This window comes from Chiloscyllium plagiosum, unplaced genomic scaffold (assembly GCF_037043375.1).
Source record: "Chiloscyllium plagiosum isolate Xiang-an unplaced genomic scaffold, Cpla_swu_hap1 HiC_scaffold_27, whole genome shotgun sequence".
NCBI lineage: Eukaryota > Metazoa > Chordata > Chondrichthyes > Orectolobiformes > Hemiscylliidae > Chiloscyllium > Chiloscyllium plagiosum.
This window is the reverse complement of record NW_028270165.1, coordinates 26,709,233-26,781,321: the sequence shown is the minus strand read 5'-3', so window position 1 is coordinate 26,781,321 and position 72,089 is coordinate 26,709,233. Positions and strand designations below refer to the sequence as shown.

Genomic DNA, 72,089 nt, shown 5'->3' with positions numbered 1-72,089 from the left:
CCATACTATATGCCTTCTTGACCACTCTATCCAGCTGTGCAGCAACCTTCAGAGTCCAATAGTCCTGCATTCCCGGATCTCTCTGCCCATCAACTTTTCCCAAGGCTCCTCTGTTCATTGTATAGTTCACTCTGGAATTAGTCTTGCCTAAATGCCTGAACTGAAATCCATCTGCCACTTTTCCGCCCAACTCTCCAGTCTATCTATATTCTCCTGTATTCTCTGACAGTTCCTTGTGTTTTCTGCTACTCCACCAATCTTCGTGTCACCTGCAAACGTGATGATCATACCAACAGTGTCCTTTTCCAAATCATTTAGGTATATTACGAACGTCAGTGGCCCCAAAACTGAACACCATTGGTCACCTTTCTCCATTTCGAGAAACTCCCTTCTACTACTTTCTGTTTCCTGTTGCTCAGCGAGTTCTTTATCCACCTCGCTAGAACACCCTGGACACCATGTGACTTCACTTTCTCCATTAGTCTACTATGGGGAACTTTATCAAACGCCTTACTAAAGTCCATGTATGTGACATCAACAGCCCTTCCTTCATCTTTCAACTTGGTCACTTCCTCGAAGAACTCTATTAAGTTGGTAAGGCACGATCTCCCCTGCACGAAACCATGTTGCCTATCACTGATAACCTCATTATTTTCTCAATATAAATAGATCCTGTCCCTCAGTACCCTCTCCAGCAACCTTCCCACCACAGACATCAGGCTCACTGGTCTGTAGTTACCCAGAATATCCCTACTACCCTTCTTGTACAGGGGGACAACATGAGCAAACTTCCATTCCTCCAGCACCTCACCTGTATTTAAGGCTGCCACAAAGATCCCAGCTATTTCCTCTCTCACCTCCCTCAGAAACTTGGGATAGATCCCACCCGGTCCTGTGGATTTGTCCACATTCATAACCTCTAGCCTACCCAACACATCTTCACTACGTATCTCAACGCAATCCAGACTAATCAAGCTTCTATCTCTAATCTCAAGATTCCTCATGTTCCTCTTCTCAGTGAACACTGATGAGTAATCACTCAGAACCTCACCCATTCTCTCAGGTTCGACACACAGCCTTCCTTCATTATCCTTTAGTGGACTAATCCTTTCTCTAGTTACCAATTGCTTCTTATATAAGAATAAAATACTTTGGGATTCTCCTTAATTCTGCTCACTAAAGCTATTTCATGACCCCTCTTAGCCCACTTGATTCCTCATTTAAGTCTTGCCCGACTCTTCTGAAATTCATCCAGGGCCCGTTCTGTTCTTAACTACCTGGACCTTATGTATGCTTCCCTTTTCCTCTTGGCTAGTCGTACAATTTTTCCTGCCATCCACGATTCATGAATCTTGCCCTTCCTATCCTTTGCCTTCAACGGGACATGCCTACCCTGCACTTTCTTTTACCTATCTTTGAAAGCCTCCCAAATATCAAATGTGGACTTCCTCCAATCAACTTTTCCAAGCTCCTGCCTAATTTTGATATAATTGACCTTGGCCCAGTTTAATACTCTGCCCTTAGGAGCACTCTCAACTTTATCTACGAGTACTCTAAAACTTACAGAATTGTGATCACTGTTCCCAAAGAAATTCCCACCACACCTTCTACCACTTCTCCTCACTCGTTCCCCAGTACCAGGTCCAATGTGGCCCCTTTCCTCATCGGACTATTGGCATACTGCTCAAGAAAACTCTCCTGGTTGCTTCGTACAAATTCCACCCCATTCATGCCTCTGACTCTATATGTATCCCGGTCAATGTTGGGAAAATTACAATTTCCCATCACCACTACCCTATTTCATCCAAAACTTTCCATAATCTATTTCCTATTTGTTCTTCTACCTCACGCTCACTGTTGGGAGCTGTAATACAGCCCCAACAATGTAACTGCACCCTTCTTATTTCTCAGCTCCACCCATAATGCCTCACTACCCAAGACCTCCATTGTGTCTTCCTTTAGCACAGCCATGATATCGTCCCTGACCAGCAATGCAGCTGCACCCCCTTTTTACTTCTCTCCCTGCCCTGCATGTCTACAGCGCAGAAAAAAGTATCCTGAGGTTCAGCGTGTCTACACTAGTCAAAAACATGTAGAAATAAAGGCAGTTAAATTTTCATGTTCTACAGAATGATCCACGGTAAACCAAAGAGGTATCGAATTTGAGGATCAATCTGAGCTCAGACCTACAACAGAAAAACGATCCTTAACTGTGAAAGATGCAGTAATAAGATGAAACTTTTAAGAGAGCAATAAGTAGATAAGAGATGAGCAGCATTGTGAACCTTATTTAGACACTGTTGGCAGAAATAAGAGTGAAATACTAAACAGGTATAAAAGACGTCTATGACTAGAGACAGAGGAAGTTATTCAATGGCAATGTGATGTTCTGGGAGGGCAGTGGTGAAGCAGAGTTATGGAGGGTCATGGTCTTAGATTCACTGGATAGATTCACAGCCCAGAGCCTCATAACCTCCCACAAATAACAAAGCATAGGCAACTTGGAAAATCAGTACATGAATGAATTTGCCCTAAACACTCATTTGTTAAACAGTCTCACTGTTTACAATGGAGCCTGGATCGAGATCAAAAGTATTGGAATCCGAGGCAATAACTCCAAGTTGAATGAATCCTGGGGCAGCGGATGATGTCACGTGCAATTATCGCTGCGTGGTGACATCAGACGCAGGAATACAGAAAATCTGGATCTATGCAAACCAGAGACCACAACGCAATATGAAGCATGGCAGTCTGTCTGAGATTTACAGGAATGGTTCAAGAGATAGGAACTTCAGTTACATTGTGATGTTTCAAATCGTCAGTTTGGACTGAATTAGATTGAGCAGAGATGTGTTTGCCAAAGATGAGTGTTTGGTATATAAGAATATGTTAGTTGTCCATAAAGAAGGGACAACGATTGAAGATTCTGATGAAGTGACATGGAGAGAATGTGAGTAAAAGCTGTATGCTACAGGGAATAATGCTTTGGAACTCAACGCTTACATTCAAAGTTCTCTGCGATGAAGCAGGTGATTCTGTGCGGTTTTTGGATGATACTTGGTTTCAGTTTCCTATCTGCAAACCCATGTTCTTTCCTGTAAATTAAGATGACAACATTTATCACAGCCAATCCAGGATATAAATTCAACCTGGGGAATATGTTAGGTTGGCAACAGAGGATTGCCGATGGACAACAACAATGACAACAGGGTGCATTTATATAACAGTTCGAACCCAATAACATTAACATTCCTTACATTAAAATAGCCCTTGCTTCTCTCCCCAGTTGGTTCTTGAACATTGTTGTAGGAACAAATATCAAAGAGGAGGCCTATATCCTGTGTTGCTTAGCACAAGCGAGCTTTATTGCCACACATATTGGTGAAGTCAGAGGCCACCAGGAATCTGGCTTTGATGTGGAGCCCAGTTGCCCTCTTGATCGCAATTCAGATCGGAAGGTCAATGAGCTCTGAACTCCCCAGCGAAATACAAAACTCTTTGTACCCTTCACGTTAAAATAATTACATGCAACTTTGGCATCTTTGTAAACCACATCCCCGAATCGATACATCCAATTCAGTTAATGCACATTCAGTGATGAATAACTCACTCTACAGCTCATCGTCCTCCGAAAATCTCATGATGTCTGCCAGTTATTTCCAGACTCTGTCTGTGGGATCTTATAACGATTTACTTATATTTATTTATTATAACGAAGGAATAACAGATTTATTCCTTCCCAGGCATTTCCCAGCTTTATCGCATTATTAAACAATAACATAAATTGTTGCTTTTTCACTAAGAACTCTTCCAAAATCTATCTTAAATGTTGTATAGCAGACTAGGAAGCATATTAATTTCAATTGTCATAATGTTTTTTTTTAAAAAAACTGCTCCAATATAAAGTTAATGTGACACAGCTGACAAATTGAGAAAAGTCACTTTCTCACCTCAGCTTGGGAGATCAAACTTCCTCTGAATTGCAACTGCAGTTTTCGATCCTTGCTATTTGCATGCCGTAAGTCGATTTAACTAAATTTGGCTTTTATACCTACAGGATTATGATATAAAAGTAAGAAGGCATTGTTGCAATTGCAAAACGTATTGGTGAGATCGCCCCTGGAGTATTGTGCACAGTGTTTGTCTCTTTATTTGAGGAAACATATAATGGCATTGGAGGCAGTTTAGAGGAGGTTTACTACATCTATTTAGAGATGAGTGGTTTGCTTTTCGAGGAGTGATTGAACTATTTAGACCTTTACTCTCTGGAATTTAGAAGAATGACGGGAGATGAAATTAAGGTATTCAAGATGATAAGAGATGTGGATGTATTAGATGTGGAACAAATGCTTCATCTCGCGGGGCATTCTCGAACGAGAGGTTATGGTCTTAGGATACGGATAAGAAAACTTAAAACAGATTTAAGGAGGAACTACTTCTCCCAGAGGGGTGTGAATCTGTGGAATTCGCCAACCCAAACTGTAGTGGATACTAGCCCAGTGAGCTGAAAATGTGTTGCTGGAAAAACGCAGCAGGTCAGGCAGCATCCAGGGAACAGGAGAATCGACGTTTCGGGCATAAGACCTTCTTCAGGAACTAGCCCAGTGAGTAAATTTAAGGAAGATTTGAGCAGATTTTTAAAAATTGGTAATGAGTAGAAGGGATATGGAGAGAAGGCTGAAAAATGGGGGATGTGTTGTATATCAGCGATGATCGAATGATACAGCAGACGTGATGGGCTGAATGACTTAATTCTGCTCCTGTATCTTATGAGCTGATGAAATATAAGGCAAAGCCTAAAAGAATAGGGAAATCGTGTTGGAGTTGAACAGAAGTTTGCAGATAGTACAATTCGGAATTTTGTCACCACATTACAGTTGGAGGAGAGGGGGTGCACAGCATACATGGATAGGAAAGGTTCAGAATGTTCTGGGCCAAGTTCAGGGAAATGGGGAAGGAGTGGATAGACATTTTGGGAGGAATGGAAAAGTTTGGACCAATGGGCATGTCTTCATGCTGGAGGGCTCTGCTGTTTGACATAGGCGCAGTGGGATGAAGGGGCGCCTTTCTGCTGCCTGATTTTATGAAATCCTGACTGTAGCTCCCTTGTATACCGGAGGGCACGCTGAATCCTCCTGACATATGCTGTTGAGACAGATGTTATCGACACAGTTTGAAAGTTACTAGCCAGCTCCCAGTTTGTCATGGGCAACACCAATAATGTTGGTTGTCGTAGAATATATCTCCAGCTTCTTATTTTAAAATAATACATGTAACAGTCACTTGTCTCTTACTCAAGGATGCCCTGTTTGCAATATTTCCATCTCCTTGTTTGTTAAGAACCAAAATAAAATGTTTTACCATGGGGGAGATAGACGCAAAAGTCTAGTCACAAACAAAGTCTAACTGTAAGTCTCCATTAAAAAAAAGGTACAGATAGTATTCACATACAAATACACATAATTAGGCGAAATATATGCAATGAGAGAGAGGCATATACTACTACCAGACAGAGGAACATAACACAAGAAAGTGTGTTAAGTCTCAACTAACACTACTTGTATCTCATTCTGTTAGTGGTAGGGGTGAGTGTTCATTCTCCCAGTGTCTGTTTTGGTGCTTCAGCAGCTGTTAGAATTATATGTGGCACTGAGAACCAACATCCGTTTCTGTTTTGACAGTAGATCGAGCGCTTGAATCTCTCCCTACACGCAGAGTAATTTGACCTGTCGCCACAGCTACGAATGTATAGGTGGGGCTGCATGTTACAAGAGCGTTTGAGATCATCACAGTTGAAGATTCGCTCCACTGTGCTGTTGTAGTATGGTTCCCTACTTGGGTGGAGCACATGAACCTGTGTTGCAATTCCATCAGGCAAAATGCTTCCGCACGCAGCGAATGTTCAGCAGAGTTATTACTTTTGAGGAGATCTTGAATCTTTTCTTGAATTTAGAATATGGGAGCACGCAAGATGGCCACGTGACACTGCGATTCCGCAACTGGAAGGTGTGACTGAATTGCTGTCTACACCAGACAGGCCTCTCAGTGGTATCATAATCCTCCCGTCCGTTCTAACACGTTGCAGCTCCAGCAGATTGAAATATTGTGTGAAGTTTATCATGTACATTCTACAGTCGAAAGCCTGTGATTGGTTGTGAATTCATGTTTGGTCAGAAAAGTTCAAATCCCGTATTGAAATCCACTGAGTCCCCATTCATTCTTTGTAACAATGTGGGGATTATCCCTCCAAAGCGCGGATCCCTAAGACCACAGCACTGCTTGACTACCCGCTCCACTACCCCATCCCTACAACATACTCCGTCTCTTCTTTACTGGTCAAAGCTCTTTCCTTGTTTTACAATGCTGAAGCGCCTGGTAGTGTTGACAAGTAGCAGACTTTAGTCTATTAAGCTACTAGTGGATTCTATTGCATCTTGGAAACATTTTCAAAGTATGATGAGCTACCAGCTGTCTCCAATGCACCTGAAGCTGGATGTAGAAGATTTGAACGTATTTCTTCATTTTCTTTTAAATTTGAGATCATTTTCCACCAAGAATCAACAAATGGGAAATATAGTTTCGAACTGCATTTTAAAAGGAATCCAATTTTTTACGTCTCTTGACATTTTATTGATTTCGTTATAATTATTAACTAGCTGCACAGAAGCAAGACATATTGAAATTGGGATAACAATTTTCCGTCTCTCACTATTGGGTGGGTTCTTCTTGATCAAGTAATTTGCTGTGTTATTTCTTCTATTCTGAGTCTCAATGTTCAGATCCAAATGGAAGTCACCTGAACATGCACAAGTCTCAATTCTGGTTAATCAAGTATTGTCCAGATAAGTGAGCAAGCCAGTGAGATCGCCAGTGAAGTAATGGGTTGTGCTAAATTGCAAATATTTTAATTTCAAAGGAATAATGTCCGAACGAGGAGCAGTGTTTTTTTTTCTCCCTCGGGAGCAGTACTGGGAGAATTTGCAATATAACTAAAAAGTTTTGCATGATCTCAGCAGTCATTTAGTTCATCCAAGAATCAGACTGCAGATCTGAGTGACGACAAAGGAATAGAAGTTTTCTCCTTAGTTGCCTACAGTAGAAAAAAAGGACAAGCAACCAGGATAAATGCGAAGGTGTAGCAACAGCCCCAGGTTCAATCATCAGATTAGCTAGCAGAAGGATTTTTGTCTCTGTTCAGGGTATTGTTGAATTCGAGGTCACTGATATACATCCATCATTGACTGATCACATGTATGAACTGTGCCTGTAGCACCTTAATGGCCATGTTTCACCACTCTCACCATGTGTGCAAGGACCAATGAAATGTATGCACAGGCAGGGATCACAGATCACGACGAAAATGAAGAATGAAATAAGAGACAACATGTCATGTGTACGAGATCTCATGCCCACGACGGAAGAGGTATAGGAAATGGGATAGAAGGCAGAGTACACAACTGTTATTAGAGAGCTCGGCGAGGTGTCCTGAGCAGGTGAATGGGCATTCGTTGAGCTGAAGAAATCCTCCACAAATTAAAGAACAATATGCTCACATGTGGAGAGATATTAAGTTCCGGGTCATCATCTATCATTGGAAATCATGCCCTCTCAACACTCTCAATAATTCACGCAAGCAATCTGCAAGTTTTGTCAGAAGTTTAAACAATGCAAACGTGTATTAAATCTGAACTTGGGAAACATCTTAATAATTGTTTATTCACTCTGTTTGCACATAGTTGCATCTAATTCATGATGGCTTGAGACGTGACAAAGCGCACATGCACAAAATATGATAATGGCATTGATTGATATGGCCGTTGACACTAAGAGAATGTCAACAAACGGCCACATTCTACTTCTGATTGAGGCCTTGGCCGTGGTAGAATCATAAGGGTAGTACAAGATTCAACTGTGCATAACTTTTGATTGCTCAGCGATTGTGTGAATATCCGACAAAGCTGGAAGAAGAAATGTGTAAATTCAGGGACATGGGGGACAGACAATGCAATCGTGAAGCCAGGATGATAGTCTTCGAAGAACAATGGACATGCATCACGTTTCCTGTCCTTGCTAGCTTAGTGAACAATCCTTTGGAGCACCCCTGACTTACTGATTCCAAATAAAAGGCAACTGGAGTTTGTTGAGAATTATCAGGCCAGAACCTACAAAGATGGAAATTTACAAGCTGCTGTTTCACTTTTCAATGTGGCGTTGTTAATTAAATTAAAGAAGCTTTACTCACACGTTTGGCAAGTGTCCAAACGCAAATGAACTCTGGAATTGAGGTCACGAGTGCCAGGTCACGAAGATGGCATGCGTGAGCTAAATATAGTATCCATGTTTCATTTCAATTCTCAAAGAGTTGAACATTTTCGCATATTAGCAAATAACCTCAGAGGATATTTCACCCCATTCTTCAACTCGTCTCTGAATTTTCTCTGCGTTCCAGCATAGATAAACGGATTGATGCAGGAACTTAGAAACTGAAGCATATACCCGGTTTCCTCCAGGATAAAAGATGAGTCGCCGTAATCAGAACGTGAATAATAAGCACCTTTTGCGATTCGTGAATACAGTGCTGTTACAAAAAGTAGTGAGTATAACAAGATAAAACTACCTGAAATGGCAAAAAGTAAGATGATCGATTTTTTCCGTTTCTCCATTTCTGGGTCATTCTGAATTTCGCCAGTGCTCTGGGTCCGAAGTCTCCTGCGAGCTCTATTCGCTGCTAGGATGTACCTGACAGTCAAAATGTTGAGCAGTAAAACCAGGATGAATGGGAGACAGGGAGCTAAAATGGTCCGAATCAAATCGTACGCAGTCCATGCTGGTGTTGTATTAAATAGTTGTTTTATAACGCAGAACCAGGGTACATTATCAATTGTGTACAAAGGTTCAAATATAAAGTATAAGAATACATTTTTTAAACAGCTCAGTGTGCACACAGTTCCTAAAGCCCACTTCGCTATCTTCTCTGTACAATATGTAATTTTCAGCTTGTGGCAACAAATGGCCACAAATCGATCAAACGTGAAGGCAACCGTTAGCCAGGCAGAACTGTCAATGACCGCAAAAATTAGGACTACACGGAGACTGCAAATTGGTGTGATCAATAGGAAACTGAATGTGAAATAAATAACAGAAATTCGATTTATGATGACAGTAAAAATGATCACCAAGAGATCTGCCAGCGCCATGGACACAATGTAGTAAGTGATACATCCAGAGAGACCACATCTTCTTCGGTAAAGGATCACTACCACTGCCACATTAGCTGTAACAGAACGAATAAAGTGATGAAATGTCTCAGAGCATGAGAGCAAGAAACTTATTAACTGACATTCACCAAAATATTTTACACAGAATTCTGCAGGAAGCCCATATACTTGTTCCCTGTTTATGAGTTGAAACGTGCCTCACACTTGCTTCAGGGCTTTCTGTCACTCTTAAAACGATTATTATATGTTACACAAATGACAAAGGAGTAATTAATATATTAATGCTGTGTAATAAAGAAGATGGTGTTACAGACACGTCAAAAAAATCACAGAAATAAACTGGACAAACATGATATATGCAGAAGATGTCACATGCTCAATAGATTGGCACCTGTGAGGTCTATTGAGATCATTCATTTTATCATGAAAGTTTGAGGATGAGTTGTGCAAATTATTAAAATAAAACAAGGAACTGCAGATGCTGCCGATCTGAATCACACAAAGTCAGACATCGCTGGAGAAACTCAGCAGGTGTGGCAGCGTCGGTGATGAAGAGATAGTGTAAATATTTTCTCTCCACATGCTCCCACAGCTGCGTAGTTTCTCCAGCAATGTCTGCTTTTGTGAATTGAGAGATGTGCAGCAAGGAAACAGACCCTTCATTCCAACTCATCCATGCCGACCAGATATCCTAAACTAATCTAGTCCCACCTGCCAGCACCCCGCCCATATCCCTCCAAACCATTCCTATTCATATAATCATTGTAACACCCTCCCCCACTTCCTCTGGCAGCTCATTCTATGCACACACCACCCTCTGCATGAAAATAAATGCCCCTTCAGGTCACTTTGTCCCTTTCCTCCCTTGCTCGAAACCTAGATCCTCTAGTTCTGGACTCTCATACGCCAAGGAAAAGATCTTGGCTGTTTACCCTACCGAAGCCCCTCATCATTTTATAAACATCTACAAGATAACCTCTCAGTCTCTGACACTCCTGGGAAAACAGCCCCAGCCTATTAAACTTCTCCCCTTCTCGCTCAAACCTCCAACACTGGCAACATCCTTGTACTCATTTTCTGAACCCTTTCAAGTTTCACAACATCACTCTGATAGGAAGGAGACCAGAATTGCACGCAATATTGCAACCGTGAGCTGACCAACTTGCTGTACAGCAACAACATAACCCCTCAAACCCTGTACTCAATACTCTGAACAGTAAAGGAAAGCATACCAAAGGCCTTCTTCACTATCCTACCTAACTGCGACTCTACTTTCAAGGAGCTGTGAACGCGCACTCATTGTTTGTTTAAATGGTTTGAACAAGTATATACGACAACAGAAATCACTGGAGGGGAAATTAATAAGTTAACTACGTGGCACAAGATTTTCTACATGCTATTCATTTACTCAATCACCTTCTGACAATTACAATAACGACCTGAGACACTGAAACTACGCAGATGATGACCTCTCATTCATCCAGCCCGAGATTCATACAGCACGGAATGGCTGCTTCAGTCCAACTAGTCAAAGCCGAACTTGATCTCAAAGTAAACTAGTCTCACCTGCCTGCTCCTGGTCGATATCTCTCCAAACATTCCCTGTTCATGTATCTGTCCAAATGTCTTCTAAACCTCGTAACTATACCAGCATCTGTCGCTCCCTCCGGAAATTCATTCCTCACGCGAACCAATCTTTGAATAAAGTATTCGGTGCATGTCTACTTTAAATCTCTCTTCCCTCACCTTAAAAATGTGCCCCACTCCCCGAGTCCTGAAATTCCCCATCCTCGGGAAAAGACAAGAAGTTACAACTATATCTGAACCTCTCATTATTTTAGAAACTTTTATCATGCCGCCTCTCACACAGATAACTTTTTTTCTTAAATAACAGCAAGCATCCAAGCTGCAATTTATTGTGAGGTCAAGTAAGCACTTCTGTTCAGTAGATACTCGTTTTCGAAACTTTGTCCCATACGTGATGAAATCTTAGCATCAGCAGTCATTAATATCGATAAATTAGCCGGTATTCATGTGGATGAATCACCAGAATTTACAGCAAAAATTTGCAGTGTGATGTAACTGAAATCATACATTGAAAAATTGTCTGATGAGTCTTTCAAAGACCCACATGCACATATATATTTTGTCGGGTGCTTTTGTACTTTCAGAGTTACATTATACTTAGCTCAAAAACTGCATGAATTCATGTAAAACTCTGAGCTCAAAATCTAATTAAATTGGGTCGGATGTTGAACCAATGCCTCAAACCCTATAAACAGTCAGTTATTTGGACGAATTGTTACGCAACTTTCAACTTTTGGTATTCAGACTTTCACTGTCATTCCAAAGTGATAATTAACCTCCAGAAACAATTGAACGCCATAACTGGTCGAAATGTATATCAAAACAAAACAATGCAATGATCCACATAAAGTGAATACAGCCAAGATCATGCATAGTCTGCATTACACAGACTGGCTCCATGCTAAGTCAGCCACAGTGAAAGCCGCCTAAAATGTGGCAGAAATCAATTTATATTGTGATACCAGGGTGAGAACTAAACCGTGGCGACTGCAGCAGTGTTGTAAAATTTAAACATTTACAGCATCATAACTTTATGATGTTCACTCACAGTAGCGTTCCCATAATGGCAGAGCACAACACCTTGCATTGAAGGTATACTCAGGAATGGTATACTCAGGAAGCAAATAATAATCACTAAAATGCCTGAAGAGAGTAGATTACATGACACTACCGTGTGGAAACAGACTCTTCGGCCCAACAAATCTACACCGACCTTCCAAAGAGCAACTCACCCAGACACATTCCATTACATCTACTCTTTCACCTTACAATACGGACAATTTAGAATGGCCAATTCACCTAGCCTGCACATCTTTGTGATGTGGGAGGAAACCCACGCAGACAATGTGCAAACTTCACACAGAGAGTTGCCCAAGGCGGAAAAGTGAACCCGGACCTCTGGCACTGTGAGGCAGCAGTGCTAGCCACTGTGCCACCCAACTGTGGGACAACTGTCCCCACTAGTGAGGTGACCAAGAAAGAGATGACAGAAAGTTGCAACAGTTGAAAAAGCAAAGAAAATGATACAGAAAAATGAAAATAGGTTTTGCACGCAGCGGCATGTTAAGGTTTGGAATACACTATCTGATGGTAACATGGACGCAATATTCAAACTTTATTTAGACTTGTCTTTACTGGATATTATGCAGGTTTATGTAGAGGTGCAAGAGAATGGGACCAACAGAATTGTCCACTTTTAGAGTGGACGCACACAAGATGACCGAATACCCTCCTTCTGCACCGTGACAAGATTGTGACTCGTTACAGAAAAGGAAGAGTGCAGATATAAAGTAAAATCTTAGAGTCAAAACAGAAAGGTTATATCTTGGAATTGGTATAAATGATATTCTAGAAGGTGAGAATATCAACGATTAATAATGAAAATAAAAGTCAGTAAGTGAACTATATTATTTCATTAACGTCGAGAACAATTATAAGGATAGTTATTTTTCACTTATAATATTGTTGCACAGAAGAAATCAATAGAAAGTCTATCTTAAAAAAAATATTTCGTGATGTCGGAGAAACCATGCCCGATGAAGTGAAAAGATGCACCGCTTAATGATAAACCGCTAAAGGAAAGAATATCCGCGCTGGGAAAATGGGTTATTGGTCGTAAAAGGAAAAGTACTGCAACAAACCAACGAGTCAGCGAATTATCCAATACTTTACCTGGAATCCCAATAGCCGCAAGTAAAGGATAGTAAATGGAGAACAGGAGACCTTTTGGTGATATATGCATTTCTACCTGAAGTTTTAAGATGATTCCACGTTACGGTGTACTTTGCCACATTTATAATCATTGTCAAACTCCAGGGATTTAATTAGATGCTTTGAAACGTTAACAGAAAATACCATGCTTGTTACAAAAACACATATTACAACAGCTGCAGCGCAGCATGTTTTGGTGGAGTGAGGTTGTTAACGAGGTTTTGAATGGAATATGCATAGGGACTACAAAACGCCTAAACAAAAAGAGGGATGCAGATGCTTGAAATCGAAAAAAAAACAGAAATTTCTGGAAAGGCAGGTCAAGCAGCAACCTTGGACAGACATCAAAATTAACGTTTTGAGTCCAGTGGACGATTACTCACAATTGGGCTGGAAATGTTAATTCTGATTTATCTCCACCATAGAATGTCTTAATTGTGCCTTTCGTTATTAAAATGCATAACCGTTTTATGACTTCATAGCTGAAGCAATGGTGTTTTCCCCTGGTCAATCACAGATGTATGAATATGCGTGAAGTTTAATCTCAGTTTAATATCTTGGCAGCAAAAGAATCCTCCAGTGCAGCTCAACAGAGGCCAGATGCAGAGAAAGAATACATTCCATCATAACATTACTGATCGGATAAAATTCCACTTCCATCTGTCTTAAGGTGAAAGCGAGGCACATAGTTTGCAATGACTGTTTTTTTGGTAAACACACCAAAAATCTTTCGTATGGACTTCTAGTTATTTTGCGATCAGACGAGACTATGTGTACTACTGGGAAGGAAACAGAATGCTGTAAATCTGAAATGAAACAGTAAAAATGTTGGAAAAACTCAGTCGCTCTGAGAATAAATTATAGAGGGAGAAATCTAAAGTTTTAACGTCAACATAACCATTTCTTAACCATACAAATACTCTAGGTGCAGGGCAAGTCAGAGGCGAGGATCTCTGAAGCAAATATCTCGACCTCTGACTCCAGTTAAAAGGGACAAGTCGGCAGCTCATTCCATACACATACCACCCCCTGCGTGAAAAAGCTGCCCCTTAGGAGTCTTTTATATGTTTTCCCTCTCACCTAAACCTATGCCCTCTACTTCTGGATTCCCCCATCCCAGGGAAAAAAGACCTTGGCTATTTACGCTATCCATACCCTCATGATTTTATAAACCTCTAAAAGGTCACCCCTGAGCCTCTGACGCTACAGCTCAAACACTCCAACCCTGGGAACATTCTCGTAAATCTTTACTGAACCATTTCAGGTTTCACAACATTCTTCCGATAGGAAGGAGTCCAGAATTGCAAATATTCCAAAAGTGGCCTCACCAATGTGCTGCACATCTGCAACAGATCCTCCCAACCCCTGTACTCAATACACTGACCAATAAAGGAAAGCATACCAAACGCCTTCTTAACTATCATTTCTACCTGTGACTATATTTTGAAGGAACTATGAACCTGCATTCCAAGGTCTCTTCATTCAGCAACACTCTCTAGGACCTTACCATTGAGTGTATCAGCACTGCTGATGTTTACTTTCCCAAACTGCACACCTCATATTTATCTAAATTAAACTCCCTCCGCCACTCCTCAGCCATTGGCCCGTTTGTTTAAGATCCCATTGTAATCCGAGGTAACCTTCTTTGCTGTTCACTATGCTTCCAATTTTGGTGTCACCTGCAAACTTACTAACTATGCCTTTTAAGCTCATATCCAAGTCATTTATATAAATGACGAAAAGTAGAGGGCCCAGCACCAGTCCTTGTGGCACTCCACTGGTCACAGGCGTCCAATATGAAAAAAAAAACAATCCTGCACCACCACCCTCTGAGTTCTATCTTTTGAGCCAGTTCTGTATACAAATGGCTTGTTCTCCCTGCATTCCATGAGATTAGCGAGTAATAGGGACTTTTGGTGCCTCACAATGGGTTGTGTGTAATAGCAGACTATGTGATAACAAGACCTGGTCTATGGATATTGGGATAAGGACATCGAAGAGCTCAAGAACAAAATGTTGCTGAACTCTATATTCAATCCAGAATGCTGCAGGCAGCTGTCCTTTCAGCTTGCTGAGCTTCACTGGAGCTCTGCAACAAACCTGATATACAGATATTGGCAAGGGAACAGAGTGATATGTTGATGTGGCAGGCAATTAGATGCTCAAAGTCTTTATTTTGCGGACAGACTGTAGGTGTTCTGCGAAGTGGTCATCCAATCTATGCTTACTTACCCCATTGTAGATGAGAGTGCGCTGTGAGCAGCGAATGTGGAGGAGAGCGCACGGCTCTTGTCCTGTTTCCCCATGCAGTCGAACCAAAACGCTCAGAGACACAGGTTTCACCTCGTTCATCTTTATTCCACGCCCTGGAGGGAGAGAAAGACCGCCCATGTGCACAGGGACATGAGTTCACGATTATCTCTGATACAGCAGTTCGTCAAAGAACGTATATAGTAATTTCACAGGGAAGAGCATACAGATCAGGCAGTTACATATTAATTGGGTGATCATTACAATCAGCGAGTGTCAATAGTTAAGATTAAGCCACCTGCTGTTACACAATGAATAACTGGCTTCACATACTGATTATTTTTCTGCTTGTTGAATTGACCTCACACACTGAATGCTTGCAATATTGTGAAATGGCTCTACATAATGACTACTTTTCCACCTTTTTAACCCATTACTATGCCTCCAGCACCCCATTGCTAACTGGAAGTTCTTATCTGATCTGAGTCATGCTCAGCTGAACTTCTTGCTTCACAAAACTCAGAACTTAACCCTTTCCCTGCCTGCTAATGCCCTATACACATTCTCACTGCGGGCAGGCAATGCGGAGAAGACTGCAGGTCACTACCTTTTGCCTGCCTCCCTTCCTGAACAAGGCCCTTTTATATTAACATTTCTTTCCAATCCTCTTGAAACTTTTCAACATTCAGGGAATTTTGGAAAATTATAACCCATGGATCCACTCTCTCTTTCCCCTCCTCTTTTAACAAGCCCTGGTTACTTGACTGCCTTGCTCAGCACGTTTTCACTCATGGTAATGATTTTTCTATTCTGTAGCTGTGTTTCCTTTTAGTAGTAGTGGTTGTAGTATCCTCCACTGTGGAAACTGAAGCAACATGATGATTTAGAGTCTCCGTCATTTTGTATCTACAGTGACTCAGTGCTCAGCACAGCTGCCTCACAGCGCTAGGGACCAAGGTTCGACTCCAGACTTGGGCGTCTGTCCGTGTGGAGTTTGCATGTTCTCCTCTTGTCTGCATGGGTTTCCTCCCACGATGCAAAGATGTGAATTGACCATGCTAAATGGCCCACAGAGTTCAAGGATATGTAGGTTAGGTGTATTGGTCATGGTAAATATAAGATAGTAAGGTAAGGGAATGGGCCTGGGTGGGCTACTCTTTGGCAGGTCCGGTGGACTTGTGGGCCAAAGGGCCTGTTTCCACACTGTCGGGATTCACTGTTGTCTGTTTTTTCCACAATTAACTCACAAACCTTATTCTCCAAGGGAACAACATTCACTGTGTGATGTCATTGATTGCATTGGTGACGTCAACATTTCCCCAGGGATTTCCAAAACTGAGATTTCTCTGGACTCCGGTGTTTCTGATATCTGTCTACTGCAGAGGGAGGTGTTAAAATTGAAAACGGTTTCAGTGTTCGAAGTATTTTTGGCCATCTGTTCTCAATTTGTAAATTTTAGTACAGTGGTCTCTGTCCCACTGCATCCCCCAGGCCATCTCGCCATCCTTGAATTTCCTCACCGATGTACCACAATTACCCTCCCATCTGCACCCACCTATCGCCTTCCCAGCTACCTTCCCCCAGACTCTCCCCTCCCCACCCCAACCCCCATTTTTTGTCTATCAGCCTCCTTCCCCCTCCACATTCTTGATGAACGGCTTATGCCCGATACTCCAACTCTCCTGCTCCTCGGATGCTGCCTGACCTGATGTGCTTTTCATGTGTCACACTTTTCGACTCTGACTCTCCAACATATGCAGTCCTCACTTTCTGCTTGACTGTGGGTCTGAATCCATGCCCATTCTTTATTGTGTTTCACCTCTAACCGTTCTGATCACCCCTCTTCCATTATCGAAAAACTTCCTGTCTCCTCTTCTCGTGTATTCTTGCTCCGTTTAGGTTGACATTGCGATCGTGCACTGTTCATGAAATAAAATATTATGCTTACTCTTCAAGATTGTTACAAAGAAACGTTTGACACTGAGGAACAGAAGCATGTATTAAAACAGGTCGAAAAAAATCTGTGCGAACCTTGGCCTTGACAGATGACAGAATAGTCATAGCAATGAATTGGAGATGCTAGAAGGGGCTGGAATTAGTTGAATTGTACCGTATTTTTCAGGTTAGATTAGCGTGGATACAGGCCATTTAGCCCAACAAGTTCACACGGATCTCTGAAGAGTTACCCACCCAGACCCATTCCCTACATTCCCTGGCTAACACACCTAACACTACAAGCAATTTAGCACGGTCAATTCACCTGATCTGCATATCTATGGATTGTGGGAGAAAACTCACGCAGACACAGGGAGAATGTGCATACTCCACACAGACAGTCGCCCCCAAGGCTAGACTAGTCCCTGGCGCTGTGATGCTGCAGTGCTAACCACTGAACCACCGTGTCACCCTTGAATAGGTGTATAAGATTTCAGAGTAAGACCAAGTAATGTGGCTCATTAAACATGCTTTGTCTCTCAGTAACATCATTCTTAATCTTTTTGTGCTCCCTATCCCACTTTCCTGTCTGCTGTCCTTCATCTTAGTTAATGTCTATGTCTACAAAAATACGATTGAATTCTGCCTTGATAGATTCAGTGGTACAGCCCCTATTGCTTTCTGTGGAAAGAATATGTAAGATTTTGTGACTGGAGCTTTTCACAAAAACAGAGATTATCATGATCCAAAGGAAGTCAGAAACATCATTTTTTTTAAAAAAATGTTCTTCTTAAATAGCAGATTTTGTAGGTCAGTAAGAGACAAAAAAAAACCCTGCAGATGCTGTAATCCAGGGTAGACAAGCAGGAGGTTGGAGGAACATAGTTAGCCAGGCGGCATCAGGAGGTGGAGAAGCGGAATAAGGGTTACACCCAAAATGTTGACTTCTCCACTCCTTGATGCTGCCTCACTTGCTGTATTCTTCCAGCCTCTTTCTTGTGTACTCTGTAGGTCAGTAAGCATGGCTGATGGGTGAACTGACTTGGTGTGAGTCTGCGCACTGGAAGCATAAACTTCAATGACCATAACATGACAGGGAGGTTGAATGTGGGAGGCCCGCTAGAAGTGTGTTTGGATTAGGAAGTCGACAGGTAACAAATACATGAGATTTTCAGCAGCAGATCTGCTGAGACTGTTATAGTCATAGTCATAGAGTCATAGGGATGAATTTGAGTGACGTTACTGAAATGAAAGTAGGTGGTCTTGACGATGATGAGGGTATGTTGTTGGAAACTCACCTTAGGATGAAGTATTTCACCATGCTTGTGCCCAGTCTGGCTCAGCCTCACGGTTGCTTGAAAGAGGGATGCAGTCCATGGCAAATTAGAGGACACTGAATTCGATGGCTTCAGTCTACTTTGTAATTAACGGAGGAAATTTCAGCTTTACATGTACTGGATGTCAGATGAGTCATGGTGGTGTGTGACTTGGAATTTGTGATATTATAAACTTCAGAACTTCAATAACTGTTCAGGGATTGAAAGAATCATTAAATGTAAACGTTTACACATGGATGAAGCAATAATAATAATAGAGTAAAAAAAATATAAAGAGCAAGCATACATTTGCACAAGAATTGAAAGCAATTAGCCATGTTTTGGAAAAGGAGTCAAAGCTACATGAATGAAACAGTGTTTTAAGTACTGCTTGATAAATGGCTATGCCGCAAGGATTGACCTGCAGACGAATTCAAGGAGTTAGCTGCAGGAAAGCCATATCTTTAAACAGGCAGTCAATTCAAATATAGTAAGGAACACTGAAGCTACTTCTGATAAGAATGCAAGTTGCAGCCTTGACTGTTTCAGAGGAGTAGTCAATAATTTGGATGAAAGAAGTTAAAGAATCATTAATAGCATCATATCATAGACATGAAGGAAGTAAATACTACAAGAATCCAACACCAGAACTCCTCTTTAGCAGACTTTCAAAGAACATCACCGCACAACGATCAAACCTGGACATCAGAAGCGTGCTGTTGGTTGGAATGGTAGCTAAGTTCCACCAGGATTTGGGTAATAGCCAAGTTGAGTTGCGAAGCTGAACTTGCTTTCTTGGGGGGGCATTATTTTGGTTGCTACATGCAGTAAAGTTTAAATAATTATTTGAGTTATTTGATTGTCTGTAAGATTTCTTAATAAGTTGCTAAATTAAAGATAACTTGTGATTTATCCACGATAAGGTGATGGTGTTCACTTGCACCTATGCCTTGGATTCTCTTCATGGCAGAGGTTGGAAGGTTCTGTCAAAGTTCTGATCAAGTTATAGGTGCATAAAATCCTCCCTCCTTCATCTCCACCCGCTTCCTTCATCCCTGCCTCATTTCTTCATCTCCTCCCGTAAATGCCAGAGTCTTGCTTAGGGCCAGACCTGGCAGCATGTATCTTTCCCTGATGGACATTACTGAACCAGTTAGCTTGTTCAACCTTGTCAAGAGCTGGCCCCACCAGTTACAGTTTCATTCAACTCAACTTCGCAACATGCCTATGTTGTTGTTATCTCTATCTCATACTCACTTTTTCTGTTTAAGTTGGTTTCACAGGATTTTAAAAGGACTGAGTTTGCAGTCTGAAGACTGAAAACAAACATCATCAGATCTGGCAGAGTTGTTCAATTTGTCAAATATGAATATTATTTGATGTTGAACAAGGAAAGAAAAATCTCTGATCACAGATGAGAGGGTATTCTGGGTGCCAGTGAGGTTTTGGCCAATCACCTGGCCTGCTGAAACACGTGCAGTCACACTGGGAGAAACCATGGGAATGTGGAGACTGTAGGAAAAGATTTACATCCACTTCAAAACTGGAAATGCATTGCTGCAATCATATTCGAAAATTGCACGATACCAGGTTATCGTGCACCAGATTTATTTGAACATAGAGGCTTTTGCAGCGCTGCTCCTTCGTCAGGTAGTGAGTGGGACGGGATACATAGGACACGGATTTATAAATAAAATATCAACAATCTCTGAGCTGTAAATTTCGTGTCGTATGTATCCTGCCTCACTTACTACCCGATGTAGGAGCAAAAGTGCATAGTTTAAGTCCAAAAGTCTGTAGTTTAAAATAAAGCTGTTGGACTATATCCTGCTGCTGTGTGATTTCCAACTTTGTCCACCTCAGTCCAGCATCGGCATTTCGCCATCACACTCGGAAGAAGCATTGGTCAGCTGCAAGTGTGGGAAAGGGTTCACTCCATCAACCCACCTGCTGGAACAAGACAGTGTTCACACTGGGAAGAGCGAATTTCCCTGCTCTTCAGTGTGGAACGGGGGTTCACTCACTCTTCCAATCAGCTGAAACATCAGCGAGTTCACTGGAGAGAGGCTGTTTATTTGCTCCTCAGTGTGGGAAGGGGTTCACTCAGTCAACCCGCCTTGTGGGGTGGCACTAGTTTGCCCTGCCGCCTCACAGTGCCAGGGACCAAGCTCCATTCCCGTGAGTGTGTGCGATGAGTTTGCACATTCTCTCCATGACCTGTGTCGGTTTCCTCCAGGTGCTGCAGTTTCCTTCCACATCCAAAGATGCACACATTAAGTTGGTTAATCTTGATCAATGTAGGGTTATGTGGGTAGGATGGGATGCTCTTTGGTGAGTCAGTGCAGACTCAATGGGCTGAATAGCCTCTATCTGCACTCTAACATCACAGTGTCCACACTGGGAAGAAACACTTCACCGGCTGAGTGTGGAACAGGATTTATTTAGTTATGAAGTCGACTGTCACACCAGCAAGTCCATCCAGAGGAGAGACCAGTTACCTGTTGAGTGTAGGAGTTTCACTGACTTGCGGAGTCACCAGCATTTTTGCAGTGAAGAGAGACCTTTTAATTTTCCAGACTGTGGTAAGCACTTTAAAGATTTTGGTGACCTGATGTCCCATCAATGTGTTTGCAATGATGAGAGACCATTTAGATGGTCCGACTCCAAGCGATCATCTCACTTCACTGCATACCAGCAAGTTCACTCTCATGACAAGCCAGTCACCTCTTCCCATTGTGGAAAGGGGTTCAGTCTGTTATTCCACCTTTAGGCACATAAACAATTTAAAGCAACTGCAGAGTTTGTGCATTTTGCCAACTCAAGTGGTTTACCATTGGTAAGGAGGAGCTATCAGGTGTCTGTTTTTAAAGTTAGTGAGACGTTGGGTCTGGAGTAGATTAGATTCCCTACAGTGGGGAAACAGGCCCTTCGGCCCAACAAGTCCACACCGACCCTCCAAAGAGTTACCCGCCCAGACCCATTTCCCTCTGACTAATGCATCTACACTATGGGCAATTTAACATGGCCAATTCACCTGAACTGCGGGAGGAAACTGGAGGTAACCCACGCAGACACGGGGAGAATGCGCAGGCAGTCACCTGAGGCTGGAATTGATCCTGGGACCCTGGTGCTTTGAGGCAATATTGCTAACCACTGAGCCACTGCGCCAATCCGAGGATACTGAAGGAAGTGAGTTTGGAAACTGTAGAGGCAGTTGTCAATATTTGTCAACCATAACACTTGGCAATGGTACCAGAGAATTGGAGATTTATAAACAATAATTTGAGTTAACATCACGTAGATGGTTACTGGCAAATTAAGCAGAGCTGGCATAACATAAAACCTATAACAATACAGCGCAGAACAGACCCTTTTTGCCCTCAATGTTGCACTGGCCTGTGAACTACTCTAAGCCTATCACCCTACACTATCCCATCATCATAGAACGTAGAACAATGCAGCACTAAACAGGCCCTTTGGCCCTTGAGGTTGTGCCAACCTGTGAACTAATCTAAGCCCATCCCCCTACACTAACCCATCAACATCCAAGGTTTGTTTCAGTCTCCCTAATGTGGCTGAGTTAACGACATTGGAAGGCAGGGCATTCCATGCAATTACCAATCTCTGAGTAAAGAACCTGCCTCTGACATCTGTCTTAAATCTATCACCCCTCAATTTGTAGCTATGCCCCTCATACAAGCTAATGTTATTATCTTTGGAAAAATACTTTCACTGTTACCCGATCTAATCCTCTGATCATCTTGTATGTCTCTATCAAATCCCCTCTTAGCCTTCTTCTTTCCAATGAGAACATACTCAAGTCTCTCAGCCTTTCCTGATAAGACCTTCCCTCCAGACCAGGCAACATTCTGGCAAATCTCCTCTGCACTTTTCCCAATGCTTCCACATCCTTCCTGTAATGGGGCGACCTGAACTGTACACAATATTCTGACTGAGGACACACTAGTGTTTTGTACAGTTGCAGCATGACATCATGGCTCTGAAAGTCAATCTCTCTACCAATAAAACCTTACACATGGTATGCCTTCTTAACAGTACTATCAACCTGGGTGGCAACTTTCAGGGATCTATGTACATGGACACCAAGATCCCTCTGCACACCCACATTACCAAGAATCTTTCCATTGACCCAGTATTCTGCTTTCCTGTTGTTCTTCCCAAAGTGAATCACCTCGCATTTATCTGTATTGAACTCAATTTGCCACCTTTTAGTCCAATTCTGTAGTTTCCCCTGCAACCTGTAACATTCTTCCAAACTGTCCACTACTCTACCGACTTTAGTATCATCTGCAAACTTACTAACCCATCCACCTATGCCTGCGTCCAAGTCATTTATAAAAATGACAAACAACAATGTTCCTAAAACAGATCCTTGTGGCACACCACCAGCAACAGGACTCCAGGCTGAACAGTTTCCATCAATCACCAGTCTTTGCATTCTTACAGAAAGCCAGCTTCTAATCCAAACTGCAAAATTACCTTCAATCCCATGCCTCTGCATTTTCTCCAAAGGCCTAGCATGTGGAACCTTATCAAAGGCTTTACTGAAGTCCATGTACACCACATCAACTGCCCTATCATCATCCACATGCTTGGTCACCTTCTCAAAAAACTCAATGCAGTTTGGGAGACATGGCCTGCCCTTGACGAATCCATGTTGACTATTTCCAATCAAATTGTTGCTTGCGAGATGACTATAAATCTTATCTCTTATTATCCTTTCCAAAGTGTTTCCTACCACAAACGTAAGGCTCACCGGTCTATAATTACCTTGGTCATCTCTACTGCCATTCTTGAACAAGGTCACAACATTTGCAATCCTCCAGACCTCTGCTACTAAACCTGTAGACAATGATGATGCAAAGATCAAGGCCAAAGGCTCAGCCATCTCCTCCTTAATTCCCAGAGAATTCTCAGAAAAATCACATCCAGCACAGTGGACTTACCTACTTTCAAACCTTCTAGAACTGATAACACCCCTCCTTACTAATCTCCATCCATTCAAGTCTAATAGCCTTTCAGTCTTCTTCTCTACAATATTCTCCTTTTCCTGATGAAAACAGATGAGAAATATTTGTTTGGCACCCCTCCGATCTCCACAGGTTCTACACACAACTTCCCACTTCTGTCTTTGACAGGCCCTATTCCTACCCTAGTCATCCTTGTATTCCTCACATACCTACAGAAAGCTTTAGGGTTCTCCTTTATTCTATTTGTCAAAGACTGCTCATGTCCTCTCCTTGCTCTTCCTAACTCTCTCTTTAAAACCTTCCCAGCTGACCTGTAACTCTCCATCACCTCATCTGAATCATCTCACCTCATTGTCACAAAAGCCTTCCTCTTCCAATTAACAAGAGATATAATTTCTGTCATAAACCATGGTTCCCTTACCTTATCACTTCCTCCCTGCCTGACAGGGATATACCTATCAAAGACAAGCAATGTCAATTCCTTAAACCAGCTCCTCATTTTGATTGTCCCCATGCCCTACGTTTTGCTGCCCCATTCTATGCCTCCTCAGTCTTGTTTAATCGCATTATAATTGCCCTTCCCTCATCTATAACCCTTGCTCAATGCCATGCGCCTATCCTTTTCCATCACGAATCTAAACAAAATCGAATTATGGTCGCTGTCTCCAATGTGCTCACTACAACTTAATCAAAAACCTGGCCTGGTTCATTACGAAGTATCAGATGCAGTGTGGCCTCCCCTCTTTTCGGCCATTCAACATACTGTGTCAGGAAACCCTCCTGCACACATTGGACAAAAACTGATCCGTCTGATGTACTAGGGTCATAGGGATTTGTTAAAGTCTCCCATAATGCCCACTCTGTTCCTTCCACTCCTGCCCAGAATCGATTTGCCAATCCTCTCGTCCACATACCTGGAACTCTGAAGAGGGTGTATAAAACTTACAGCAATGTGACCTCTCCTCTCCTGTTTCTAACTTCAGCCCATACCACCTCAGTAGACGAGTCTTTGTCAAAAGTTCTTTCAGCCACCATTATACCATCCAAGAGTAACAAAGCCACACCTCCCCTTCTTTTACCACCTTCCTTGATCCTAATGCAAGTCTTAAGCCCTGGAACCTGCAAAACCCATTCCTGACCTTGCTGTAGCCATTTCTTAAAAATGGCCACAACATCGACGTCCCAGGTATCTATCCATGCTGCAAGCTCACCTACCTTATTCCAGATATCCCTGACATTGAAGTTGAGACACTTCAAATCAGCTTGCCATCTGCCAGCACATTCCTGTGACCATGAAATCCTATTCATGTCCTCCCTACTCTCAGCCTCCTGTGTACTGGAACTAAAACAGGTTCCCATCACCCTGCTGATCTAGTTTAAACCCACCCGAATAGCACCAGCAATTTCCCACACAGGATATTAGTACCCCTCTGGTTCAAAAAAAGACTGTCCTTTTTGTAGAGATCCCATTTCCCCAGAACGAGCCCCAATCATCCATACACTTGAAACCCACCCTCTTGCATTACCTGAAACCTGCAACTCCTCCACCTAACACTAAGGAAATTCTGTGTTTAACTAACTTAATGTAGTTTTTGTGGAAGTCACAGATAGGGTTGATCACCTGTGCTGTTGATGTGACGTATGTTGACTTTCAAATGGCATCTGATAGCATAACAGCCTTGTGTGCAAAGTTTGAGTGTACTTAATAAAAGCGATAGTAGCAGCATCAAAGTTGTAGAATTGGCTGATTGACAGGAAACAGTAGAGATGAATTCATATTTTAAAGGCTGGAGGAAGTCTTGTGCTAGAGTTTCCCAGGGGTCAGTTTTAGGACACTTGATTTTCTTATTCCCTTGGGAATGGCATCAACTGGGACCTTGGGTTCATGTCATGCTACAGGTGACCCCACTATTTTACATATTCTCTCTCACGGGCATGCTTATGCGCACACGCATGCATACACACACACACAGACACACACACACACAGACACAGACACACACACAGACACAGACACACAGACACAGACACACAGACACACAGACACACACACACACACACACAGACACACACACATAGACACACACACACAGAAACACAGACACACACACACACATATACACACACAGACACACTTCCTCTAACGCCATTACACTCACATACAGACACACATTCTTTCACAGACAGTCACACTCCCACTTGCACACACTCACGTGGTTTTCCCTGCACGCACACACACAAGTTTGTGGGGGGTCTTTGTATTTGAAGAATTACATTTTATTTTGCTCAAAAACTGCATAAATCCATGTAAGGTTCTGTAACTCCCACTTTAGAAATAGAATCCGTCTGACCTAACATTGGGAATCGGACGGATTTTAACTCCACACCTTCAATGCATTATCTGAGCTGAGATCGCACCTATTGTTAAAAACTGTGCTGAGAATGTAACTTTGAAAAAGTTATGGGATTTACATATGAAGGAACCGAAACTAACATAATCATTTTAAAAGATGGAAGACGTAGGCTAAATTTGTTTATTATTACATTCCATGACACTGCAATCCTGTTGCTTTAAAGCCTGTGTCTTATGATTCTGCTTCACAAACACCTGATGAAGGAGCAGCGCTCCGAAAGCTAGTGATTCCACATAAACCTGTTGGACTATAACCTGATGTTGTGTGATTTTTAACTTTGTCCACCCCAGTCCAACACTGGCATCTCCAATTCTTTCCTATTATAGGTTGTCACCAATGGATTTAAAATGATCCTTCATAGATTCTGACAATTGGGTTTAGTGACAATTTGTGAACAGTCTAGCAATGCTGTTTGCTGTAATCATCTTAGTAGATTTAGCAGCAGCCTAACAGAAGTTGCTTGTAAACTCAGTCAACTAGACAATGAACATTTCTTATACTGCCTGCTGGGACTGGAATGTTGAAGTATTATGTAATAAGCTAACAAAAAGACAGATTGCCTCCTTACAACCTCCAACTTTGAAGCATTGCAATTTCCCTATTCTGTGAAGTCATATGTTAACTTCAGACGTTGCTCATAGACAGTTGTTGATCTGCGATCCAGTGCTTTCTCATGATGGTAACTGCCCTCCCCCACCAACCCTAAGGTGGCACTGCTAGATGTTAAATTTTGACTAATTTGAAATGTTGGAATTTTTAAATAGCAGTTGATTAGATTAGATTAGATTACAGTGTGGAAACAGGTCCTTCTGCCCAACAAGTCCACACCGACCCGCCGAAGCGCAACCCACCCATACCCCTACATTTACCCCTTACCTAACACTACGGGCAATTTAGCATGGTCAATTCACCTGACTGGCACATCTTTGGACTGTGGGAAGAAACTGGAGCACCCGGAGGAAACCCACGCAGACACAGGGAGAACGTGCAAACTCCAACACAGTCAGTCACCTGAGGCAGGAAGGTTCAGGCCTTCATGTTTCTTTATGCAATATTAAAAAAAAAATCACAGAACCTCATGGGGGGCGGGGGGATTATAGTCCATCAGGTTTATTTGTAAGTATAAGCTTTCGGAGAGCTACTCCTTCGACAGATCGGAGGAGGGGTAGGATCATAGGACACAGAATTAATAGTAAAAAATAGAGTGTCATACAACTAATACAATGTATTGAACGAATCGAGCTTTTAATCACTTAGAATGGGGATATAGGTTTTGATTTAATATGTAAGTCCTAGAACTTCTTTTAAGTCACTATGATAACTTAATTTTTTTATGAGAAAAAATTGACATCTCAGCTCAGACAATGCTTTGTGAGGTTCGAGTCGATCTGTATCCCAATCTTTACTCAGACTAGTTCTATTTCCAAAGTAGGAATTGGTTAAAAATGTCACTTGAACTGACTGTCAACAGATTGTGTGCTTTTTGAACAAGATATGATGTATTGCAAATGCAAATTCACCTCGTGGACTTGTGTGTGCGAGGGACAGAGTGTGTGTGTCGGAGAGAAGGGGACAGTGTGTATGTGAGTGTTGTGTGCATTTGCTTGTTAGAGTGTGGGTGAGTATGATGCGCCAGTATGTGCCTATGAGCGTGTGCATGTGAGTATTAGAGTGTGCATATCTGAGAGAGAGTGTGTGTATTAGAAAGAATCTGTATGAGTTTGATTGTGTGTAAGAGTGTGTGTGTGTGTGCGAATGTATAGTGCAGTGTGGTCACCTGTAATGTAACATGAATCCAAGATCCTATTTGAGGCCATCTCCATGGGTACTAAATCTGGCTATAAGCCTCTGCTTGGTGACTCTGCCTTGCTGTCCTGAAGTCCGCCTTGGAGGATGGTCACCCGAATGTCTAAGGCTGAATGTTCAAAGAGCACACAGTGTGTCAGCAGTCGGTCCATGTGATATTTTATTAATTCCTACTTTGGAAATTGAACTAGTCTGACTAAAGGTTGGGATGCAGACAGACTCTAACCTCATATCTTTAATACGTTGTCTGAGCTGAGAAGTCATATTCTTCATGAAATTTTCAGTTACCTTGGGTATGTAGCTTCAAAGAATATAGTAATGAATTGAAACCTGCATCCCCATGGTAAGTGATTAACGGCTTAACTTCAATCTAAGTTTGTTAAGTGATCTTTGACTACTTGCAAAGGAGTAGTGCTCCAAAAGCTTATACTTCCAAGTAAACCTGTTGGATTATAACCTGGTGTTGAGTGATTTTTAACTTTGTCCACCCGAGTCCAACACCGGTTCCTCCAAATCATGGCTTCATATAACATTTGCTGATGATATCAAAGCAATACGAGTAAAGCTTTCAGCCTATTAGAAACAATAGTCACAGACATGCACGGGTGCGCTTGTAATTCATTAACTTTATTTTGACAAAGCCACAAAGTAGAGATTACATTTCTGCAGTATTTGTCAGACAACATTTCAAGGGAATTTATTGAGAAGGAATGGTTCATAACTCTTGGATTGCTGGATAGCCAATCAACTACCCCTGCAAAGTAATTCTAGGCTGCTAACTGCAGCTCTGGACTTTAGGACTACACCTGATCAACAAGAGCAGACAAAAACTGATATCCATCAATCACTTCAAATGGTAAATTGCCATTAAATGGATAATGTCTTTGCTTCTTTTTCTTTATGCATAGCTATCCTTGCAGGTCTGTGAATAAGTCTGTATTGTGAATAAGCAGGACATCATCACCCCCATAATGAGTGTGTCGATAAATTTACAACATGGATGTTGCAGTCCTTACAAAGCTAAAAGCCCATAAAGGGAGCGGCAAAAGATGCCACGGTAAAACTTGAATCAAAGGATATGAGAAATGGACAAAGTTAAAAAATCATGCAACACCAGGATATGATCTGTGGGATATAGGTAAATTAATGTTTCTTCTGCAGATCTGCAATTCTGCAATTATAATTTCTGATACAGAGTAAATGAGCTCACATCAATGTGTAATTGTTTTAGCCAAGAGCTGAGTCAACAAGAATGGAAACTATGTAAAGGAAATATATAATTGTTTTCGTATCAGTTAAAAATGGTATGTTAGCATGAAACGTGATTGCAAAACAATGGTAGACGTATGGGCAAACAGATAAGAAGTTGTAAGGGGATGACCTCGGCTTGTATAACAGTAGGTAAAAACATCTGTTTCCCACTTGTACAGAGACACAGGAACAAACCCTAATTAAAGAGGTCATAAAGATCAGAGTGGCCTCCGGAGAGGCCCAGATGGAAAGAATATGCCTAACGATGACCTGCAGTGGGATGACGTCAAACGACCTTATGAGGCCAGAGATAAGCATTCTATCACAGACAAGGCCGGATAAGCAGGGATGGTGGGATCAGTCTTAGGGAAGTGAATGATGTAAATGGGGGTGGGGAAACAATGAAATAATGAAAAATATGTAGGAACCCAAATTATATAAATTTCGAGAGTGTGTTGAATTTGGTGTGTTTTTGTCCTCTGCCTTGCCCGGCAGTAGACATTACACCCACCTGCAAGTGTAAAAGTAAAGGACACTACTGATTCAGATTTTTGTCTCGGACTGCAATAATTGAAGTGAGTGAGCTTTGTTTCTCACATGATCCAACAGGTTTATTTGGAAGCGCTAGCTTTCGAAGTGCTGCTTCTTCATTAGGTGATTGTGGAGCAGGACCAGAAGACACAGAATTTATAGCAAGATTACAGTGATATAGTGATACATTGAACATAAATTGTTAAGTCTTTGATCTTTTAGAATGGATTTGAATAGAAAAGATGGAAGACTTAACAATCTAGGTTTGTTCAATGTATCATTGCATCTGTGTAATCGTTCGCTCTTACTTCTGTGTTTTATGTCCTGCTCCGCAACTACGTGATGAAGGAGCAGTGCTCCGAAAGCTCAGTGCTTCCAAATAAACCTGTTTGTCTATAACCTGGTGTTGTGTGATTTTTGACTTTGTCCACCCCAATCTAACACCGGCTCCTGCAAATTGAAAAATGAAGAGAGATGGGTGCTTTACAACTGTGCGACCAGCGCAGAGATGATGAAGTGTTGGGCTTTTTACCCCTGCACCGCAGTGCAGACCCCTCTAACTCCAGCAACAACCTTGACACGATGGGCCAAAGGGCTTTCTCCGCGCTAATTGATCTCCCTGACTCATCGATGAGCTGAAAGACCAATGAGAGGAGAGGGGGCGGGCAACGGCCAGGGCCTGGGCCAGGGCCAGCCAATGGGACTGAATCAGGGGCGGGGCAAACCCGCGCGCGGGGCCAAGGGCTTTGTTCCCCTCTCCCCCCCCCGATGTAACTCTCTGACCCACATTGGGAGGGGGCGGGGCTTGGCCAGGCTCGGCCAATGGAACCGAAGCAGGGGCGGGGCTGGGTCAGGGTCAGCCAATGGAACGGAAGGCGAGGCGGGGCTAATCCGCGCGCTTTGTGTGGGGGGGCGTTGGGAGAAAACGTCCTACGCAAGCGCGCTGTGCGGTTGTGATCGAAGGGTGTGGGAGAAGACGGCAAAGGGGGACAATTGGAACCAGTCTGAGAAGGAGCTCGGAGAAACATCTGGTGTACGCCGCCACGTGCGATTTCCATGCTCCCGGTCCCGACTTTGCTGCAAATGCTAAACGGCCGAGGGCCTCGGGGTGGGGTTGCATTCGCCGGCCATCTTTGTTCGGGGCAACCTGTGGCCGGCGCATGTGGATCGCCATCTTTGTTCGGGGCAGTGCGCTCCCGGGGGACGTTCGGAAGGCGAGCAGTGATACGCGGTGCAAATTCACAGTGTGGTTCGTTTTCTGAATTTATGGGGGTGGGTTGCGATTTGGAAACTCCCTTTGTCAGGGAGGTTGGAAGGCGAGGACTTATGCACGAATTGCAATTTCAGAAATGTTTGTTTATTCTCAATTCCTGTGCCTGGCTGACCATGTACACTCTGTGCGCACTTTCTAAACAGGATAATAGAGCAGCATCCACAGACGGCAAGCTCTGAACAAACTTGCACAGCGAGATCTGCCACAGTTATCCTATTCACAAGGACTTGGATATCACTGGCCTCTGACCGTGGAGTGATAAAGATCTGGGAAGGATTTCAGGTACGGATTTGACTGCAAAAGCACAGGGGTATTGGAAATCCTGCTTAGGCCCACTCCTGGAGTCTTCAGCTCTGGATACTCAGGAGGTTGATCCCATACTGGCTGCCTGAAAAATAATTCAGTTTATCTCGTTCGCTTCTCTGATCTTGGAAGCCCTGCAAGCTTATTTACCTTTGGTGCTGATCGAACTTCCTTTATCTTGCACTCATCTGCACTTCCACCACCCACACAGGCAGTGTATTCTGCATATTATCAGTCACTGCATGAAAAGAAAAGCTTGGTCCATTTATATCTATCAGTTTCTTTCCTCTAATCCGATGCCATCACCCTCTGGAAATAACTTTGCCTGCTTACTTTAGAACATAGAACGTTACAGTGCAGTACAGGCTCTTTGGCCCTTGATGTTGTGTTGACCTGTGAAAATAATCTGATGCCCATCTAATTGACACTGTTCCATTATTATCTATATGTATATCCAATGCCCATTTAAGTGCCCTTAATGTCAGCGAGTCTATTACTGTTGCAGGAAGGCGTTTCCACGCCCCAACTATTCTGAATGACAAAACTACCCCTAATATCTGTCCTAAATCTGTTACCCCTCAATTTAAAGCTCTGTCCCCTCATGTTAGCCTTCACCATCTGAGGGGAAAAAAGTACTTTATTTAAGCATTTTATAATCTTGTACAACTCTATCAACTATCCCAACTACTTTCCTTGAAGGGGAATAATCCAAACCAAATCTTGTGACTAAAACATTTTTCTTCCCAGGAATCGTCTGGTAATTTCTGCCCTGTTATCTTAAGGACATTCGTTCCTGAAGAGTGAGCAGGACACAATACTTGAGTCGTGACCAAACCAGACCTTTATAAACTTTTCCCTGCGTTTGTTCCCATTACCTCTGTTTCTGAAGCCAAGATCCAAAATAGTTTTCAACCTGCTCTCGATATATCCTGTCACCTTTGTAAAGGGTTTTGCACGCATGCTTTGGCCACAGGTTGCCCCCCAAAAAGATGGTAGGGGTGCCCGTTTCTGCATCAGCCCTCAGCCCTGCTCTTTCAATTTGTGCCCTTCAGGATATGTTCACTTGCCCCACTTCTGTTGTGTTTTCTAAAGAAGAATCAACTTTGATATAAAATATTAACTTGCCTTCTCTCCCATTGAATCATAGAGCTTTAAAGCATGGATTGATTAGATTTTAGATTAGATTACATTACAGTGTGGAAACAGGCCCTTCAGCCCAACAAGTCCACACCGACCCGCTGAAGCGTAACCCACCCATACCCTACATTTACCCCTTACCTAACACTATGGGCAATTTAGCATGGCCAATTCACCTGATCTGCACATCTTTGGACTGTGGGAGGAAACCGGAGCACCCGGAGGAAACCCACGCAGACACGGGGAGAATGTGCAAACTCCACACAGTCAGTCGCCTGAGGCGGGAATTGAACCGGGTCTCTGGCGCTGTGAGGCAGCAGTGCTAACCACTGTGCCACCGTGCCGCCCACTGCCACCGTGCCTTTGACACATCATGTTGGCTCTAATCTTCAAGCACCTATCTACCCTCATCCCATTTCCCAACAGCTGGCGCAAAGCCCTGTGTGCTTTGGTTCTTCAAGTGATCATCTGCATACTTAAAACATTGTCATAGTTTCTCCACCAAACTTTCAGGCAGTGAGTTCCAGATACCTCGCCACACTCTGGGTGCAAATGTTCTTCCTTAACTGCCCTTTAAGTTTTCTGCTGTTTACAGCGATTCTATTCCCTCTGCTATTGATCCCTCTACAAAGGGATAACATTGCTTCCTAACTCTGCCCCTCATAATCTTTACACATCCATTGTGTTTCCCCATCCTCACCATCCCCAAAAGCTTTCTCTGGCCTATGAAAAATATATAATTTGTGTGGTCTCCCTTCATAGCTGAAATACTTCATCCCAGGCAACATCCTGATGAATCTTCTCCATACCCCTCCCATTGCAATCTGTCCCCCCTCTAATGCATTTGAATCCTTTCTGTTGTGTGTCAACCAGAACTGCAACTCCCAGCTGTGGCTTAACTGATGTATTATACAGCTTCTTGCCTAATAAATGTAAATATGCCATTAGTGTTTATAACCGCCTTATCCACCTGTTCTGCTGCCTTCAAGGATCTGTACACTTTACCACCAAGTTCTTTCTGATCCTCTGTACTTTCTAAGGTCTGTCTGTTGATCATGTACTCTCTTGTCTTGTTAATTCTCTTAAAATGTATCATAGAATCATAGGAGTTTACAACACAGAGAAACGCCATTCAGCCCATGTTTGTATCTGCCCTTGAATGAGCTATGCAGCTAGTTCCATCCTCCATTCCTGTCTCTGTAGCCTTAAAATTTCACCACTTTCAAATACGTAACCTGCTGTCTTTTGAAATCTCCTTTGGAATCCACCTCCATCACTCTCCCAGGCAGTTCATTCCAAATCATACCAACTGTCTGAGTAAAGAAAGTTTCTCCTTATCTCTCACATGGCTCCCTTCCTGACAGTCTTGAAATTGTGACCCCACCAGTTACTGACAAACCAACTAATGGACCTCCTTTATTCATAATTTTGAATACATCAAAAAGTTACCTCTTAATTTTCTCAGCTCCAAGAAGAATAAGCCCAGTCTCTCTGATTTTTCCTTGCATCTAAAATCCTTCATTCTGGGAAATCTCCATTGCATTTTGTTCCAGGGCTTGAATATCCTTAAGGAGAAAGTGAGGTCTGCAAATGCTGGAGATCAGAGCTGAAAATGTGTTGCTGGAAAAGCGCAGCAGGTCAGGCAGTATCCAGGGAACAGGAGAATCGACGTTTCGGGCATAAGCCCTTCTTCAGGAATATCCTTAAATAAGGTTCCCAGAATGAGTTTGCACATTCTCCCCGTGTCTGCATGGGTTTCCTCTGGGTGTTCCGGTTTCCGCCCACAATCCAAGAATGTGCAGGTTAGGTGTATTGGCCATACTAAATTGCCCGTAGTGTTAGGTGAAGGGGTAAATGTAGGGGAATGGGTCTGGGTGGGTTGTGCTTCGGCGGGTCGGTGTAGACTTGTTGGGTCGAAGGGCCTGCTTCCACACTGTAAGTAATCTAATCTAATCTAAAACGACATACAATATTCCAAAAATGGTGGAACCAATGATTTTTAGAGGTGAAGCACCATATCCTTGCTTTTGTACTCTATGCCTTTAAGTATAAGCCCAAAAGTCCTATAATCCTTCATAATAACTTTTTCAACTTGGCTGGAAACTTTCAGAGAATCATGCACATGAGCCATTTCCCCAACCTTCGTGTCATCAGCAAACCTACCAACCCACTCTTTCACATCCACATCTAAGTCATTTATAAAAATCACAAAGAGTAGAGGTACCAGGACCGATCCCTGCAGAACACCACTGGTCACTGAGCTCCAGGCTGAATGCTTTCCATTTACTACCACCTTCTGTCTTGTATGGGCCAGCCAATTCTGTATCCAGGTAGCCAATTTTCCTGTATCCCATGCTTCCTGAATGAGCCAACTGTGGGGAACTCAAGGACATTGTGAAACTTGTTTTGAGAAGATTTATAAGGATGTTGCCAGGGTTGGAGGATTTGAGGTGTAGGGAGAAGCTGAAAAGGCTGGGGCTTTTTCCCTGGAGCATCGGAGCTATGGGGTGACCTTGTAGAGGTTCATAAAATCATGAGCTTGGATAGGGTAAATAGACCAGATCTTTTGCCTGGGATGGGGAGTCCAGAACTAGAGGGCATAGGTTTAGGGTGAGAGGGGAAAGATATAACAGGGGCCTCAGGGTATTTTGTTCACACAGAGGGTAATACATGTATAGAATGAGCTGCCAGAGGAAGTGGTGGAGGCTGGTACAAATACAGCATTTAAAAGGCATCTGGATGGATATATGAATAGGAAGGGTTTAAAGGGATGTGCGCCGGGTGCTGGTAGGTGGGACTAGATTGGTTTGGGACATCTGGTCGGCATGGACGGGTTGGACCTGAAGGGTCTGTTTCTGTGCTGTACATCTCTGTGACGCTGTGAATCTATCCACTGCTCTTAACTCCATCCATGTGTTTTGTCACAGCCTCAAAGAATTCAGTCTGGAGCTATCTCTAATTAACCCAAATGTCCCTTTGCTGCTATACTCCCTTCAAAGTTTTACATGTATTGTATTGTCTCTCTGTCTTTCTTCGAACAAGGTAACATGACTTCGAATTTCTCAGCATTGAAGGTTGTTTGCCAGGTGTCTGCCCCATTTGGCCGACTTGTCACTGTCTCTCTCAAGTCACTCAGTGTCATCGTCAGTATTCGCTATTCGCCCTTGCTTAGTAGCATCTGCAAATTTAGAGATTTTGCCCTCAACATTAATCTCCAAATTGTTTGTACAAATTAGAAAAAAGTAAAGGTCCAAACACCAGGGAGCACCACTTCCAAATCGTCTCCAATCTGGGAAGTGCCAATCTATATCTACCCTCTGTTTCCTTCCTTTTAGCCAACTTCTCACCCATGCTGCCGAGGACCCATCAATTGCAAACATTTTCTAATTTGGTAACCAATCTGCTATGTAGCACCACATTAAATGCTTTTGGAAAATCTCAAAGAAGCGCCATCCACTGCACGACCCTCCTCAATGCCTGTGCAGCTTCAATTCACTCCGTTAAGTTTGTTAGACGTGACTTGCCCTTGATAAAGCCACATTGACTGTGAGGTATGAGCTTATTATTCTCTAAGTGTATATTATAACCTCCATCAGGCAGGGGAAAGTGAGGACTGCAGATGCTGGAGATCAGAGTCGCGAGGGTGGTGCTGGAAAAGCGCAGCAGGTCAGGCAACATCCGAGGAGCAGGAGAATCGACGTTTTGGGCCACCGGCCCTTCATCAGGAATGAGGCGGAAATGACGATTCCTAATGAAGGGCTTATGTCCGAAACCTCAGTTCTCCTGCTCCTCGCATGCTGCCTGACCTGCTGTGCTTTTTCAGCACCACACTCTCGACTATAACCTCCACCAGTTTTTCAGTTATTGACGTCAAGCTGACAGGTCTGTAGTTCCCAGGGTTGTCCTTGGTCCCATGACTTCAAAGAAGGTTTCAGGATTACATTCAATTTGCCAGCGTCTGCCAAGCCTATCTATTCGGCCTACAGTCTAAGGCTTTCTGCCTCACTATTTGACACAACAGATAATTAGTGCATCATCTGTTAACTTGCTGATCATAGAACATAGAACTGTACTGTGCCGGAATGGGCTCTTGGTCCGGCTTTCCTGATGAACAGCTCTTGCCCGAAACGTCGATTCTCCTGCTCCTCGGATGCTGCCTGACCTGGTGTGCTTTTCCAGCATCTGCAGCCTTTACTTTCTCCTTTGGCCCACGATATTGTGCCGAACATGATGCCAAATTTAACTAATCTCTTCTGCCTGTCCATATCCCTCCATTCCTTGCAATTTTCATGTGCTGAGCTAAAAGTCCCTTAAATGCCCCATTGTATCTGCCTCCAGCACTACCCATGGCAGTGTGCTCTACACTCCTGCCACACTGTGTTTAAAAAAAATCTTGCCCGTCACATCTCCATTCAATTTTCTCCTGCTCACCTTAAAAGCATGCCCCCTAGTTTTAGACATCAAGGGAAAGATTCTGTCTGTCACCCCTATCTATGCATCTCATAATTTTACAGACTTCTATCAAGTCTCTCTTCTGCCTCCGTCATTCCAGAGAAAACTGCCTGCGTTTTTCCAGCCTCTCCTTATAGTTCATGGCCTCTAATCCCGGCAGCATCCTGGTAAACCTCGTCTGCACCTTCTCCAAAGCCTCCACATCCTTCCTGTGATGTGGCGACCAGAAGTGAACGCAATGCTCTTAATTGCGGCCTAACCAAGGTCTTACAAAACTGCAATATGACTTCCTGACTCTTGTACTCAATTCCCTGACCAATAAAGGTGAGCATGCCATCCGCCTCCTTTCCCACCCTATCTACCAGCGTGGCCACTTTCAGGGAGCTATGGATTTGAATCCCAAGATCCCTCTGTAATGCTCAGGGTCCTGCCATTAACTGTAAACCTTTCCTTAACATTCAATCTTATGAAGTGCAGCATCCCATGCTTACAAGGGTTAAACTCAAAGTACAGTTTCTCCACCCATATCTGCAAGTGACCTATATCCCACTGTCTCCTTTGAACATCTTTGACATAATCCACAACTCCACCAATCTTTGTATCATCTGCAAACTTATTAATCCATCCATCCATCTACGTTTTTATTCAAGTCATTTATGTATTTATATATACACACACACAGTATGGATCCCTAGCCCTTCTTCAGGAAAGGCTTATGCCCGAAACGTCGATTCTCCTGTTCCTTGGATGCTGCCTGACCTGCTGCCCTTTTCCAGCAACACATTTTCAGCTCTGATCTCCAGCATCTGCAGTCCTCACTTTCTCTTGTCTATGTGCAGGCCAGTTCTGAATCTGTGTGGCCAAGTGACCGTGGATCAAACTTATTTTAATCTTCCTGATGAGCCTATCATGAGGGACCTTGTCGAAAGCCTTACTAAAATCCGTGTAGGCAACATGCACTGCTCTACATCATCAATCACTTTCATCACATCCTAGAAAAATTCAGTCAAGTTAGTAAGACATGACCACCCCTGCACAAAGCCATGCAAACTGTCCCTAATCAGGCCGTACGTTTCCAAATCTGCATAAATCCTATCCCTAAGAATTCTCTCCAATAGCTTCCCAACCACCACTGTGAATCTCACCAGTCTGTAGTTTCCTCAAATATCTCTTCTTGAACAGAACATTAGACCATAAGACCTTAAGACATAGGAGTGGAAGCAAGCTCATTTGGCCATCCTGTCCACTCCGGCATTTAATCGTGGCTGATTGGCATTCCAATTCCACTTACCCGCACTCTCCCCGTAGCCCTTAATTCCTTGTGAGATCAAGAATTTATCAATCTCTGCCTTGAAGGCACCCAACATCGCGGCCTCCACTGCGCTCCATGGCAATGAATTCCACAGGCCCACCACTCTCTGGCTGAAGAAATATCTGCTCATTTTTCTCACTGTTTAAAAGGTTGTCCAGGCCTGTGTTCTTTTTTTCCAAAGTGCAAGACCTCGCATTTGCTCACGTTGAATTTCATCAGCCATTTCCTGGACCACTCTCCTAAACTGTCTAAATCTTTCTGCAGCCTCCGCACCTCCTCAGTACTACCTGCCTGTCCACCTAACTTTGTATCATCGGCGAACTTCGCTAGAATGCCCCCAGTCCCTTCATCCAGACCATTCATATATAATGTGAACAGCTGCGGCCCCAACACTGAACCCTGCGGGACACCGCTTGTCACCGGCTGCCATTCCGAAAAGAACCTTTTTATCCCAACTCTCTGCCTTCTGTCAGACAGCCAATCCTCAATCCATACCAGTAGCTCATCACGAACACCATGGGCCCTCAACTTACTCAGCAGCCTCCCGAGAGGCACGGTAATAAAGGCCTTTTGAAAGTCTAGATAGATAACAACATCCACTGGGTTTCCCTGGTCTAACCTACTTGTTACCTCTTCAAAGAATTCTAACAGGTTTGTCAGGCATGACCTCCCCTTACTAAATTCATGCTGACTTGTTCTAATCTGACCCTGCATTTCCAAGAATTTAGAAATCTCATTCTTAATTCTATAATTTTACCTACAACCGTAGTTGGACTAATCGGCCTATAATTTTCCATCTTTTGTCTTGATCCTTTCTTGAACAAGAGGTTACAACAGCGATTTTCCAATCATCTGGGACTTTTCTTGACCCCAGAGATTTTTGAAAGATTACAACCAACGTCTCCGCTATTTCATCCGATACCTCCCTCAGAACTCGCGGACGTAGCCCGTCGGGGCCAAGAGATTTATCAATTTTTAGACCTTTTAGCTTTTCTAGCACTTTCTCTTTTGTTATGGCTACCATATTCAACTCTGCCCCTTCACTCTCCTTAATTGTTGGGATATTACTCATGTCTTCCAGTGTGAAGACTGACACAAACGTTCTTCAGCTATTTCCTTATCTCCCATCACTAGCCTTCCTACATCAGTTTGGAGCGGCCCAATTCCTACTTTTACCTCTCGTTTGTTTGTTATGTATTGAAGGAAACATTTACTATCATCCCTAATACTACTGGCTTGCTTACCTTCATATTTGATCCTCTCCTTCCTTATTTCTCTCTTTCTTATCCTCTGTTTTTGTGGTCTTCCCAATCTTCTGATTTCCCAGTGCTCTTGGCCACTTTATTAGCTCTCTCTTTTTCTGTGATACATTTCCTGACTTCCTTTGTCAGCCATGGCTGTCTAATCCCACCCCCGGATAATCTTTCTTTTCTTTGGGAAGAACCTCTGTACAGTGTCCTCAATTACACCCAGAAACTCCTGCCATTGTTGCTCTACTGTCTTCCCCGCTCGGCTCTACTTCCAGTCGATTTTCGTCAGTTCCTCTCTCATACCCCTGTAATTACCTTCATTTAACTGTAACACCATTCCATCTGACGTTGCCTTCTTGCTTTCAAACTGCAGACTGAACTCTGCCATATTATGGCTGCTGCCTCCTAAGTGTTCCCTTACTTTAAAGCTCTTTTATAAAGTCTGGCTCATTACATAGTACTAAGTCCAGAATAGCCTGCTCCCTTGTGGGCTCTATCACAAGCTGCTCCAAAAAAGCCATCCTGTAAGTAATCCATGAATTCCCTTTCTTAGGGTGCACCGGCCACGTTACTCACCCAGTCCACCTGCATATTGAAGTCCCCCATGATCACCGTGACCTTGCCTTTCTGACATGCCTTCTCTATTTCCTGGTCCCTGGTCCTGACCACTGCTGGGAGGTCTGTACGTAACTCCCATTATGGGTTTTTTTTGCCTTTGTGGTTCCTTGACCGCACATCATCTGACCCTATGTCATTCAGTGCCATAGATTTAATCTTATTCTTAACTAACAAGGCAACCCCGCCCCCTCTGCCCCGTCTTTTCGATAAGTTGTAAATCCTTGGCTGTTTAACTGCCAGTCCTGAACCCCCTGCAGCCACGTCTCTGTGATGCCTACCACATCCTAATCATTCACGATGATTTCTGCTGTTAATTCATCTGCTTTGCTATGAATACTACGGGCATTTAGAAGCATCTTAATGTTAATTTTCTTATCCTTTCCATCATCTCTAGTTGAATGTCCTCAGTTATCCTTCCTTTTTGCTCCTAGACTGCCTTGAACTGAAACCCTGCACACATGCTAACCTGCTGCTTATCTTTCTACCTGATTCCATACTCTCTGTTGCTCTCCCTTTCCCTTCCCCTGACTCACAAGTTTGAAGTCCTAGTGACCACCCTATTGATCCTTTTCATCAGAACGCTGGTTCCAGATCGGTTCAGGTGGAGGCCGTCCCATCGGTACAGATCTCCCCAGTTCCAAAACTGATGCCAATGACCCATGACATGGAATCCTTCTTTCCCACACCAATCTCTTAGCCATGTTGTTACTTCCCTAATTTTCTTATCCCTATGCCAATTAGCACGTGACTCGGGCAGTAATCCAGAGATTATTACCCCTGAGGACCTGCTCTTCAATTTCCGTCCTAGTGCTTGATAATCCCCAAACAGATCCTCCTTCCTAGCCTTGCCGATGTCATTAATGCCAACGTGGACCACAACTGGATCCTCTCCCTCCTGCTCAAACATTCTTTCAAGCCGGTTGGAGATGTCCTACATCCTGGCACCGGGCAGGCAACACACCATGAGGGACTCCCGATCCGGCTCACAAAGGATACTATCTGTCCCCCTAATTATAGAATCCCCTACAACAACAACTTATCTGCTTGCTCCCCTGTTGAATGCCTTCTGCACCATAGTGCTGTGGTCAGCTGGCTCATCCTCCCCACAGCCCTTTCCCTCATCCATACGGGAATAAAGAATCTCATACCTGTTGGACAAGGTCAAGGGCTGAGGCTCCTCCACTCCCGAACTCCGAATCCCCCTACCTGCCTCACTTACAGTCACACCCTGTTGTTCCTGATCATGAACTGAGTTTGAATTACTTAATCTGCTCAGAGGTACTTGCCAAACCTCCAGGATGTCTCCAGTGGCTGGTGAGGATACAAAGGTGTTGGTCAAGGACCCAGCAATCTCCTCTGATGCCCCCCTCAATAACCTGGGGTAGATACCCTCAGGCCATGGGGACTTATCCACCTCTTAATGCTCTTCAAGAGATCTGACACACTTCTGTCATGAACTCAAAAGTGCCCTGGCATATTAGTAAGCTCCACACATAATTCACTATCCTTCAAATCTGTTTTCTGGATTAATTCCGTTGTTAGGTATTTATTTAGGATCTCAATATACATTCTCTGCCTCCAAGCACAAGTGCCCTCCTTTATCCTTGAGTGGTCCTACTTTATCCCGAGTTATCTTCTTCGAGTCACAGAGATGTACAGCACGGAAACAGACCCTTCGGTCCAACTTGTCCACGCCGACCAAATATCTTAACCTCGTCTAGTCCCATTTGCCAGCACTTGGCCCATATCCCCCCAAACCCTTTCCTATTCATGTGCCCATCCAAATGCTGTAATTGTACCAGCCTCCACCACTTCCTCTGGCAGCTCATTCCATACACTTACCACCCTCTGCAAGAAAAAGCTGCCCCTTAGGTCACTTTTATATCTTTCCCCTCTCACCCTGAACCTATGCCCTCTAGTTCTGTACTCCCCCGCCCCAGGGAAAAGACCTTGTCTACTTGCCCTATCCATGCCCCTCATGATTTGTCAGGACACCCCTCAGCCTCCGACATTCCAGGGAAAACAGCCCCTCATTCTCCACGTCTGTCTCGAAGCCTTGCAATTCTGTTGAACCCTACTTGCCAAGGCCCTTTTTTTTAGATTAGATTAGATTACAGTGTGGAAACAGGCCCTTCGGCCCAACAAGTCCACACCGACCCGCCGAAGCAAGAATACCCCTACCCCTTACCTGACACTACGGGCAATTTAGTACGGCCAATTCACCTGACCCTGCACATCTTTGGACTGTGGGAGGAAACCGGAGGACCCGGAGGAAACCCACACAGACACGGGGAGGACGTGCAAACTCCACACAGTCAGTCGCCTGAGGCGGGAATTGAACCCGGGTCTCTGGCGCTGTGAGGCAGCAGTGCTAACCACTGTGCCACCGTGCCCCCTTTCTTGTGCTAATTCCCAGCTTGATTAGTTTGCTGCTTTCCTTAATTTCCCCATTGTCCCTGCTTGGTTTTAGCTTCCGAAACCATGCATGTGCTTCTTTTTTGCCTGATTTCCAAGCATCCTCATTATCCACAGGCCCCTTTACCTTGCTATCCTTGTACTTCCACCTTACTGGACAATGCCATTCTTGAACACTTCCCAACATTAGGTACTTGCCAGTCCATCAGGACATCTCCAGTGGCTAGCGAGGATCCAAAGGTGTTGGTCAAGGACCCAGCAATCTCCTCTGATGCCCCTCTCAATCACCTGGGGTAGATACCCTCAGGCCATGGGGACCTATCCACCCCTTAATGCTCTTCAAGAGATCTGACACACTTTCATGAACTCAAAGTGCCCTGGCGTATTAGTATGCTCCACACAAACTTCACTATCACTGCCTGAACAGTTCCCACGTGTGGACTTGCCTGATAACAGCTCCTGCCTAATACTCATGTAATTTGCCCTGCCCCAATTTTGTAGCATCCCGCAGGGTCCAGACTTATTCCTGTTCACAGCTGTCTTAAACAGAAACCTAAGGGGTTGTGATCAATGTTTTCATAATGCTCTCCCACTGAAAGGTCAGTCACCTGGCCAGGCTCATTAGTCAATACAAGGCCCTGTGTGGGTGCCTTCTCGAGTGGACTATCCACATACGGTTTCGAGAAACCCTCTTGCTTGCACCTGACAAATTCCGCCCCATCTAAGCCACTTACTCTGTGAGAGTCCCCAGTCAATATTGGGGAAGTTAAAGTCACCCACTTGACAACTCTTTTTATTGCACCTTTCTGTAGTTTGCCTACATATTTGTTCCACAATCTCTCTGCTGTTGAGGGCCTATAGTATAACCATCTCACCGTGACTGCACCAATCGTATTTTTGAGCTCTTCCCAGATTGCTTCACAGGATGAGCCCTCCAGTACGTCACCTCTGAGTGCAGATGTGACATTCTCCCTAACTAGTAATACAACTCCTCCACCTCTTTTACCTCCCTCTCAATCTCGGCTAAAACAACGAAACGTTCAGCAGCCAGTCCTGTCCCTCCCTCAACCAAGTCTCTGTAATGGCCACAACATTACCGTCCAATGTAGTAATCCATGCTCTAAGCTCATCTGTTCTACCTGTGATGAGGGTGGCACGGTGGTTAGTACTGCTGTTGCACAGTGCCAAGGACCTGGGATCGATTCCAGCCTCGGGTCACTGTCTGGGTGGAGTTTGCACATCCTCCCCGTGTCTGCGTGGATTTCCTCCGGGTGCTTCAGTTTCCTCCCACAGTCCAAAGACGTGCACGTCAGGGTGGATTGGCCGTGCTAAACTGTCCATCGTGTCAGTTAGGTGAGTTAATCAGAGGAATAGGGTCGGGGGAATGGGTCTGGCTGGGTTACTCTTGGGAGAGTCGGTGTGGACTTGTTGGATCAAATAGCTTGTTTCCACATGTCAGCACGTTGGTACCATTGTTTTCATGTACCTTAGTCTGCCTGTCCTTTCTTTCTGAATTACTGGTCTTAGCATCTCCCTTCCCCCTCAATCCCTCCGCACTCTGACCTGTTACTCCCAACCTCCCAAACTGACGCTCTTGTACAGGTCACCTCTGCCCCAGAAGAGGTCTCAATGATCCAAACAGCCTGAACCCTTGCACCAGCTCCTTCGCCATGCATTCATCTGTTCTATCTTTCTATTCCTCGCCTCCCTATCATGTGGTACTGCTCGTAACCTAGAGATTACTACCCTGGAGGTCCTGCTCTTCAGCCTCTTTCCTAACTCCCTGTACTCTCCCTACAGGACCTCCTAACTCCCTGTAATCACCCTGCAGGACCTCATCCCTCTTTCTGCCAATGTAGTTGGTACAAATGTGCACCACAACCTCTGGCCGCTCACCCTCCCCCTTAAGAATTTCACGCAACTGCTCAGAGGTGTCCCTGACCCTGGCACCAGGGAGGTGACAGGAGTCTCGGACATGACAACAGAAATGCCTGAGTGACCAACCATGGGTCACTCGCTCAGACCTTACACAACCCTGCTCTCCAGCAGAGCCAGTTTAGATTAGATTAAATTCCCTACAATATGGAAACAGGCTCTTCGGCCCAACAAGTCCACACCGACCCTCCGAAGAGAAACCCACCCCTCCATGTTTACCCCTGACTAATCCACCTAACACTACGGGCAACGTAGCATGGCCAATCCCCCCCTAACCGGCACATCTTTGGAGTGTGGGGGGAAACCGGAGCACCCGGAGGAAACCCGTGTGGACATTGGGAGAATGTGCAAACTCCACACGGACAGTTGCTGGAGGCAGGAATTGAACCCGGGTCCCTGGCGCCGTGAGGCAGCAGTGCTAACCACTGAGCAACCGTACTGCCCTGGCCTGGCTGCTGTTGTTACCCTCCCCTGAGAGAGTATTCCACCCCCCCCAACCCTATCCGAAACGGCATTCCTGTTACAGCGGTGCAATAACCACAAGAGACTCCTGCACTAACTTCCCGCCTCTCCTGGTGGTCATCCGTCTCCCTGACTGAAGCTGCAGTGTGGCCACCTCCCTGTAACTAGTGTCCATCACTCACTCTGTCCCCTGCACGCTCCTCGGTGTATCTGGCTGAGCAACACCGTGTGTGAGGACCTGCATTCGGTCACCCTTGCTGCATGCATTGTCGTAAGGGACATGAGACCCTTCCCTGATCTCTCCTGCATCAAGCAGGAGGAGCACACTCCTGCCCCTGACTGCCATCTCTGCTCCTGTGCACGAATACAGACAAAAAGAATCTTACCTTGCCTGAACCTTCCTTGCTCACTGAAGCCCAGTATTCAACAAGCCCGCATATATCCCAACTCGCTCCGCTGACCGGTTCCTCAAATTACAGTGCAATCTTTACAAGCAGACCAAACACCCTCCAAGCTGCAACAAAACTGCCCAACTTCTCTCAATGTCTGTTTTTTTTTTCTTGGTTAGAGTGGGAAGGATGGAAACACTAATGTTTGGGGCTCGCCATGGTGTCCTTCCTTGCTCTGCTGATCAGTCACGACAACTGTTGCCAACTTCTCCTCATGATGCTCGGTGACGTCTCTCTGTCGTCCCCTATTGGGTGGGAGCATACAGTGTTTTAATTTAGTGTATTGCATCTGTGTCTTCAACATATTATTGAAGAGAGTTGTTTCCTTAGGTAATGCCGACATTCTCTACCCGATAATGAGGGTAGGGTCCTGTCCCTGGGTTTATTACAACCATCGTCCGAACCATCCTGACACTTCTGATATTACCAGCCTTACAATTCGGGACCACTGGGTAGACCCTCGTTTGCCCTTTCTGTCTTGAGACTCTAAATCTCCTGGTCGTTTTTTTTTTTCCGAGCACCCATGTTGTGCGTGTGCAAGTGTGAGACACAGTGAAAGACGACGGGGGTACAAATCTTTATTCCGTTTCCACCACCAGGAAGAAAGGAAACAGCTGAGCGGCCAGTGACAAGCAGTGCCCTTCTCAGAGGGAAATGCTGAGCGATCAAACCGTGAAGGGGAGGACAAGGATTAAATCAAAATAGAGTTGGACGGGGTAATAATACACTCCATTCCGTTTGTCCTTTTAATGGACAATTGCCAAACGTCCCCTTAAATTGAATGAATTGTGCCAATTGAGTGCTATTGACCCAATGACGTACCTCAATCCTGTACATTTGATTCAAGTTGTCTTGCTTGCCTATCATCCAAAGTCCATAGGTGTGGGATAGTTGGTTTTGTTGAAGATTTGTGGTGTCCCCTCAATGAAAATAGTCTCAGTATCTTCATCAACTGTATCTTTACTGTCTTCTTCCTCAGCCCGACTTGTTCCATTTGAGTTTCTTCAGCTCGCACCATTAATTCTCTCATCATCTCTTTCAGCTTTTGTACATTTTCATTTACCGCAACCCCCCATGTATCTACAGAAAACACAGTAGGTCATGCAGCGTCCGAGGAGCAGGAGAGTGGACATTTCGGGCAGGAGCCCTTCATCAGGCTTCTCGGATGCTGCCTGACCTGCTGTGCTTTTCCAGCACCCCACACACTCCACCCCGATCGCCAGCATCTACAGCCCTCACTTTCTCCTACAGAAAATGCAGGATTAGCTCCCGTCACAATGTCCATTCAGTGTCGCCCTTTTGTGTCTCATGAAAGTGTGGTGTTCTCTGAATTTAGTGGTTCCCATGGCATCAGCAGCTTTGCACAATACTACATTGGTTAACATCGTGAACGTTTTCATTCGCCAATCTGAACGCTATTCCGGCACCTGGATCCCGGAAACACTAATCTGAACGGATAAGATCTCGTGGTTTACATTAGAATACGATATCTCTCCTTCATTTAACAACCCTGACCCATTGACTGTTCCCTCTGTTAGGATTGGACACTTTAATTCCCTCCGGTTGTAGGAGAGGGAGTAGGACTGGAGTTGGCAGGGACGGGAGGGAAACACCATGATAGTGCTGGGCCCCCACATCATGTGTCATATCCATGAACTGCTGCCTTCTCCCAGTCACATTTAATTAATGGTCGTCCATTTAGGGGGAGCCCAAAGGTGCTTCCACCCATGACTTCAAGTTCCTTCCTCAACATGCACCGAGCGGCTCTGTCCATCGGACATTACACACAGGCACACGTACGCGTGCGCACACACAGATGCACAGCTGCGTACACGGTCACAGACAATGTCTTTCCCTGGAAATACCATTAACCTTGCATTAAAATACATCCTTTCCATATTTGGGAGCGTGTTCACAGGTCATGTTATACAAAGCCCTGCTGTTTGTAAATTCATTGATGTCATTCCTGCTGGTCAGGTGTTCTCCTCCAGTCATTCCTTTCAGTGCCATGCTCATCCTTCGGAATATTATAGCCCCAATCCACAGCCACTGAGGTCCCTTCATCTTTGATTCCTTCTCTGCTCTGGAAATTAAACCTCAGCAACGAAGGGGTCACTTGATACTTGACTTGCCTGTTTTCCTTGCCTCGTGGAGGACACTCTTCTGTGTAGACCAATTTGGCCTGGATAGCCAGGAGTTATAGTTATATTCTTACCATCTCTATCTTTCATACAATTACAGTGTGGAAGCGGACCATTTGGCCCGTCAAGTCCACACCAACCCTCCAAGTAGCATCCCACTAGACCCAGCACCCTACCCTATAATCTGTTCTCTTTTTTCTTGTTTGTGTTTCATTTGGTAATCTTGCCAATAAATCCTGTATCTCTTGGGTATCATTGACGTTTTCCCTTTGCATTGGGTTTTCATTTCCACTAGACTGTGTCCAGTCATGAAACCGTCTTAAAAAATATACCATAATTCCTGAAAATAATAATATAATTCCTGAAGCTCCAAATAATAGTTGAGTCTGATTTTGTATGCTTTGATTTTCGTGCCAACCACTCCTTGTATCCGAATTTTACGCTTCGTGTGTGGTCGGTCTCACGCTGACACTCCTGCCTCTGCACCACCTACTCCTCGCATGCCCACCCCAGCTGCTGCCTTTACCCACAGGGGACCATCAGCCTCCTTTACCGAGGGCTGCTGTTACCCGTGGTGGGGGGAGGAGGGGGAAGGTGGTCTCTGGTTCTTGGGAACTTCTCAGTGATGTTCAGTTGCCGTCGGTTGCTCATAACTCTTAGGTCTGCAGTAACTTGATCTGTCCCACCATTGGGCCCCTTCCTCCTTTCTGTTCTAAATCCTCTCCCGGCAGTCCTCTTGTACATGTCCCTAAGGGCAGCGCGCTGGCTCAGTGGTTAGCACCGCTGCCTCACGGTACCAGGGACCCGGGTTCGATTCCGCCTCAGGACAGAAAGTCTGTGGGGAGTTTGCACATTCTCCTTGTGTCTGCGTGGGTTTACTCTGGATGCTCTGGTTTCCTCCCACCATCCAAAGATATGTAGGTTAGGGTGGATTGGCCATGCAAATTGCCCGTGTGTTCAGGGATGTGTAGGTTCGGTGCATTAGTCGGGGTAAATGTACAATAATAGGATAGGGGAATGGGTTTGGGTGGGATACTCTTCGGAGGGTCAGCGTGGACTTGTTGAGCCGAAGGGTCTGTTTCCACACTGTAGGGATTCCATGATTTGCCACAGTTGATACGTTTCAGGTTATCAATTATTGCTAAATTCACTACAGCGATGGCATAGGCCTCCATTACAGTAACACTTCTTCTCTCTGTCACCTTCGACTACGGTTCCTCCTCTCTCCCTGTCCTCCACAGCAGCTGCTTCAGTTTTCCGTGTTTTATCTATCCCAGTCGCCTAGCTTTCCAGATCGTCTCAGGTGTTGCGTGTAGATAGTCAGGACTGACTGATTAGAAGGGCTAATCTTTATACATAGAGTCATAGAAGCGTACAGCATGGAAACAGACCTTTCAGTCCAACGCGTCCATGCTGACCAGATATCCCAACCCAATCTAGTCCCACCTGCCAGCACCTGGCCCATACCCCTCCAAACCCTTCCTATACATATACCCATCCAGATGCCTTTTAAATGTTGTGATTGTACCAGCCTTCACCACATCCTCTGGCAGCTCATTCCATACACGTACCACCCTCTGTGTGAAAAAGTTCCCTCTTAGGTCTCTTTTGTATCTTTCCCCTCTCACCCTAAACCTATGCCCTCTGGTTCTTAACTCCCCGACCCCAGGGAAAAGACTTTGTCTATTTATCCTATCCATACTCCTCATGATTGTATAAACCTCTATAAGATCACCCCTCGGCCTCCAATGCTCCAGGGAAAACAGCCTTAGCTTAGTCAACATCTCCCTATATCTCACATCCTCCAACCTGGCAATATCCTTGTAAATTTTTTCTGAACCCTTTCAAGTTTCACAACATCTTTCTGATAGGAAGGAGACCAGAATTGCGTACAATATTCCAACAGTGGCCTAACCAATGTCCTGTACAGCCGCAACATGACCTCCCAACTCCTGTACTCAATACTCTGACCATTAAAGTAAAGCATACCAAACGCCGCCTTCACTATCTTATCTACCTGCGACTCCACCTTCAAGGAGCTATGAACCTGCACTCCAAGGTCTCTTTGTTCAGCAACACTCCCTGGCACCTTGCCATTAAGTGTAGAAGTCCTGCTAAGATTTGCTTTCCCAAAACCCAGTACCTCACATTTATCTGAATTAAACTCCATCTGCCACTCCTCAGCCCATTGGCCCATCTGCTCAAGATCCCTTTGTAATCTGAGGTAACCCTCTTCGCACTCCACTCTACCTCCAATTTTGGTGTCACCTGCAAACTTTCAGAGGAATGTATTTGAACTTAACTGGAGCATCGGGCGCCTGCAGGCAAGGGACTCCATTTCCTTGGCCATGGCCACACTCTGTGGTTTCCTCCCAATGGTACACTCCAGTCAGTGACATCTCTGCTTCCCCTTCAGGTGGCGAGGCTCCTGAACACATTCCGAGGGCTGGTGACGCTGGACCTGCCAGTGTTATTTTAATCATTCTCTGCTTCTCTAGTGATTGATTTTCATGTTTTATTAGTTCCACGTGAACTCCGAAAACTAACATTAAGGCCTCATCTTCCAACCCCTTTTTATCCTGTGACTCTCTTTGCATGTTAGGTGGCTTTGCGGGATTCCAGTTTTCTTTAATCATTCGATCAACTTCTCATTTCTATCTGCTAGAAATCGGGGGAAGGATGCTTCAGGCAACCCCCCCCCCACCCCACCAAAATCTAATTCTCCCTCTGCTGTCATGGCCATTATTACAAGGGAGCGAGTGGAAAGATCTCCAGGATCCATGACTCAAAACAAAAACGTGCACGCACACACAGACCATGGTGAACGCTACACATGTACCTGTGGTCCGATTCTTGCCTGCTGTGCTATACCAGACTGCACATCAATTCCATCCACATCGCAGGGTGAATAACCACACCTTCGTACACTCATCAGATTCTCTTCTGCGTCCTCCTGCAGGAGTACCTGAGCCAAATGTCCTCCCAGCCCCCTCTGTAGGACATGGTGCTCCTCAGCCCTGGAGGTCTTAACACGCTGGCCCGACAGGGTATTGTGACCGACCCCACTTGCTATCCTGATGTCCCCACTCTTTCAGACTGAATGAACTCAGTTTCAGGTACAGTACGGGCGCGGTGGCTCAGTGGTTAGCACTGCGGCCTCACAGCACTAGGGTCCCAGGTTCGATTCCAGCCTCTGGTGTCTGTCTGTGTGGAGTTTGCACATTCTCCCCATGTCTGCGTGGGTTTCCTCCGGGTGCTCCAGTTCCCTCCCACAGTCCAAAGATATGCTGGTTAGGTGAATTGGCCAGGCTAAATTGCCCATAGTGTTAGGTGCATTAGTCAGAGGGAATTTGGTCTGGGTGGGTTACTCTTCGGAGGGTCGGTGTGGACTGGTTGGGCCGAAGGGCCTGTTTCCACACCTTAGGGAATGTAATCTCATCTAATACTGACGTAACCTGACTGCCCACTTGTCTGTGGTACTGCTCCCCACATCCTGCTCACAGTGACAAACTGTTGGGGTGGAATGACCAAATGTTTCGCTTGACCCCCAGGACTCCATTTCCAGAGGTTAGTGGGAAGAAACCCTCTGAAAATCCAGACAGCTCTTCAGTCAACAAAGGAAAGCATCCATTTTTTTATACACTTGTTTCATCCCGCCTTTAGCATTTACAAACCAGTCATGGTATTGGTTACAGAGATTTACAATTCAACTTAGTCATGTTACCCAACAGCTGGAGACGGTCCTCCATGGGCTCATGATCTTTCCCAGACTCTCTGATCTCCCTTTTTGGGGCTTCTCACAATTAGGTTAGATTCCCTACAGTATGGAAGCAGGCCCTTCGGCCCGACAAGCCCACACCAACCCTGCAAAGGGAAACCCACCCAGACCCATTCCCCCACCCCATAAGTACATTAGTCAGGAGTAATTAACATTAGGGGCAATTTAGCATGGGCAATTCACCTCTCCTACACCTCTTTGGATTGTGGGAGGAAATCCACGCAGCCACAGGGAGAATGTGCAAACTCGACACAGACAGTCGCCCGAGGCCTGAATTGAATCCTGGTCCCTGGCGCTGTGAGGGAGCGGTGCTAACCACTGAGCCACTGTGCCATCTGAATACAATAGACATGGTAGGACACCCCAGGATAAAGATAGGGATATCCAGTTAAAACAAAAGCATGACGCAGCTGGAAATTGTATTCATGTATATTCATTCCCAGACATTTGCCAGCTCTATCATGTTTTTGTTTTAACTAGATATCCCTATCTTTATCCTGGGGTGTCCTACAATGTTCTCATTCAAACCACATTCCAGTGTCTGCGAGTTTCTGTGCATTTACTGTTTGAGACTGGTCTTCCCTCATAATTTATTCGAATAGTTTCCTCTAATGCCTTCAGTGTTTTTTCTTCAGTGTTTGTGAATCTATAACTACTTCAGAATCTGTGTCGATGATTATTCGACAGATCTTAACTAAAACCTACGATTAATATTGGAGACAGATTCACTAATTAAACCCAGTGTGAAACGCCTTGTGTATAAATAACTGCAGCTGCCTATTCCGTCTCAGTGCTGTTATTGAATTGAATTGAATTGAATTTATTGTCTCGTGTACCGAGGCACAGTGAAAAGCTTTGTCTTGCGAGCAATACAGGCAGGTCACAGAGTTAAGTAGCATAGATAGTAAATAATAGGGAAACAGCGGCAAAAACAAAAACACAGGTACAGACAAATGTTAAGAGTTTGAGAGTCCATTCAGTATTCTAACAGTTGGGTAGAAACTGTTGCAAAACCGGCTGGTGCGTGTGGTCAGGCTTCTGTACGTTCTCCCCGATGGTAGAGGTTGTAGAAAAACATTGCCGGGGTGGGATGGATCTTTGAGAATGCTGGCGGCCTTTCCTTGACAGCGCGCCTGGTAGATGGATTCTATAGATGGGAGTTTGGCCTTTGTGATTGTCCGGGCCGAGTTCACCACTCTCTGTAACCGTCTCCGATCTTGAATGGTACAGTTGCCATACCAGGTAGTGATACATCCAGACAGAATGCTCTCGATGGTGCACCTATAAAAGTTGGCAAGGGTATTCACCGTCACGGCAAATTTCCTCAGCTGCCTGAGGAAGAAGAGACTTTGGGCCTTTGTGACCAGTGCATCCACATGGAGAGTCCAAGAAAGCTTGTTGTAAATGAGCACTCCCAGGAGCTTGACACTCTCTACTCTAACACCACAGAGGTTTAATATGTGTCGGGGGGCATGCATAACTTCCCGCTAAAGTCAATAATGAGTTCCTTGCTTTTGCTGGCATTGAGAGCTAGGTTGTTCTCAGTGCACCATTTTTCCAGGTCTTCCACCTCCCGTCTGTAGTCTGTTTTTTCATCATCTGAGATTCGACCGACTATGGTAGTGTCATCAGTGAACTTGTAAATGGCATTAGTCTGGTATTTGGTGATGCAGTCATGGGTATACAGTGAGTACAGTAGGGGGCTGAGTGCACACGCCTGGGGTCGGGTGGGGGTGGGGGGGGTTCCAGTGTTGAGTTTTAGTGAGGATGAAATATTGACCCCAATCTTCACTGATTGTGGCCTGTGGGTCAGGATCCAGTTGGAGAGAGTGGGGCTTTGTCCGAGATCACTAAGTTTAGTAATCAGTCTCAAGGAGATAATAGTGTTGAAGGCTGAACTGTTACCTTGGGTCCTCAAAGCAACAATCGCTCGTGTGAAGGCTACACAAAGCAAATATTTTCCAAGCTTTTTATCTACGGTCAGCCATGTTCTGTTGGTAATGCCATGGGTAAGCACTGGCCACGTTATCCTTTTGCTCCTAATATACTGTCCCAAACCTGGTCCTTTTTTTTTTTAAAAGTTATAACTTTTTTCTCATGGATACCATGGCCTTGGCTTTTGTTTTCCAGAGGGGTTACAAACAGGCCGGGCTCCAAACCGACTGGCTTGGTACGGAGTTTGCAGGGTATTGAGAGGGCGTTTTGTTCATACATAAAGAGGTGAGACTTTAAGCCAAAGCATTTTATGATTTCTGTAAAATAAGTAACCTGTATAAGTCGTGAGGGCTTGGTCAGCTCTCTAGCTGAGCAGTCCATTTCAGAACTTGAGTTAGGAGTTCAGCAGTGGGCTGTGTGGAAACAGGCTGCTAGATTCTCTCTCCTTCTGCCCTGCTAACTTCCACCTGTAAGCCTTAGTTTCATTTTTAAGAGGTTTGTTTATTGGGACTGTTATGTATATTCTGAAAAACGTAATTAACATAGAACATTACAGCGCAGTCCAGGCCCTTCGGCCCTCAATGTTGCGCCGACCTGTTATACCAATCTGAAGCCCATCTAACCGACACTATTCCATGTACGTCCATATGCTTGACCAATGACGACTTAAATGTACTTAAAGTTGGCGAATCTACTACCGTTGCAGGCAAAACATTCCATACCCTTACTGCTCTGAGTGAAGAAACTACCTCTGACTTCTGTCCTATATCTATCACCCTTCAATTTAAAGCTATGCCCCCTTGTGCTCGCCGTCACCATATTTGGAAAAAGGCTCTCCCTGTCCACCCTATCTAACCCTCTGATTATCTTGTATGTCTCTTTTAAGTCACCTCTCAACCTTCTTCTCTCTAACGAAAACAGCCTCCAGTCCCTCAGCCTTTCCTTGTAAGACCTTCAAAGTCTTGTTTGGGACAGTCTGAGTTCCGTGGGTATTCTCTACTCTGTTCTTTTGTGTTCATTGTGTAATTTTGTGAATACATTTATTTGTCTGTTTTAAAACCTGGTAGTCAACCCCGCTAACTGATTCCAGGTAATATTCACTGTACACTTACTGAAACAAATTGCAAACTTGTGGTCTGGGCTGCCTGCTTAAGAATGCTTTGATTGGTCTGGCCAAGTCTCTAACAATAATTTGAAAGATGCATTTAGATTTTCCTTTATTATATTTGCCAGTGTTTTTTCTCATGTCCTGTCGTGTTGCTTGGGTCCAGATTGGGTGACAAGGTTCCCTACCCTGAAGGGAGTTAGGGAATTTGTTGAGTTTTTAATCACAAGTCCAACTTTGATGGTCTCTTTGTCTCAGCATCGGCCTCACAAGTGACCAGATTGGTCCAGCTCCGTTTCGCAACTTGCTGTTTTATTTTTGTGGTTTCGTTTTCATTGCCTTCTCTCTGTTTTATATTTGTTTTTCAAGGGATGGAAAAGGAAGACTTCCGTGTAGGAGCATCTAACGCAACATCACGCCAGCAACCTGAAAGAGACGTTCAGTGTATCAGAACCTGAACGTAATTAAATTTTCAACATGACAAAATAAAATTTGCATTCCCTGTGATGGGAAAGAAGGCATGTCCTCTGTGTGTAGACACGACTTCAGTTGATCATCTGGTTTATAAGAACAGGTGGATTTGCAGTCGGGAAACTGAAACCAATCAACACGTCAGTACCTCACAGATAAAATTATTGTGACCTGCAATCGTTGGATATTTAACAATGGAAGATAAAAGCTCTGTTCACAGAGCGGAGGAAACGTGCACGTGTTGTATGTGTGGACAGTGTTTCACCAGATCATCCAACCTTTCAAGGCACAAGTGCAGTCACGCTGAGGAGAATATATTGAAATGTGGCAAAGCAGTCCAATCCCCATCTGAGCTGGAGACTCTCCAACCCAGTCAGACAGAAGACAAACTGTTTAGCTGCTCAGAGTGTGGCAAGGGGTTTACTCAGTCATCTGACCTGCTGAAACACCAGCGGGTTCACACCGGGGAGAGACCATTCATCTGCTCCAAGTGTGGGAAGGCATTCACCGATTCGTCCAATTTGCTGAAACACCGACGCGTGCATAGCGACGAGAGACCTTTTAAATGCCCAGAGTGCATGAAGTGCTACAAAAGTTCCCGAGAACTGATGTCCCATCAGCGTGTTCACACGGATGAGAAACCGTTCAAGTGCTCTCACTGTGGGACTGGCTTCAGGTGGTCCTCTCACCTCATTGTACACCAGCGCGTACACACTCAGGAGAGGCCATTTACCTGTCCTGAATGCGGCAAGGGATTCACTCAATCATCAAACCTACTGACCCATCAGCAAGTTCATACTGGAGAGAGACCATTCACCTGTTCGGAGTGTGGGAAGGGATTCACTCACTCAACTGCTTTGCTGAGACACCGCCAAGTTCACGAGTAATGACAGTGATTGGATTTTCTGTCGTCATATACAAAACTGAAGCATGTTCACTGGGGCCTGTTTGTTCATCAGCTCCAGCCCGGTGTTGATTTTTCGGGGTAAAAGTCAAATAAGTCAGTGCTCCATTCCTCCAAATTAAGGTTTACCCAGTTACCAAAGTACTTATCTCACGTTCAGTACTGGATGAACAGAAATACCCTCCAATTGAAATGGAGATGACCAAAGTCACTGTCTTGAGTCGCCATGACAAATTCTGTTCTGTAAATACTGAGCCTGTGCCTCTCCCCAGGAACCTATTTTGAATACGTCTGTTCACAAACTCAGTGTCATCGAGTCCTATAGCAGAGACTGGCCCTTTTGGCTCAAACTGGTCCACGCTGACCAAAATGTCCATCCACACTAACCCCATTTCCCTGCACTTGGCCCATATCCTTCTAATCCTTCCCTATCCATGTATTTGTCCAAATGCCTTTTAAATGTTGTTAATGTACCCGCCTCAACCACTTCCGCTGGCAGCCCATTCCATATCCGTCCCACCCTCTGTGTAAAAGCAAGTTGCCCCTCAGGTTCCCTTTTATTCTTTCCCCTCTAATCTTAAACTGATGCCCTCTACTCCTCGATTCCCCAACCCTGAGCACATTCACCCTATCCCTGCCTCTCATGATCTTTTACACTTCTGTAAGATCCCTCCTCATTCTCCTACATTCTAAAGGAAGAAGTCCTCGCTTGTCCAACCTCTCCCTATAACTCAGACCATTGAGTCCGGGCAACATCCTTGTAAATTCCTTCTGCACTCTTCCCAGTTTAATAACATCGTTCCTACAGCAAGGTGACCAAAACTGAACACAGTACTCCAAGTGCGGCCTCGCCAACATCCTGTACAACTGCAACATAACTTCCCAACTTCTATCCTCGACGTCCTGACTGGTGAAGGCCAGTGTACCAAAAGCCTCCTTCGCTTCCCTGTCTATCTGTGATTCCACTTTTAGAGAACCATGCACCTGAACTCCAACCTCCCTCTGTTCCCGACATTCCTTAAGGCCCCACCATTCACCATCAATCTCCTAGCTTGATTTGACTTTGCAAAATGCAAGACCTCACATTTATCCATATTCAACTCCATTTGCCATTTCTCAGCCCACTTCCCCAGCTGATCAAGGTCCTGCTGTAATCTCTGAGAACCTTCCTCACTGTCCACAGTCCTGCCGATTTTTAGTGTCGTCTACAAACTTACTGATTGTACCTTGTACATTCTCATCCAAGTCATTGATACAGATAACAAACTACAATGGACCCAGCACCGACTCCTGAGGTACATTCACCTTTTTGAGTTGTGACGGTAATATCACATCTGCACGCATTGTGGATGTTTCAACACATCTCTCCCCTGTTTTCCCCCTCCCCCACCCACCCCACTCCAGTTCATCTGTTGCTGAAACTCAACTAAAATTTGGTTACCTTTCGACTTGATGTTTCCAATGCAGTCTGAGCGAGTGTCTCTCATTCATCAGAAAAAAAAAGCTATGTTGCTCTTGGTCTTTCTAAGCTATCAACCCTATGCTGACTGATTCCGGGCCAAATGTGTTTAATATGAAATTGCTCCATGAGTACATTTCCCCTCATCTGCAATTGCAACCTCCCAATCTGTGTCACAATTTATTTATAATTTCTACCTGCACAAACTGAGAGATACCTACTTTCATTTTGGTCTCTCGATCTTTCACACCCTCTTAACACCCCAAAGTGATTCACAATCAATGATCAGGTTTGAAAGGATGGATATGCAGAGCTGAATGCTACAATTTGAAACCAGGTGACCCTGGCTCTATGTGGTCATAAATCAAATCATTGAATATAACTGGTTGATAAAGGTACTGAAAAAGCTCTTTATTTGCGGAGGGATGAATTACAAAAGAAAATAGTAATTAGAATCCTGACAGTGTGGAAACAGACCCTTTGGCCCAATAAGTCCACGCCGACCCTCCGAAGAGTAACCCATACAAAACCATTCCCCTAACTGATGTTTACCACCTGACTAATGCACCTAACTTATATATCCCTGAACACTACGGGCAGCTTAGCACAGGCAATCTAACCTAATGTGCACATCTTTGGATTGCGGGAGGAAACCCACGCAGACACGGGAGAATGTGCAAACTCCACACAGAGAGATGCCCTGAAGAGGGAATCGCACCCAGGTCCCTGGGCGCTGTGAGGCAGCAGTGCTAACCACTGAACCACCATGCTGCTCCAGTAGTTAAAGTCGTTGACCTATTCACATTCTAAATCCTCTTCTGCTGAAATGGTGCATTCAGTTCTGAGCACCACACTTGGAGAAAACATGATCAGGCCTTTGGAGGTGGTGCAGAAAATGTTTGCGGGAATAGTATCAGGCACCTGCAAAGTGTAATGTAAAATGTTCACAGTTCCAACAATACCCAAGAAACTGGCACCATCCACGATTTCCAGCAGCTGCGACATGCACTTGCTTCATGACCAGCGGGCAGCGTGTACCGTCTAAGATGTAGTGCACCGTCTCACCAAGGCTCCTTCAACAGCACATTCCAAACCCCACTACAACTGAGAAGTTAGTTGGATTACCACCATGTTACAAATTAGTTTTACCACCATTAATTGCAATCCCCCTCAAAACCGTCCTGAATTGAAACTTTATCACGATTAACCCTCTGTCACTGGATCAGAATCCCAGAGCTACCTTCCAGACAGCACTGTGGGCGTACTTTCGGCAACTGGACCGTAGCAGTACAAATAAGCAGTTCACCAGCTCCTTCACTGCTGGTCTGGGCGACAGAGACCACATCCATGAATATATTAGAAGTAAGGTAGGTTTCTGGTTTGTGGACACCTAGCAGAAGCTAGGATGCTCTACTTGGAGCTGAGAAAATGAACCTGTGGATTTAGTCAGATGAAGATTTGTTTCCAGGATATTTTCTCTTCAGCGAGAGATAGAAACTATTAGCATTGATGCAACATTCGTAACGCACAGCTTTCAGAGTGGACAAATGTTGCAGGGTAAAAATGTGGAGATTATTTTACTCAGCAAGTTCTGAGGAACCAGAATGGACTGGATGGCATCTGGAATGAGATTCAGCGATTGTTCTTAGAAGAGATTTGGAATGTAACTATTTTAAGGAAAGTTTTTGGGGAGTGGGGTCTATGAGCAATGGGAGTGGGAATAGATTTGCCGTGTTTTTCAACTGAGAGATAACCGTTCCAGTGCACTGAATTGCCGCTCGCCCCTGAGCCGTTCTGCTGTAACGTGCGTTTCGTTAACGTAAGTTTGCTGGACCGTGATTGACGAGTTGGGGACACCGTTTCTAAAGCGTGAACTTTTAAAGTGTGTGTTGGCTGTAGTTCGGTTGCATCGGCAACAGTTTAAGCACTGTTTCTAAAGTGCGATTTTTCTATAACGCAGGGTTGCACAAGGACGCAACTGTCGTGTTATAAAATGACTATCTGTACTATGCTGTCGGTCAGGAAACTCATCCAGGGCAGCTGATAGGGATGCTTGTGCTCCCCTCCACACCCCTGGCTGATTGGTGGTACGTGACCAATATTGCTGAAGGGGGTTTGTGGTGGGGTTGGTTCTCCATCCAATAGGGATGACCAAAGGGCAGGGTTAATCTATATGCGCATGACTATGCTCCTGGGTAGCAGCAGTGCTGCTGCCAGTGAGGTCTGGGCGCGTGAGTGATGCGAAGGAGATTGTAAAAGGGAGGCAACAGTGGGGACAGGGGGAGGCAGACATAGGGGTGTGGACTGGAGCTGGGCTCTACGTAACAGCTGTCAAAGGAGAGAATTTCTATCCTGGACTGAGGGCAATAACTTCAGTGAACTCGTTTTTCAGCATGTTGCAAATGGAGGATTTGCATTCGGGAACCAAAACCAATCATCACATTGAGGTCTGACGGTGTTCCTCGATTCATCAGAACCTGGGCATTCGGGACGTTTGAGGGTAAGCAGTGAGCTCCAGCATCTTTGTTGCTGTAAAAGAAATACCTTTCTCTCCTCTCCCCTGGAGATGTTCATGAAAATCTGACACCCTTGTCCCTTAATCATTTCATCTGTGGCAGGTCTCCCTCCAATCGAAAACAAAAGCAGAATTGGCTGGAGAAACTCAACAGGCCTGGCAGCATCTGTGGAGAGAAACGGGCCTTCATCCGGAAACTCAGGTAATGTTAGACCGTAAGACATAGGAGCAGACATGAGGCCATTCGGCCCATCGAGTCCTTTCGCCGTTCAGTCGTGGCTGATAAAGTTTCTCAACCCTTATTCTCCCACCTTATCTCCATAACCTTTGATCCCTTTGACAGTCAAGAACCTATCTATGTTTATCTTAAATATATTCAGTGACCTGGCCTCCACGGCCTTCTGCGGCAATGCATTCCAAAGATTCTCCACTCACTGCCTGAAGACGTCTCTCCTCATATCCGTTCTAAAGGGTCTTCTCTTTGTTCTGTGGCTGTGCCTTCTGGTTCTCAACTGCTAATAGAAACACCTTCCCAACATTCTATCCAGGCCATTCAGTATTCTGTAAGTTTCAATTGGATTCCCCCCCATCCTTTGAAACCCCATTGAATGCAGATCCCAGAGTCCTCAAATGTTCCTGTTGTGTTCCATCTGCCCATCATCCTTGCCCATTCTCCGAACCTGTCAAAATCCATCTGCAGCCTCCCTGCCTCCTCAGTAGAGTCATAGCACGGAAACAGACCCTTCAGTCCAACCCGTCCATGCTGACCAGATATCCCAACCCAATCTAGTCCCACCTGCCAGCACCCAGCCCGTATCCCTCCAAACCCTTCCTATTCATATACCCATCCAAATGCCTCTTAAATGTTGCAATTGTACCAGCCTCCACCACTTCCTCTGGCAGCTCATTCCATACACGTACCACCCTCTGTGTGAAAACGTTGCCCCTTAGGTCTCTTTTATATCTTTCCCCTCTCACCCTAAACCTATGCCCTCTAGTTCTGGACTCCCCGACCCCAGGGAAAAGACTTTGTCTATTTACCCTATCCATGCCCCTCATGATTTTGTAAACCTCTATAAGGTCACCCCTCAGCCTCTGACGCTCCAGGGAAAACAGCCCCAGCCTGTTCAGCCTCTCCCATATAGCTCAAATCCTCCAACCCTGGCAACGTCCTTGTCAATCTTTTCTGAACCCTTTCAAGTTTCACAACATCTTTCCGATAGGAAGGAGACCAGAATTGCACACAATAATCTAGCAGAGATAGTATGGCTTCATGAATGGAAATTACACCTGAATAATTTATTACAATTTGAAGAGGTAACAATCGGAATAGGTAAATGTGCACCAGTAATCATAATATAATTGGATTTCTAGAAGTTATTCGATAAGGCATTACACATTCGGCTACTCAATAAGACAAGAGCCCATGTAACATATCAGCATGGACAAAGGATCGACTAACTGACAGAACACAGTCGGGGCATAGTGGCCATTTTCAGGATGGCAGCCTGTTACTAGTGGATTGCCACAGGAATCAGTACTGACCACAGTAATTTACAATAGCTATGAATAACTTGGATGAGGGAAGTAATTGTACCAAAGTCAAGTTTATGGATGAGTCAGAATAGATGGGATGCACGTACAGTCGGTTCTGCTGTAACGTGTATTTCTTCAACGCGAATTGGCTTTAATGTGATTGAAGAATTTGGATTATTCTTTGTAGAATGTGAACTTTCCTTACCTGCACTGGCCATAAGGTGACTCTGGCCCTGTTAGTTTAAATGGTGCAGCTATTGAACAATTTTCTTACAACGTAAGTTGGCATCAGAACAGACCTGTCACGCTGTATCAGAACCGACGGTACTGAGTTTGACAGGGCTTGCAGAGATGTGGACAGCTAAGGTTATTGACAAGAAAATGGCAGATACAATATGCTGTGGGAAAGTGTGACGTGATGCACCTTGGCAGGGAAGCAGAGGAACTGAATGCCAATTAGAGAAAGGCTGCAGAGTAGAAAGATTTCAGAGTCCTACATAAACCACAGAAAGCGAGCATCCATGTGCCGGTGATAGGGAGGGCAAACTGATTTTCTGCCCTTATATCAAATGCAATGAAGAACAAAAGTATGGAAGCCTTGTTGTTTTAATATGAGGAGAAATTGAATAGTTCGGGCCTGTACTCTTTGGAGTTTAGATGACTTTGCTGAAACATGAAATTTTCTTGGGTGCATGACAAGATGGTTGTAAAAAGGTTGGTTTCCCTTGCTGGAGAATCGAGGATGAGAGGGCACGTCTGAGCATTTTATAGTTAAGACAGAAATGAAGACAAATTTCTTTTCTCCGGGCCTTGTGAATCTGTAGAATCATTTACCCACAAAGGGCTGTTGAAGCTTCCTCATTGAGTATATTCAAGGCTGTGATGGATTTTTAATCGGTAAATGCAATCAGAGATTATGGCTGAAAGGCAGCAGAGTGGTGTAGAGGATTCATTGAATAATGAAGCAGAGTTCAAAAGCAAATTCACTACCCAGCCAGTAAACTTACTGAAGTGATTTTAACAACAAAATATCTTAAACAAGACAAGTAGACTGTTCACTGCACTCCAGCTGTGGTCTCATTCATGCCTCATTAGCGACAGCAGGTAGCCCAGGTTCGGTTCCAGCCTCTGGATGCTCCGGTTTCCTCCCACAGTCCAAAGATGTGCAGGTCAGAGTGAATTGGCCGTGCTAAATTGCCCCAGAGTGTTAGGTACATTAATGAGAGGGAAATGGGTCTTGCTCGGCTACTCTTCGGCGGGTCGGTGTGCACTGCTTGGGCTGAAGGGCCTGTTTCCACATTGTAGGTAATCTAATCTAATCTGGTAAAAAAAAAACTCTGTTTCTATGCCCCATTCCCTTTGAAATAAAAGCAAACTTTGCATTTGTCTTCCGATATCTGCTAAATGTTCGCTTTTTGTGATTTATGCCTGACAATCCTATATCCCTTGGTGATGCAGCTTTCTGGTGTCTTTCCTGAATTAAAGGGTATCCAGCACCTTTACTTATCCTGCAGAAGTGTATTCTATTCCTTCTGCCTGGTTGTTACCCACTCACTTTTTAACCTGTCAATAGCCTTGTGTAGACTGTTTGGAGACAAAAACAAAACTGCTGATGCTGGAATCCAAGGTAGACAGGCAGGAGGCTGGAAGGACACAGCAAGCCAGGCAGCGTCAGGAGGTGGCGAAGTTGACAGTTCGGGTGTAACCTTTCTTGTCCTGTGTTCTTCCAGCCTACTTTGTGTAGACTCTTTGTCAACTTTATCACTTGTTTGCTTATTGGTGTCTGTGTCATGCATAAAAGAGGTTGCAAGGCATTCATTTTCCGCATTTAAGTCATGAATATAAGTAGCGATGGCCTCAGCATTGTGGCGGTCCACGTTGCAAGTTGCCATCCTGCAAATGCCATCCATCTCCCACAGCTGTATCTACTATTTCTTAGCCAATTGTGTCCATGATAATATACTACCACCAACACCATGCATCCTTTCTCACTGAATAGCCACGTGCAGCTTGGTATGGAACATTTTTTTAAAAAAAAATCCAAACATACTTCCACTTTGTCTATTTTGCTCATTGCCACCTCGGAGAATTCTTGTCCATTTGGTCAACATGATTCTCCCCTCAAGAAGCCACGCTGACTTTACCTGATTGTTATGTGTGATTGAATAACAGAAACATGATCCAGAGGAGCAGCTGTGTTGGACTGGGCCGGACAAAGTTTAGAAAAAAAAATCACGCAACACCAGGTTATCGTCCAACAGGTTTATGTGGTGCCTCCAAATAAACCTGCTTAGCTAATGACCTGGTGTGTGTTGTTTTTTAAACTTTTGAATGAGAGATGTTGATCCCTGTGTGAAATAGCAACTGGCTGAACGTGAAGTAAAATCCTTCCATGCACCCAAGGAGCGACACGTTCCATTTCCCGAGGGAGTGGCGTGGATCCTGCTGGGATTTGATGGCGACTGGAGATTTGCTGTCCGCAAATTGCCTTCAAGATGTTCAGTCTGAGAGCATGACCCCTGCCCACTCTCCCAGCAATGATACAGCTAACCATGGGGGCCTGGCTGATTGACAGCAGCTCTGGGCCAATCGGTGAAGGGGCGTGGGTTTGGTTGCCCAATCAGTCGGAGAAATTGCAGGGGTGGGGCTGGTGGAAAGTCACATGGTCACCCTCCTGTGCAGGTGCAGTGGGGCTGAGAGGTGTGGGCGAGTGTGGCGGAGGGGGGGGAGACTGTGTGAACTGAAATGTTTCATGGATATTGGATGGAGGCTGCGGGTTCACGTTAAACTCTTATTGGCAGCAAATGGGGAAAATACCTGCGGGCATCAGGGGCAGCTGTTTGCAAGTCAGCAGGGATGCATTTGCACAGAGTAAGCTCAAACCATGATCAGTGTGAGACTCCCTTCCAATTGCTGTCATGCATCGACAGTACTGGATTTAATTTTGTAAACTGTTTTTTTGCAGGATATTAAATGAGGCGAATCTGACTGTTCACCTCATGAGGGGCTTATTTTCGAAATGTCGATTCACCTGCTTCTCCGATGCTGCCTGACCCACTGTGCTTTTTCAGCGCCACACTCTCGACTGTCAAACAATCTTCGACCAGGCAAGAAAGAGACTTTTCTGTGGGAACACATTTCAAGTATCGTTATGAGTGGAAAAGCAACAAGGTCTACCAAATCCAAGTTAGATCACACTTGGATTAAGTGTTCAGTTCTGGGACCACACCTGAGGGAGAAACGATCTGTGTTGGAGGAAGTAAATGGCAGATTCACCAGAGTGATCTCTTCATTTGAGGAATTGTTATGAGACAAGGCTGCCACAATGAGTTATAGTCATTACAACATAGAAACATGCTAATTGGCCCATGTGACCTCCAGCACTCAATATTCCATTAGTTTTGAAATAGTTATGGAGAAGCTTTGTATAAAATTTAAAGTTCATAATTGGAGTAAGGCAAATTTTGATGGTAGAAGGCAGGGACTTTCAAAACTTGACTGGGGTAGTCTGTTCGTGGGATAACTGGCAAGTGGGAGGCTTTCAGAAGTGAGATGCTAAGTTCAGAGGCATTATGTATCTGTTAAAGTGGAGGGTAAGGTTGGGAAGAGTAGGGAACAATGGATGAATAAAGATATCGAGGATCTGCTCAAACAGGAAAAAAAGAGGCATATGCTAGGTAAAGGCAGCTGGGATCAAGTGAATCTCTTGAAGCATGTCGGAGCTTTCTTAAGAGGGCAATCAGGAGGGCTAAATTGGGATTATTAGACAGTCATTGCAAATAACATTAAGGATAATCCAAAGAGGTTCTACAAGGGTATGTTAAGACCAAAAGAGCAACTGTGTGAGGTCATGCACTTTGATAGTAAGAATACAGCCATGAACTATATTCTAAATTAAGAGACAAATCAAAAATCTCAAGTGCAAATGGACTTGGGAGTTTTCGTCCACGTTTCTCTTTAGATAAAATGGCAGGTCAAGTTGATGGTTAGGAAGGGAAATACATCATTGTCATTCATGTTGAGAAGACTGGAATTTAAAAAAAAAGCAATGTATTTCGGAGGCATTATAAGGCTCTCGTCAGACAACATTTAAAGTTTTGCGAGCAAGCTTTGGTCCCATACCTCAGGCAACATGTATTGGGCATGGAATGAGTCCAGAGGAGGTTCACGACAATCATCTCAGGAATGAAAGGCTGAGCACATGAGGAATGCTTGAGGGTTCCGTGACTATACTCAATGGAGTTTAGAAGAACGAAAATTGATCTGATTAAACCTTATAGAGTATTGAATGGCGTAGACAGAATGGACATTGGAAAGATGTTTCCATTGGTAGGAGAGACTAGAGCACGAGGGCACAGCCTTAGAGTAAAGGGAAGGCCTTTTTGTACAAAGAGTAGGATAAACTTCAGTCAGACAGTGGGGAATCTGTGAAATCAGTTACCAAAGAGGGCTGTGGAGGCCAGTTCAGTGAGTATGATAAAGACAGAGATAGATAAGTTCTTGATTGCCAAGGAGATCAAAGGTTGATGGAAGAAAGTGGGAAAATGGCGTTGGAAACCTTATTAGCCATGATTGAATGGTAGACTGGCATCGATGGGCCTAATGACCTAATTTCTGCTGCTATGTCTTATGGTCTTATGTTTTTAATAACATTTAAAAAGATAGTCAATGAGCTCCTTGCATAGGGGAGAGTGAGCCCTTCAAAATGATATTAAGGAAAAGAATTCAGCATCCAGTTTGCTCAGCAAAAAGCTGACAATTATATGAACACACATAGAAGCATAAGAATTGGGAGTGGAGCAGGACATTTAGATCCTCCAGCCTGTTCTGCCATTTGATAAAACCGTACCAGATTTGATTGCAGCCTCAACTCCACATTCCCACACATCTCAGATATACTTTGATTCCCCTACGGTCAAGAATCTGTCTATTCATCTCTGCGCTGAACATATTTTAATCACCCTGACTCCATCGGTTTCTGGGGCTACGTTCCTAAGACCCATGACCTTGTGAGGGAAAACACTTTTGACACCTCCATCTGAAATGGGTGACTCCATATTTTCAAGTGCACCCCTGTTTTCTAGTCCCTCTTATAAGAAGAAACAATCTTTTTTAGATTCCAACTGGTCAAGATTTCTCATAATCTTAAATGTTTTAATAAGATTCCCTCAAAATACCAATCAAAATAAGCCCGATCAGCAACTACAATATTATCCTGTCCTTTGAATTAATTCAGAGTTTTTTTTCTGTGAATGCATAGCATTCCTATAGTGTGGAAGCAGACCATTCAGCCCATTGAACCCACACCACCTCTGAAGGGCATCCAAGCCAGACGTACCCTGCTACCTTATCCCTGTAATACTGTATTTCCCATAGCTTTCACGTGCTTGGATTCTGGGAGGAAACTGGAGCACCCATAGTAAACATGGGAGAATGTGCAAAACCTCACTGGCTGGAATCGAATGCACGTCCCTGATGATGTGAGTAGCAGTGCTAACCACTGAAACATTACATTATTCCCCTCGCTGCAATGCACCCGCAGATTTATATCTTTTCTGAATAAAGGACACCAAAACGGTATACAGATGTGCTCTCACCAACCCCTTGGAAACTGGAGCAAAACATCACAACTTGTATACTCGATTTCCTTTGCAATAAGGAACAATTAATTTCTCTTTGTAAGCACTTGCTATACTTGCATAAGTTTTTGTGATGCGTGTACTAAGGCACTCAGATCCCTGTGAGCCTCATACTTTTCCAGTTCCTGTTCATTTAAATAAACTACTTTTCCATTCTTATTGCCGAAGTGAACAATTTCATGTGTTCCTGCAGTATATCACATTTCGCATAGTATCATAGTAATAGAAGCATGAGTAGGCAATTTGGCCCATTGATCCAGCATCACATTCATTAAGGTCATGAGTGACCTATGCATTGTCTCAGCTCCTCGAACCTATATTATCAGAATCATTAATTCCTCTACCATACAAAACCCATCCAACTGTATCTTCTATGTATTTAATGAAGCTGCCTCTACTGCTTCCTTGTGCAGAGAATTCCACAGATGCTCTACTTTCTGGGAAAAGCAGTTCCTCCTCATTTCTATCCTAAATCTACTCTCCCTGAGCCTGAGGCCATTTCCCCTAGTCCTAGTCTCACCCACCAACAATAGCAATTTGCCCATCTCTATATTATCATCCCTATAATAACTTTATATGTTTCCATCAGATCCCCTCTCCATCTTCTAAACTCTTGTGAGTAGAATCCCAGGCAGGTCAACCTCTCCTCATGGAAATCAACCTGATGAATCTCCTCTGCAGTACCTCACGTACGCAATACTCGAAGTGCGGCCACACCAGAGATTTGTACAGCTGTAGAAGGACCTCATGATTCTGAAACTCAATCTGTCTACCAATAAAAACTAATGCACCATATGTTTTCTTAACAACCCTCTCAACTTGGGTGGCACCTTCCAGGGATCTATGTACATGGACACTGGGGTCTCTCTGCTCATCGACATTGCCAAGAATCTTACCATTATCCCAGTACACTTTATTCCTGTTGCTCCTTGCAAAGTGAATCACCTCACCCTTTTCCATATTAAACTCCATTTGCCAGTTCTCATCCCAGCTCTGCAGGTTATCTACATCCCTCTATAACTGCAACATTCTTTGGCACTACCACAACTCCACCAACTTTGGTGTCATCTGCAAATTTACTAACTCATCCTTTTACGCACCTATCCAGGTCATTTATAAAAATGACAAACAGCAGTGGACCCAAAACATCCTTGCAGTACACCACTAGTAATTGAACTCCAGGATGAACATTTCCCATCGACCACCGCCCTCTGTCTTCTTTCAGCTCGCCAATGTCTGTTCCAAACCGCAAAATCAACCTCAAACTCGTGCCTCCGTATTTTGTGCAATGGCCTACTGAGGGGAACCTTAATAAATGCCTCACTGAAATGCAAATACATCACATTAACTGCTCTACCCTCATCCACCTGTTTGTTCACCATCTCTAAGAACTTAATAAGGCTTGTGAGGCACGACCTACGTTTCACAAAACCATGTTGACTATCCCCAATCAACTTATTCCTTTCTAGATAATTATAAGTCTTATTTCTTATTACCTTTTCCAACACTTTACCCACAACTGAAGTAAGGCTCACTGGTATGTAATTACCAGGGTTGTCTCGACTCTCCTTGAACAAGGGGACATTTGCTATCCTCCAGTCTTCTGTCACTATCACTGTAGACAGTGACGACATAAAGATAAAAGCCATAGGTTTCTGCAATGTCCTCCCTGGCTTCCCAGAAAATCCAAGGATAAATCCCACCCAGCCCATGGGTCTCATTTATGTTCACACGTTAGTGTTTAGTTTGTTTGGTTGGGAGTCATGAGACGATTTCCATAGAGATTGCAAATGAGTGGTCTCTTAGTGTCTGCACATTGATGGGATATCATTTTCCAGGAACATTTGTAGTATTTTGATACACTCTGGGCATTAAGAAGATATTTAATCAGTGTCGTCACGTTGGTGTTCCAAACAACTAGAGGAATTGTTGGATCCCTTCTCACAATCCATTCAGATGAATGGCCTTTCCCCAATGTGACTGTGAGGATTCACTTCCAACTCAGAATGGTATCTGAATCCCTTCCCACCATCTCCTCATTTCCACTGGCTAGGACTGTATTTATCTTCCGACAGACCAGCTGACTGGTTAAAGTCTCGACCGCACATGCAACATTTAAAGGTTCTTTCTCTACTGAGACCTGTACTTTTTCCGTCCATGATCTCAACCTGACGATGTTCAGCGTACAATGCATCACCATCTCCAACAAATTCTAGCATAGTCACTTTTAGTTTTCCAACTGCAAATGGTTCACCTCTAAATCCTAGAGAAATTGATTTGAAATAGGAAAATGGTGTCAGGGAAACCCACAAAAAACAAAATGGCAGGTTGTGAAATTGAACTTATAAATCACAGAATCCCTTCAGTGTGGAAAGAGGTCATTGAGTCCATTGAATTGACAATGACCTCCAAAGAGCATCCCACCCAGACCCTCATCTTAGACCCATGAGCCCACATTTACCAAATTAATTCACCTGCAATCCTGGGCACCACAGGACAATTTAATATTGCCAATCCACCTAAGCTGCAAGTCTTTTGACTGTTTCATGAAACCTGAGAAGCATACACAGACATGGGGAGAACATGCTCTCTGAATCTGATAAAATGTGGGGTTGCCAATTAGAAAATGCAACCATGAAAGCTGTTAGTGAAACAACTGTTTCACTGATGTTCGTCAGGGTAGTGAATCCGTCTCTACACACAGCTCTAACCTCAATGGGAGAAGAGAGAGACCAAGAAGGAAGTGTTAGAGTATAAAGGAGAGGGATTTTATTTATCTTTCGCGTGAGCAGAACTTTGACGGAATCACCTGTGATCCTGTTCCCTTTTTAGAGTTCTATCCTTTAATGCATTGACTTGGTAGTACAAAACTGCACTACTGCTGTAAAAATTCACATCTGGTCAAAGCTGTCTATTTTGCTCTTGTCAGGACAATTTCCAAGAAACAGCAATGGAAAATGGAAAAACAAAACAACATGAATTCTATGTTAGGAGTGAGTGTAGACTTTCTATGTAAAACTAATGATATCACATTTCTACACATTAACATCATTATCTGCTTATATTCTCACTTCATTCACATTGTTGTGTCCTTTTGATGTTTTACACGCTACGCTTCAGTTTAAAATGCTTCCAAGTTTCACATTACCTGCAGGTTGTGCGATTGTGGTCTACACACCAAGGTCCATCAATAGATATCTGGAAGTGCAAAGGTCCTAAAAAGGAACCTTTGAGGAATGCCCCTGCAAATGTACATTCAGCCCATCAAGCCTGCATTAAACATGGCTGTTTTCTGAGACCCAGCTTCTTTTGTTACAGTTGATGATGTTGAACCTTGGTCACAGGTTTGCTGTGAGGTATTGTATCAAATGCCATCTGGAAGTCTGTGTATACCACACCAACAGTATTGCCCTGATCAAGCCTTCCTAGTTGTGCTAATCTCTATCTCTGATATCCTCCAGCCTTTGGTATCTTTTACCTAAAATGTAGTGCAGGCTGTACCACTGAGTTTATTTAATGTAGAATTACATCCGTTTTCAGTTGACAGGGCTATCAATGGTTGGGGCAGCAAGCAGGAAAATTGGACTGAGACCATTCGATGAGAGAGGAGGTTCAATGGCCAAATTGGCAACCCTGTTGTGAATTATTACATCCTCTCTCTGCAACGCTCCAAATTTCTCCATCTTGATCCTTCCCGATTTTAATAGCTACACTATACATGACTGTTCTTTTGTCACTGAAGCAAGAAGTTTTGGAATTTCCTTCATTTACCTGTTGTCTGCATGACTTTCCTTCTTGAGGAAACCCATTGAAACTGACTTCTCTCACCAAGCTGTTAATGACTTGCTATAGCCTCTGATTTGTCAATGTCACTTTGTAACACTTCTGTCAAACGATCTGGAATGTTTCATTACTTCAACAGATAACTACTGATTAGTACCATTCAGCTGGACAAAGCTGAAGTATACCCAGGACTGGAAACAGATTATGTCAGACAATAGCGGTGGAGTGATGAAGGAAGGCAGAAGTGACACAGGGCCGAGGGTGGACATGGATTCAGATTAATAGCACAGGAGTCACACCAACCCAGCAGCCTGAGCACCTCTCATACATAACAGGACAGAGAACTGCAAGCTCCAAATTGAAGTCAAAAATACTTACCTCTGAAACAACTTAAACTTTTAACGTGAAGAAGGTGCCTTTTCCTTTCTGACGCATCCAAATACGGAAACGTTTGCATGTTTTAACCAAAAATGAAGATTTTCCTTTAAATTCTCTCAACAAAATATTTTTTTAAAGACTGGTTCAGGAGTTTGGATAACTATGTTTGTTATCCATGTTAATTAATGTCATGGAACCTTTGAAATCTATTCCATAATTAGAAAGAAGGGCAAGTCTAACATTGGACATATTTTTGCACGGAAATCCCTGCGAAATATGAAAAAAAAGTCATCAAATTGCGCATTTGGAGAATTGGCTGAATGAAGAATCAATTATTTAATTCTTTCAGGTAACATGCTTAGAGCACAGATGTGAGAGTGTAGTTAATGGTCTAATGACAGAACTATTAAGAAACGTTTCTTGCATTGGCACAACTTGCAGCATGAAATAACAAATCTGAAAGAACAGTGATTGGTAGGATATAGGAACGTAAGTGTACATGGCCTTGCAACAATCAACAAAATTTTACTAAGGAATTCCACTTGTCTGCTGTAATCCGCATACACATTGTGTGTCTTGGATTGACTTTGAAATAAATGTGTTATTTCTTAACAAATAACTTCTGTTTCGCATGCAAATGAAAAAGAAAGGACATTGTTTGGTTCTATTAGTATTTCATGCAACAAAAGCTCATCGGTCGATTAGAGAAACAACAATCGACTGAAATAAATAATTATGTAGATTAATCGAATATAAAGACAACTGAATACAAAAGGTATAATGCATTGTTTGTTTGAAATATGAAAGCAAAAACGGCGCAAATGACAAAAAAACCTGGAAAGTTTAGGATCAGATACGGCTATAGATAGTTGCGGACACATTAAAGTACTCCCATTATTTGCGTTTGAATTTCACTGTAATTATAATCTCACTGAAGTCGCACTGTTCACGCTGACAGCGGATGTTTCAGCCTGAGTACATACACGTTATAGGGAATAATACTGAATAAAAAATCTTGTCAACAAAAAGCATATTGCAGTAGACAGGATGTAACTGTACTGAACTTATACTGTGAAAGTGGAATATAATTATTTAGAGCTGGGCTTCACTACACCTAATCCAACTGAGCTGAATAAGACCACATGCACTGCGTATACGGAACTGGTCTTGTCAACATTCAATGTTAATGTGTAGAACAAGTGTGACAAATTATGTTAACCAAAAACATAACCTTACTGCCCTCAACAATTTTGTTCTGCCCATAAAGATACTGAAATGGATTAGTACATACTGGATGTTAACCTATCACCAAAAATCTATATAGAATCT

The 72,089-nt window shown here is 44.0% G+C and overlaps 1 protein-coding gene across 2 annotated transcripts; it reads left to right on the top strand.

Moving 5' to 3' along the window:
- The first annotated feature begins 30,780 nt into the window (after positions 1-30,780).
- On the top strand, positions 30,781-66,752 carry LOC122543750 (uncharacterized). 2 transcript variants are annotated; one of them, XM_043682508.2, is made up of 6 exons: positions 30,781-31,065; positions 53,166-53,255; positions 54,445-58,276; positions 59,302-59,409; positions 59,528-59,626; positions 63,926-66,752. In XM_043682508.2, exon 3 carries the CDS (start codon positions 54,741-54,743, stop codon positions 55,431-55,433), a length of 693 nt encoding a protein of 230 aa, XP_043538443.2. In that variant the 5' UTR covers positions 30,781-31,065; positions 53,166-53,255; positions 54,445-54,740; the 3' UTR covers positions 55,434-58,276; positions 59,302-59,409; positions 59,528-59,626; positions 63,926-66,752. The 2 variants fall into 2 exon arrangements, with proteins under 2 accessions (XP_043538443.2, XP_087830329.1); XM_087974203.1 differs by lacking the exon at positions 53,166-53,255 and having other exon boundaries at positions 54,445-55,429.
- The last annotated feature ends 5,337 nt before the right edge of the window (positions 66,753-72,089 follow it).

Coding starts and splice junctions, on each gene's coding strand:
- LOC122543750 (XM_087974203.1), top strand. CDS start 54,741: ATGGAAGATAAAAGCTCTGTTCACAGAGCGGAGGAAACGTGCACGTGT. Junction 55,430..59,301: donor AGACACCGCCAAGTTCACGA/GTAATGACAGTG, acceptor CTCGTTTTTCAG/CATGTTGCAAATGGAGGATT.